The sequence below is a fragment of the Mustela putorius genome, unplaced genomic scaffold (assembly GCF_011764305.1).
Source record: "Mustela putorius furo isolate JIRA1106 unplaced genomic scaffold, ASM1176430v1.1 tig00000196_pilon_pilon_pilon, whole genome shotgun sequence".
NCBI lineage: Eukaryota > Metazoa > Chordata > Mammalia > Carnivora > Mustelidae > Mustela > Mustela putorius.
In genome coordinates, this window is record NW_025421310.1 from 6,935,631 (window position 1) to 7,007,118 (window position 71,488).

Below are 71,488 nucleotides of genomic sequence, written 5' to 3' on the forward strand. Positions count from 1 at the left end.
CCCTTTCCCGCCTCTCTCCTCCTGCGCGCGGGCCCTCAGAACCAATCAGCTTGTTCCCCCTTCCCGCCTCTCTCTTCCCGCGCGTGGGTCCTTAGAGCCAATCAGCAAACTCCACGTATGCCTTTTTCAAAAGTTCTAACTGTCAACCAATCAGTTGCGCCCCACCCAAAACTTGTTCGTACCTGTCTATAAAAACCCGGCACCACCCCAGCCGGGTGTGCTCAGCTAGCAGGAGCTGCTGACCACCCGCAGGCGAGCGCTGACCACCCGCAGGCGCCTGCGTAACAATAAAGAACCTCTTGCTGATTGCATCCAGTGGCAGTGTTGGATTCTTGGGTAAGGGGATCCGCGGGTCTTTCATAAGTCTCCAAGGATTTTTGGAAGTAAGGTCTCCAGGACCTTGAGGGGCTAGCTATTGTTGGGAGAAAGGTTATTTATTACCAATAATAACAATATTCTCATGAGACCCTTTAGATGTATATCAGTGGGACATATACTTGGGAATGATTCTTGACCCTATCTTGGAGGTTTAGAGATAAAGGAATTGTTAAAGTAGACTTATAGAATCCTGGTGGGACCTGTTGGGGTAGGAGGTTGGTCAGGCTAAGATTGTCCTTAGCAAAATCTCAAGGTGAGGGCAGTTAAGTCCCTAGGAGAGAGCCACTTGGTCTGTTTCAAGGACTTGTCAGTAAGTAAGGAATTTTAATGATTTTCTTCTGCCCCTGTTTCCCACATCAGCTAAATTTGAGGTGGGACGGCCTTAATTTTCTCGGCCTCCACACTTTGATTTGCATTAGGCATTTATAACATTTGTTTCCATTCAGCTGATGTGAACTTCTTTTATTGGCTTGGTGCTGTCTGCCAGATCCTCCCCCATCATGTTCCTATTTTCCCTCCTATCACTTGTAAGGAACATGGGATACTGAGGAATATGCAGGAACTACCGCATTTCAGGTGTCCACTTCTTTCTTCTGCCTTTCTCTTGCTTGTCGTTTCTTTCTTTCTTAGTTTCCTTCCTTCCTTCTTTTTTTTTCTTTTCTTTACACATTTTCTCAGCAGAGAGACAGAGGGAGCACATGAGTGAGGAAAGGGAAGAGGGAGAAGCAGATTCCCCAGTGAGTGGGGAGCCCAACTCAGGGCTCCATCCCAGGAGTCTGGGATCATGACCTGAGCTGAAGGCAGACCCTTAACCAACTGAACGGTCTGGGTCCCCCTTGCTTGTAGTTTCTGAGGAGGAGAACAAAGTCAAAAGTGGTGTGGATAAAATTAAATTTCCTTCAACCGGGACGCCTGGGTGGCTCAGTTGGTTAAGCAGCTGCCTTTGGCTCAGGTCATGATTCCAGCATGCTGGGATCAAGTCCCACATCGGGCTCCTTGCTCAGTGGGGAGCCTGCTTCTCCCTCTGCCTCTGCCTGCCATTCTGTCTGCCTGTGCTCGCTCTCTCCCCCTCTCTCTCTCTGATAAATAAAATCTTAAAAAAAAAAATAAATAAATTTCCTTCAACTTCCAGTCTGTTGATAAATACCTGAGAAAGGCATTCCTCAGGAAACTCACAACTGCCTCAAGGTTAATATTTTGTTGGATGCAAAAAGCAGCCTTAGCTTGACACTAGCCACACCTCCGGGACCTTGTAATTCCTCTTTAACATATGAAAATTGCTTTGGAAACTTCCTTGAACTTTATTCCCCAAATGCAGCTTGGGAACCATCCTTCAAGCTTGTGGCCCACTGATAGACACCTGGAGGTTCTCCTGACTAAAGTGTTAACTAAACAGTGAGTGGCCTCATCAAAACACCAGCTGGGAGGCCCTGAGGGTCCTGGAAACTTGCTTCCAAATTCCTTAGAGCCTCCTGCTATCCCTCACCCCCCCCAACCTGAAAGCATAGAACCAGTCACCGCTCACGTTCCTCTCCCCTTGCATTAGGACCACAGTGTTTGTACCACGGGTATCTCAACAATCCTTTTTTCATCATTCACTCCAGAACCCCAATATTTCACATCAAAACATGTCTAGAATTTCTTGACCATTGGCTTCTCTCCCACATCCCAACACTTTATACTGCACAAGGAGGGCTGTCACCTCTGTGTAGTTGATAGAGTTGACTTCTGGGAGTGAAAGGAGTGAAAGTTCTCAACCAGACAGCGCCCTGCCCCATAGGTTTTTCTTTTTTCCCACACTCTTATCACGGAGATGAAAAGGTCCAATCTGGTTCTTGGTGGTGACACTAACTTCCTCTTCATCTTAGGGACCATCTTAGGGGCACACTTTGTCAGTGGCCACTTGGTGACTGTGGCATTTATCACAGGGACTGCTGACCTTCAGTTATGTGGCCATAGAATTCTCTGAGGAGGACTGGGGACACCTGATCCACACTCAGCGGCAACTGTACAGGGACGTGATGTTAGAGAACTATAAACTCCTCCACTTATTGGGTGAGGAAGACTCCTTCCAGGTTTTCAAAATGCCACACAGGGTTTTGTTGCTTCCTGTGAAGACTGCCTCTTGGGAGATTTCTCTTGGAATGACTGGATTTCAGATGCAGGCAGAAAGGGAAAATAGTAGGGGCTTGTAGATGGAGAGACAAATCTTCATGTTTCCTTTTCAGCCTCAGCTTCTCCTTCCTCAAGGTAACATCATGGCTTGTGAAGATGAGTGGCAGTTCTCAACATTAAGTGACACAGAATGGTGCTGCTTACATCTGAGACTGAAACTTCCCATTCTGATTTTCGTGTCTGCTACTTAAAAGTGGAGGTCAGGATGTGAACATTGGAAATGCCTACAGTGTGTTAAGGGGACTGTTGGGCAACACCTTTTGGAAAACCACTTTCTAGAATTGTCCAACATCTTCTCTACTGAACCCAAGACTCATGGGAATTTAGAATCAGCAGCAATAGTCATTTTCCTTTTTCCTCATAAACAGGTCTCCTTCTGTCAATGCCAGACCTGATCTTGGTTTTGGAGCAAGAGAAACAGCTCTGGAATGTGAAGAGAAAGGAGACTGGAGGCTTCCATCCAGGTAGGTGGGAATGAATGAGGCAGATGACAGAGGGGAGGTTCAAGTGTGAAGGAGGAATGTCGACCTTAAGCTGTGGTTCGAGTAGCTCTCCGTGAATGAATTTCAGTTGGAAACATGCCCAGTTTATTGTCTCTCTTTCACTCCCAGAGAGACATCTGCTCTCCAACATTATCAAGCTCTTGTATTCTCTAGGGATTCTCCTTCAGCTCCAGTGATGATCCAGCATATAATTATCATATAACTGGAGGCGGAGGCCTCCTTAATCTCCCTCCATTGCTATGGGGACCCTGGGGAAGTCATCATATTTCTGAGGACCTCTACGCTAAAGTCTTCATAAATTCTGGTTTTCATCATGAGACAAGAAGTCAGGGGGTTTGGTGCAGAAATTCCAGAACACCGGAGACAGATTTCTAATGTTCTCTGGCTTATACTTTCTAATACTTATTATTTAATATACTTAATACTTTGTAAGACTCTACAGAGGCTTTAATCTTAGGCCTACAAAACTGAGATTCAGTAACTTCATCAGTTAACAAAGCACTGCCCTATTGGGAAAATGTACAGCTTTATTTCCCTTCAGATGTTATTTTTTCTTAACTCTTTCTTTCTTTTCTTTTCTTTTTCTTTCTTTCTTTCTTTTTTTTTAACATATAGATATTTCCACTCTGAGTTTGGTTCCTCAGCAGTGAATTGGTGTAATGTCTCTCTTTGTTTCCTAAAATTTCTACATAACAAATGCTGTTGGAGAGCTAGCACATTTAGAATTTGAACTTGTAGCCTTTAATAAGGTCTCATTTATTGCCTCATTTAATAATTGCATCATGATTCTGTCTTCTGTGAACTTCTTGTGACTTTGTCATGTGTGTTTTCACTTTCTTTTTTTCTTTTTTTTTTAAGATTTTATTTATTTATTTGTCAGAGAGGGAGAAAGAGTGAGCACAGGCAGACAGAATGGCAGGTAGAGGCAGAGGGAGAAGCAGGCTCCCTGCCGAGCAAGGAGCCTGATGTGGGACTTGATCCCAGGACACTGGGATCATGACATGAGCTGAAGGCAGCTGCTTAACCAACTGAGCCACCCAGGCGTCCCTGTTTTCACTTTCTGATTATGTGATTTAATTCTATATTTTGTACATCAAATGTCCTGTTATAACATGTGCATGTGCTTTTTACGTAGTGAGTTAGACAAGAAAAATTTTATTTGTTTTAGAGACAGAGAGAGAAAAAATAAATAGGGAAAGGGCAAAAGAAGAGGGAGAAACAAAGTCTCTGCTGAGCAGGGAGCCCTGGATCCAGGACCCTGAGCTCATGACCTGAACTGAACCAAGCTGCTTAACTAATTGAGCCCCATAGGTACCCCAAATGCCCATATTTGGAAAATTTTCTTTTCAGTAATGCGATGTCATTTATGGAAAATTAATCATGTGCTTTTTCTTCTACTTTCCTCAGAACATATCAGAATTTAACCCCAAATATTAATTTCATATACAGTGTCTCAGCATATTTTTCAACTTCCACAGTGTTTTTTTACTGAGAAATGAAGATATTTGTTTCTTCTGTCTCACAGCATTGAATTACAAGTTTACATTCAGTGCAGAAGGAATAATATATTTATAACATAATACATTTCTTTCAAGCTTAAGTTTTCAAAAAAAAATTATTTACAGCTTTTTATGATTGATTTTAATGGGAATTTTTTACGATGTTATAGTCCATGAAGACATGCCAATCAAATGCTTGTTTTTCATGGGTACATGGACACAGTTTTAAATTATGGTTATATGGAAGTTTTCCTTTTCTGTCATACATCAATATTTTATTTAGAATTTTGTGGGCTGAGTTTTGTCTTATTCTGGTTTGGTAATATACTAATAATGTGCTGCTTGTGTCTGGCTCATTACACAATATTAGCTAGGTGTAGATTTGGTGTTATCTGTGTATGTTGTTATAGGAAGAGAATTTTCAGCTCAGTATATTTCAAGACCATCGAACTATGCCTCAAAAAAGAATGACCTTTATTTTTTTTTTTCTGAAGATTTTATTTATTTCTTTGACAGATCACAAGTAGGCAGAGAGGCAGGCAGAGAGAGAGGGAGAAGCAGGCTTCCCACTGAGCAGAGAACCGCATGTGGGGCTCGATCCCAGGACCCTGAGATCATGACCTGAGCTGAAGGCAGAGACTTAACCCACTGAGCCACCCAGGTGCCCCATGACCTTTATTCTTTTTGCTGGTAAATTTTGTGTGTCTTTGTCTTGTGTTTCTGTATCACACATACATACTGTGTGACCCCTACTTTTTGTCTCCTTGGTGAGTAGTCAGTGAATGTTGTACCATGTCTAGGTGAGTTGTCATCAGCATAGAATTTATTTCCCCATGTATTTGTGGGTGAATTTTTATTCTCTCTGCATGAGAGAAAGTCTGTTTTGAATTCAAAGTAATTTTCAAACATTTTATACTTCTGTATTATGTTTTGGTATGAAATATGAAAGATGTATTTTATCTGTAATTGTAAGATGAATACCCAGCGTATGCCTTTGTACCTTTCTTATTGCCTTTTGTGTCTTCTGGGAGTATTTTCCTTTTTGTTACCTTAGAGATTCCTTAAAACAGCATTGTTGTAAAACAAACCATTTCAACCTCTGTGTCAGGTACATAGAAGACTCTTTCTCCTGTCTCTACCCCAGCACCCACTTTGTTACCAGTATCACACATTCTTTTTTTATGTTGCATACTTTATGACCTACATTAGTGATTTTTATACTTTTTTTAAGACTTTATTTGAGAGACAGAGATCACAAGTAGGCAGAGAGGCAGGCAGAGAGAGAGGGAGGAAATCAGGCTCCCTTCTGAGCAGAGAGCCTGATATGGCGCTAAATCCCAGGACCCTGAGATCATTACCTGAGCCGAAGGCAGAGGCTTATCTGAGCCACCCATGTGCCCCTGATTTTTATACTTTTTGGAAAACAAAGTTCTGTAGCAGAAATAAACGTGACTGGTATGTCATTACAACACCGCAGGTTGGTGTAGTTGTCTACATATTTATGTTCAGCAGAGAGCTTTGTGTCCTCATGTGGTTGCAATTCCTGGGTAGAATCCTTTTATTTCCTCTAGAGAGGGCTCCTTTAATGGTTCTTTTAGGACAGATCTACTGGTAAATGTAGAGGGGTCTTTACTTGGGAATGTCTTCATTTCTACATCTGTGGAAAAGAATTTTCTCCTGTAAAGTATTCTTGGTGGTATTTTTTGATCTTTCAGTAGCTGAGTACATTATGCTGGCCCCATTCTTGTTGGGACTGCTGGGATCCCACTACTGCTCTTCTAGGAGCTCTTGCACAAGGTGAAGTGCATTTGCCATGCTGTTTCAGAAATCCATTTTCATTTGTGGTGTTTGATGTGTTAATTACAACATGTCATCCATCCTCCCATTCTTCGTATGTGGTCTGCTGTATATACCATAGTTTTATAAGGAAGTAATTTGAGGAAATAAAACATTAAGGAAATCATAGGGAAAAGATATTCACTGTAGTGCACTGGGTTTATCAAGATAAACTTGTCTGGGGGCACAGTTGGTTGAGCAACTATGTGGCTCAGTTGGTTGAGCGACTGTCTTTGGCTCAGGTCATGATCCTAGAGTCCAGGGATCGAGTCCACATTGAGCTCCCTGCTCAGCAGGGAGTCTGCTTCTCCCACTGACCTCTCTCCTCTCATGCTTGCTCTCTCTCAAATAAATAAATAAAATCTTTAAAAAGGGGCGCCTGGGTGGCTCAAGGGTTTAAAGCCTCTGACTTTGGCTCAGGTCATGATCCCAGGGTTCTGGGATCGAGCCCCATATCGGGCTCTCTGCTCAGCAGGGAGCCTGCTTCCTCCTCTCTCTCTGCCTGCTCCTCTGCCTACTTGTGATCTCTGCCTGTCAAATAAATAAATAAAATATTTTTTAAAAATCTTAAAAAAAAATAAACTTGTCTGTGTAAGTGGATTATTTCTGATGAAAAGCTTGTTATTCAGTGGTTGACTCTGTTTGTTAGTAGACCTGAAAGGATTAAGGGGCAGATGTATCTCTAGAGAGTAGCTTAGAGTTCTCTAATTCCACTGTAAATGGTTGATAACAGGATCACGTGAGACCATATGTGTGTTTTAAATACAATGTTGTTAACACTGCACTGGAAGAAAAGCAAAAATCCATCACTGGGCAAAAGGATTAGTTTAGGCATTTGGCACTGGAAGTTGTGAGGACAGATAAAGCATGATGTTGGCGACAGTTTGAGAGGAAGGTAAGTGCTATGGAAATGAAATATGGTGAACTCTTGAAATGCAAACAGAGATCTGTTAGAGAGGTCCCTTTGGTCACTGCAAAGCCTTAGGGAGCTACTTATGATGAGCGAATGGGACAGAAATGCGTTCCTGGGAAATGTGGTTGTCTGGGATGTCCAGTGCTTTTCTCATGATGTAATGTATTCCCTGCTGGTCCTGAGGACCAGTTGTTATCAGATGACAGAGATAATTGTACTCTCTGAGGCCCAGATGTGTGGAGTACATGGAGAGGGGGTACTGGTTGATTTAAACATGGTGGGCATAGCTTAAAGTTGTCACATGACAATAGATGTTGAAGATGAGGAAGGTTGCTGGATACTGCTAGTGAGAACCAGCCAGGTGTGTGCTGTGGTTGCACGAATCTTTGATATCCCAAGAATATAACCCAACATAGGGTCTGATCCAGGTTAGATGGATGACCTTGTAAGCATAATGACCTGTGATTGGCAGGGTTCTCCCTCACTTCCACTCAGCCCCATGATGAATCTACTCCTGTGCTCTGATCTATGTGTCAGGCACTGATTCTTTGAGAAGTAAATCACTAATTAACCAGCAGTGATCATTTCTGCTTCAAAAGCCCTTCCCAATAGTTGGGAAAGCTGTCCCTGTGTTGTATCAGAGCCCATGCTGTCCCTACACTCCTCCTGATCTGAGTGAACAGAGGATTTTTTAAGTTTTATAACTGTGCTGATTTTAGGCAAAGTCAGTTTCCAGAAGGAAGCCTAAGTTGAAACAAGTAATTCCATAACCTGAAGCCACGGGTATTAGTAAAAATGCAGGGAAAACTTGAAATTTTTGAACACCACAGCTTCAGTGGCTTCTGGTACAAAATCCAGCCTTACAGCCAGAAGCAGATTGCACGTGCATTTCTTGTGAAGGAGGGAGCCATTTCCATGAATATGGTGGTGCAGTGAATTGAAGAAGGAAAAATAAAAAGAGGTTCAGAGAAGAGTGACTGGCCAATATGGTTATACAGGGATACAGTTGGCTTGAAGGAAGAGTGATGGGAAGCGAAGGACTCCATGCTCACCTCTATGCTCTTCCCCCTTTTTAGGATCCTTTGAAACTCCTTTAAAAAAAAAAAAGAGAGAGAGAGAATTTATTTATTTATTTGACACAGAAAGGGATCACAAGAACACAGAGAGGCAGGTATTGAGAGGGGAAAGCAGGCTCCCTGCTGAGAAGAAAGCCCTATGCGGGGCTCAATCCCAGGACCCTGGGATCATGACCTGAGCCGAAGGCAGAGGCTTTAACCCACTGAGCCACCCAGGCACTCCCGCTTTGAAACGCTTCATCATAATTTAGTCCTGGAATTGTGAGCAAAGCATACATTGTCGATGTAGGACATCAGTGGTACATTTATGAAAAGTAGACTCTGAGACCCCATCCAAACATCTAAATCAGAATATGACTTTTAAGATCTTCAGTTCATTGTCATATCCATTAACACTGGAGAAGTACACATGTAGTTCACCTACATTCTTTCGTTATTCTGCTGTTCCACTCTATTTGATAACTGTGTCTTGTATGCCTTAAATCAATATATGTGCTCTTCATTTCACAGATTATTTTGGGTATGGGTTATCCCATGACATCCACATAAAGTTACGGTGGATTTTGATCTTTATGCAAAAATGGCATTGGAATTTTGGTAGAGATTGCATTTTCTGTAGATCACTTCAAGATTTATTCTGTTTCAAGTTCCAGTGAAGGAACATAGATGTGTTTCCAGTTTATTCATTTCTTGATTCCTACACAGTACAGTATATTTTCTATAATTTCTGGTTTGACCTCTACCATTATGTTTAATTGGAAGCATTTTTATTGGGGGGTGGTGTTTGCTCTAAAAGTGTGATGTTTCAGTTTGGGGAATTGTTCTTTGTTGTATAGAAACGAAACTAATTTTTTTATGTTGATTTGTGTACCAGCTTTATAAAATACATATGAGTTTTAATAGGATTAAAACAATAAGGCTTGGGGCACCTGAGTGGCTCAGTGGTTTAAGGCCTCTGCCTTCTGCTCAGGTCATGATCTCAGGATCCTGGGATCGAGCCCTGCATTGGGCTCTCTGCTCAGTGGGGAGCCTGCTTCCTCCTCTCTCTCTGCCTGGCTCTCTGCCTACTTGTGATCTCTGTCTGTCGAATAAATAAAATCTTTAAAAAACAAACAAGCAAACAAACAAAAAACACTAAGGATTCCCAGTAGAAGCATGGGCAGTGGAGTAGGAGGATCCTAGACTCATGTGTCCTGTCATGAGCACCACTAGGCAACTGTCAGGTCATCCTAAATGACTGTCTAGTCACTCTTCAGTGACTAGACAAACTTCCTAAGTAAAAGGAGAGAAGAAGCCACATGGAAGATGGCAGATAGTGTGGAGACATGGTTTAGGGAGGAGAGGAGTATAGCATTGTGGAAGGCAGGGAGACCCAGCTGTGCAGTAGGTGTCATGACAGAGGAACACTCAGGGGATGCCTAAAGAGTTTTTCCCAGTGCCATTGGCTTGGAAAGGGAGAAGGGCTGAATTTTCTTAGTTCTTGGAACCAGCACATCTTAAATCCTGGAGTTTTAATGGGCAGCAGGTTTGGATGGGATAGAACCAGGAGTGCACTGGGGTGCTCTTGGAGAGAATGCTGACAAAGAACCTGGGGGCTCACAGCATGGAAACAGCCATCTGAAGAACACCTGGGGCACGTAGTCAGGACAGTATTCAGTAGTCTAGGAGCACATTCCTGAGAGGAAATATTCAGTGACATGTGGCTCCAAGAACATGGGCGTTGGATGGTACTATTTCCCTGTCCCATCCTGTAGCACAAAGACAATCCCCACTCAGTGAGGATACTGGCTGTCTGGCTTGCTTGCACCAGGCCTCATCCCCCTGTGATCTGAGGGGACTGCCCTTCTCAGTGAGGCTTATCTCAGGCTTAGCACGGTGAGCCCCTACCTACATCTTGTCTCCTGAGCAGTTATTTTGCAGGGCTGCACTCCTGGTGGAGTTGATGTCAGGTCTCCTTTCATAAGCAGACCAGAGCTCACCTAGTTCAAATTGGCCACATTCAGGCCAGGGACCAAACTGGCAAGGAGAGCCCTGCAGACCCCTGGCCTGAAGGATACAGCAGGAAACATCATTGGCTTTTTTATCACACAGAGGAAGGTAAAGACTTAGACAAAATGCCAAGATGAAAGAATTTATCCAAACAAAACCAGCAGATGAAACAAGGGCCGAGATGCAATGGAAACAGATCGTAGTAAGGAGCTTGATGACTACTGTACCTATCAATCACAAAGGATACTGAAAGTGTTGAGAAAAAAATAGGGTGAACTTTACCACAGAGATAAGAGTTAAAAAATAATTATGTGTGGGGCACCTCTGTGGCTCATGGGTTAAAGCCTCTCCCTTCAGCTCAGATTATGATCTCAGGGTCCTGGGATTGAGTACAGTATTGGGCTCTCTTCTCAGTAGGGGGCCTGTTTCTCCCTCTCCCTCTGCCTGCCTCTCTGTCTACATGCAATCGCTGTAAAATAAATAAATTAATTTAAAAAAATTAAATTAGGGACGCCTGGGTGGCTCAGTGGGTTAAGCAGCTGCCTTCGGCTCAGGTCATGATCCCAGCGTCCTAGGATCGAGTCCCACATCGGGCTCCTTGCTCAGTGGGGAGCCTGCTTCTCCCTCTGTTTCTGCCTGCCATTCTGTCTGCCTGTGCTCGCTCTCTCCCCCCCTCTCTCTCTGATAAATAAATAAAATCTTTAAAAAATTAAATTAAAAAAATATTTGGGTGCTTGGTGGATCACTCAGGGAAGCCATTGATTCCTGATTTCTTCTCAGACCTTGATCTCAGGGTTCTGGGATTCAGGCTCAGTTAGTGTGATGCCTGCATGTGATTCCCTCTCCCTGCAGTTCCCACCTGAACTTTTATGATCCCGCCCTCAAATATATGCCTTTCTAAAAATCAAACATAGGTGAACAATGCAGTAAGCGAGATTAGAAACAGGTTTGACGTTAATTAAGAGGAGGCTGGAAGAAGCAGAAGAATGACTTTGTCATGTAGAAGGAAAAATAAAGGAAAATACTGAATCTGAACAAAGGGAGGGAGAAGAATCATGAAACACGGGATTTATTTAGCAAACTCATAGCTTCCATCAAAACTAGTGAGATTTCCAGGTCTTGGGCTTTTCTGTGCTGGGAGAGTATTGCTTCCAAATTCAACCCTCATGTTTCTTAATGATCTAAGATTTCCCATTTTTCTGGTTCAAGGTTAGTAAAAGTCACTTTTTTTTAAATTTTATTTATTTATTTGAAAGAGGGAGAGGTCAGAAGCAGGCAGAGAGGCAGGCAGAGAGTGGAGGGAAGCAGACTCCCCAGTGAGCAGAGAGCCCAGGACCCTAAGATCATGACCTGAGCCAAAGGCAGAGGCTTTAACCCACTGAGCCACCCAGGCGGCCCTAGTAATTCATTCTTAATAACTTGTCTATTTTTAGACATTCTGTTGTTGTTGTTTTCCTAAATTTCCCTTTTGTTATTATGTAATGGCTTATGGAGTTAAAGCATTGCCAGTTTTATTTTATTGATTGACATAGACATTACACTCAGTGTTCCATTAGTGTGAATCTGCTTTCTATTTTATTTTGGATTTTTATTTATTTTGTTCCTCTACTAAGTTTCTTCAAAGTCTCTTCCTTTTTTAATTCTCCTGGTGGAAATTCAGTTGTTTATTCCAACATTTTCTAAACTCTGTATTGTATAAGATGAAAAAATTGGGAAATAGAAAGCCTAGAAGGGAAAAACTGGCAGAAATGAACAATACAAACAAGGACCAAAAACAGTAAAAAAATTAAAATGATGATATTTAGGGATTTCTAAGAAAATCGTGTCATGTGTGAACAGAGATAGTTTCAGTGTTTCTTTCTCAGTTTAGATTCCTTTACTCTATTTTTGGTTGCATAATTCTTCTGACTAGAGTATCCAGAAGTATATTCAAGGCAGTGATGGGGTCACTTCATTACCTGCTGATCATAGAGGAGAAGCTTGCAGACCATCCCTATTGAATAGTTTTCAGGTATTCATACATCTTGGCATTCATTAGTTGGAGTTTTTCTTCTCTCTCTAGCTTGAGTTTTAACATGACATGTTGTCTAATTCCCCCATATTTGTATTCTGTCTCCCTTAATATGACCATGTCATTTTTGACCTTCATTCTGTTAATGTGGAGTCTTGAATTTATGGTTTTCTGTATGTTGGAGCGCCCTTATTTCCTGGTCTGTTTCCGTCTTGATCATCTTGTAAAAAGGGAAAATGTACTTTTGATTCAGTTTCCACTATTTTATTGTGGACTTCGAGTGAATATGCCTCACAGGCAGTGGTTTCTAAACTTTGTCATTTGTAGTGTCTTTGTCTCTTGGATGAGCTGATAATGCTGGTGGCCACAGAGAGAGTGTTCTGCTAGTTTCTCTGATCATCACTCCTTGGAAATTTTTGAGGAGATTTGCAGTCCTTTCTCTTTCAGTGTCTGTTTGAATATTCAGTGAACTCATCTGGCACACAATTTTTTTTGTTGGATTTTTTTTTCTTTCTTTTATTCCTCTTTCATTCATCTTCATATTTGTAGATCGGTTGAGATTTTTTTCTACTTTTCTGAGTGATGGAGTCTAAATTGGTTATACCTTTTTTAAAATCTATACTTGTTTTTTAGTATCAATTTGTGGGTACTGATTATCCATTATTGCCTCTTATAATTACTTTTATTTCTATGGTCAGTTATACTGTATCTGCTTTCACTTCTTCACCTCTCACTTTAGTTGGTCTTTTCCCTATTATTCTTTTTTTTTTAAAAGATTTTATTTATTTATTTGACAGAGATCACAAGTAGGCAGAGAGGCAGGCAGAGAGAGAGGAAGGGAAGCAGGCTCCCTGCTGGGCAGAGAGCCCCATGTGGGGCTTGATCCCAGGACCCTGGGATTATGACCTGAGTGGAAGGCAGAGGCTTTAACCCACTAAGCCACCCAGGTGCCCTTTCCCTATTACTCTTAATTTAGTTCATGGGCTGTCAATATTGTTGGTCTTTTCTGACAAACAACTCTTCCTGTGCTTGATATGTTCCTATTTTTACTGTACTCTAGTTGATTCATTTCAGTTTTCTGTTTCAATATTGGTCATTCTGCTAATTTTGAGCTCATGTGACCCTTTTCCTGATTGTTAGAAATACAGAGAAGTGATTTTTGCTACACAATGACCATACTGCAGAATTCCCTATTAGACTCTGTGCTCAGTACATTGTGTCAATGTTGTGTGACCATAAAGAAATGAAGTCATGATGATTCCTTCTCAGCCATCTTTCTGACATTGACTCACTTGATGCTTCTATTTAAGAAGTCTTCAGTATATTCTTCTGAATGTAGTAAGTACAGTGATTTTACTTTTATTTGGTATTTTTCAGCTGTATCTTCACATGACACCCAGAGTTTCCTGCTAAAGCAGAGCATAGAAGATTCTTTCCAGAAAATATCAGTGTACAGATACTAACATAGTGCTGTTGAGATTTTACACTTACATACAGACTGGGACAGTGATGGGGGGGGATAGTGACGAGCATCAAAGAAATCCTGGACGATACACCCAAACCAAAGCCATGGTCCTTAATGAGAATCTCTGTGCCCCAAATGGTGAAGGATATAAAACGCTGTGGAAAACCTCCCTCTTTAAGTCAACTGTTTCTGCAGAGCAGTGTGTTTCTGTCAGCACAAGCTCCAATCAACTATTCAAACATAGCTATTTGTGGACAGACCATTTGGAATATTGGGAAAGTAACCTAGTCCATGCTGAGATTAATTATTTGAGCCATTTGAAACATAGGATTTGCCTGAAGAACAAAGTGCTCAGTGGGATCCATATGATAGGGGCTTCACTCCGGAGTCAACCCTCCAGAATGACCAGAGGCTTTTCATTGGAGACAGAATTGCTCAATGCACTGAATCTGAGAAAACATTGAACCAGGGCACCAGTGTTCACCAATGTGTCAGGGCTAGGTTTGCAGAGATCCATTATGAATGTGATAAATGTGGGGAAGGCTTTCATCCAAGCTCTAACCTTAGTGTACATAATGGTCACCATTTGGGAGATGGCCCTCATAAATATAATGAATGTGGGAAGGCTTGTAACCAGTCCACCAGTGTTGGTGGTCATCAGAGAATTCATGAGGGAAAAAACCTAGTCAGATCTAATAAAGCAGGGACCATTTTTGCCAGTCATCAAGCCTAAATATAAGTAAGATAATTCCTAGGGGAAAGGAAGCTTACACTTTGAAGGAATGTGGAAATCCTTAGACTGCCACTCAACACTATCTCAATATCTGTGAATGCATACTGGAGAAAAAATACAAAAATGTGAAGAAGGTGTTAAAACCTTTAAGGACTGTCCATTAATAAATGGACATAAACCTATACCAGAGAGGAATGTTATGAATGTCAGGAATGTGGCAAGACCTTTAACTGCACTTCACAGCTTATTCAACATCACAAAATTCATACTGGAGAGAAACCTTACAAATGTCAAGAATGTGGCAAGGCCTTTATTTACAGCTCAAGGCTTATGCAACATAACAGAATTCATACTGGAAAGAAAACATACCAATATCAAGACTGTGGCAAGGCCTTTTGCCAGAGCTCACATCTTAACAAACATCACAGGATTCATACTGGAGAGAAACCTTACAAATGTCAAGAATGTGGTAAGGGCTTTAACAAGAGCTCAGACCTTAGTCAACATTACAGAATTCATACTGGAGAGAAACCTTACCAATGTTACGAATGTGACAAGGCCTTTAACCACATCTCAAGCCTTTCTCAACATTACAGAATTCATACTGGAGAGAAACCCTACCAATGTCAAGAATATGGCAAGGCCTTTTCCCAGAGCTCAAGTTTTAGTGAACGTCACAGAATTCATACTGGAGAGAAACCTTTCCAGTGTCAGAAATGTGGCAAGAGGTTTAAAGTGAGCTCAGTACTTACTCAACATCACAGAATTCATACTGGAGAGAAACCTTACCAATGTACAGAATGTGGGAAGGCCTTTAATCAGAGGTCAAGCCTTAGTGAACATCAAAGAATTCATACCTGGGAGAAACCTTATCAATGTCAAAAATGTGGCAAGGCCTTTAACCATAGCTCAACCCTTACTCAACATCTCAGAATTCATACTGGAGAGAAACCTTACCAAAGTCAAGAATTTGGCCCTCAGACCTTCCTTGACATCACAGAATTCATGCTGGAGAGAAACTGTACAAATACTAAGAATGTGGCAAGGCCTTCACAGGCACTCAATCCTCACTAAACATCAGAAAATTCATACTAGATAGATAGCTTACCAGTGTACAGAATGTGAGAAAGGGGGCACCTGGGTGGCTCAGCTGGATAGGTGGCTGCTTTAGACCCTGTTCTTGATCCCAGGTTCCCAGGTTTGAGCACCGCAGGAAGCCTGCTTCTCCCTTTACCTCTGCCTGCCCCTCCTCCATACTTGTGCTCTCTCTCCATCTCTGTCAAATAAATAAATACAATCTTTAAAAAAGAAAAAAAGAATGTGAGAAAAATCAGTTAAGGAGTGCTTACCCATTCATGCACATCAGAGAATTCATTTTGGACCATAACCTTGCAGAAATGATAAATGTGACAAGGCCTTTGTCCAGCATGCACACGTTTACTAAATAGAGAATTCATACTGGAATGACAGCCGATGAATAATGTGGCACACCCTCTAGCTGCGAACGACTGTTACTGGGCATCACAGAATTCGTACTGGAGAGAAAATTATGGATGTATGTGAGAAAATGCCTAAGGACTGTTCCCTCCTCACTCCATATCAGAGATTATATATAGGAGAGTTAGTGTACAAATACTAAGAATGTGTCTGTGGGGCACCTGCATGGCTCAGATGGTTGAGCAGCTGCCTTTGGCTCAGGCCATGATCACGGAGTTCTGGGATCGAGTCCTGCATTGGGCGCCCAGCTCCACGGGGAGTCTGCCTCTCCCTCTGACTTTCTCTCCCTCTGACTTTCTCCCCCTCTTGCTCTTTCTCACTGTCTCTCTCTCCAATGAATAAATAAAATTTTAAAAAAATGTGTCTGACCTCTCACTGGACCTCCGAATTTATTAAAATCATACTGATCATATAGGAGTAAAGTGTGAAATGTAAAGGATGTGGCCAAGCATTTAACTGGAATTCAGTCCTTCCTCAGTATCTCAAAATGCATACTTGATTCAAACCCTTGCAACATAGTGAATGTGGGAAGACCTTCATTTCAGTATACATTGGAGTAAACACCAGAGAGAGCATGTAGGAAAGTTAATTGAAAGTTAGCATCATTTAGAAAACTAATTATTTGAACATCAAATGCCAATATATGTAAGAGAATCAAGCCAGTGGAATATATTAATCACTCTACTCAGACATTACTCTGTATGAACATAGTGATTATAAGGAAAAATCAAACTTAAACACTTAGAAAATGTATGTGGTATTCTGTTGAACAGATTTCGAGGGTGGACATTTACATACATATAAGGGATTTCAGTATTTTTTCATTCTTATATTGACCACATTTGAGATTTGTGACTAACAATATTAATCTGTTTTTCTCTGAAATCACTCCCGAAAATTACTCTGTTCCTCGTGGGTGTGAAGGGCCATGTGGTTGATTGTTGCTACATCAAAGATATTAGATGTCCTGCTCCATTAAGTGGAATGCATGCATACCTAATTTTCCATGGAAGATGACCATATGATACACAATATATGAAGTATATCTCAGTGGAGATGGTGCTTACGGTTATAACACTGATGTAAGATTCCATGGAATAGGTGTTCAGAGCACACACTTCTGCAGGTATTGAAACTAAAGAACTTCCTCAATATTAGAAATACAAGGTTTTCCTGATTGTTTTTTAGGGAAAAAGAGGTTACCGTCCAGTAAACTACCAATGTATCTTCCTAAGTGCAATCGTTAGAGAGTATGACTATAGAACATAATATATTTTCATTAATAAGACTTTTTTAACATATCGATATGGGTTTGTCATGAATTATGTGTTATCTGGCGTCTAGTGTTCATCTGTCTCATTGAGGGTTGTAGGGAGATGATCGAGTCAATCACTTTTTTGATACTGGAGTAGAACTGTATACCTAGGAATCCATTTTCCCAGTGGTTTGAAGGTTTAAGGGATATGTGATTATATTTTCCCCTAGTCTGTGCTGTGATTTTCTCCTCATTGTGAATACAATGATATTACTGTGGGTATATTACTGAGGTATGTGACATAGAGATCTTGATGTTTTAGCTCACGTACTCCATGATGCTGCTATTGGGCATCGATTTTGTGTAGCCAGTAGTTTTGCATGGGTCTTGCACTGACAGGAGCCTTTCTCACTAGTGCATTCTCCATTCAGCATGCTGCAGGTCCCAAGTTAGTAGGATGTGTGATATGACATCTGCAGTCCAACCTGTGAGCCACCATCTCTCCTTTCTTCCAATGCTTTCCCTCCCGTGTGTCATAGAGAAGATCCCCTCTCCCTCAGGCCTTCCCTAAATCTGTTTTAGTCGGAATGGCATATTCTGGATTTAGACTTGGGACTCTATAGCACTGCACCATGGCCCCAAATGAAAGCACATGCCCTGCACCCTACACTGAATATTGTTTTGATGTGTCTATGAAGTACACATGCACATATGACCATGCTATGTGTGTCATAGGTACCCCATAGGAGAGAGAAATCTATCCCAATAGGAGTCATGTGGTAGCCAGGAAAGACAGTATTTAAGATGAAAAATTAGCATGTAGAGGAGGACAACTGTCCTGAGTTGCCCAAGTGACTCCCTAGTTGTGATAAAAGAACTTCTGTTTTATGACCTACTTTTCTCCAGATCTCCAGTTGTATTTGCCCTCATTTTTCTTCCTCTCTACATAAGAACAAAACCATTCTCTTTTGCCTGTGGAGAGATTGTCTTCAGAAAATGTTTCATTGAGATTAGACAGATGGAAAGCTGGTGGGTATTAAGACATTTTAGCATGGGGATGTGGGATGTGAATCAGTAAAATCCGAGGAAGGCACTATCCTTAGAGAAAAAGACAAGACCTATTAAAGGGAAATGTGAAGAACTCTTTTTGTGTTTGGAGGGACCTGGAAGTGGCTCCTTTTAGTCACTGCAAAGGCACATGAATACATGTAATGGGAACAAGAAATGGCAAGTGTGGGTTTCTCAGGAGTAGGGAGGTCCTGGTTTATCTTGATGATTTGATCAATCTCCTGTGTCTACCTGGGAATAATGCTGTTGGATGTCAGTGATTACTGTCCCCCGCCTAGATCCGTGACAAGGGATGGAGGAGGGGTTGCATAATGCAATCATGTGGGCAACTTTAAGACGTCACATGGTAGAATAGATGTTTGAGATGAAGAAGCCTTCTGGGCAGTGGATTAGGTCAGATCAGCAAGGCATGTGCTGTGGTTGCTCCCTCATTTCCCAGGTAGGTAACCCCAGTCAAGGTCAGATCCAGTGTGGTTCGTGATCCTTCAGGGAAGCTGCTGTACGGGACCTGCCTCCCTTTCCTCAGTGACATAATGGGTATATTTCTAAGGGCATGTGGGTGGCTCTGTCATTGTCTGCCTTAGGCTCAGGTCATTAGCCCTGCATTGGGCTCTCTGTTCAGCCAGAAGCCTGCTTCTCCCTATCCCCCTCCCCACAGCTTGTGTTCCCCCTTTCACTGTGTCTGTCTCTGTCAGAGACAGAATATTTTACTATATAAAATAGTAATATTTTAAACAGTATAAAGAAACTGGTGGAAACATTTATACTCTATTACTGTCTGCAAGAGCCCATCCCCTTTAGTGCTAAGCTTACAACAACCTCCTTCAAACATGAACAGTGTAGCTTTTAGGGGGTCTGTGGGAGCAGTCAGTTAAGGGTCTCACTTTGGCTCAGGTCATGATGTCAGGTTCCCAGCACAGCCCTGCAGTGGGCTCCCTACCCAGTGGTGACTTAGTTTCTCTCTCTTCCTCTGCCCATCACTACGCCCCACCATGAGTGTCTCTCTCTCTCTCTCTCAAATCAAATATTTTAAAAAGGAAAAAAAAAGTGTAGCTCTTTCTGAGCAAAAGTCCCAACCATGTGCTACATGAGTAAACTTACTATATTGCACCATAAATCATCATAGAAGTTCTTCCTGATCACTGTGCTGAAGGATCCAGCAATTTTGTTATCCAGAAACCCAAGCTGGCTGCCATTCCTTTGAAAATGGAATATCTGCATTATTCAGGAGACAAGCCATTTGGAAAGAAGAAAGTCTCATGTTCAAAAATCAGCTCCAAAGATTTTTCCAGGCCTTCAGAGTTTTAAAGGAGCTTGAGGACAGTGAATCAATAGGAGGGAAGCAGGGCAGTCTGACACAGTTCATGATCGCCTGTGGACTTACTGTGCCTCCTACGGACATTACAGAGGTAATTGGAGGTTGCATATGGGTCCCCAGTGGTGTTTGTGCCAGAAAGGGAGATTACCAGTCCTTGGAAACAATGCGTGATGTACAAAGAAGGGTTTAGTCCATCATTCATGGAAAGGTGCACGCAGAAATTTAAGGACTATTAAGTTGGCCCAAGAGGCCAAGGCAAGGTTTCAATTTAAGTTAGAAAACTGTATTCTACGGGTGCCTGGGTGGCTCAGTGGGTTAAAGCCTCTGCCTTTCGCCAAGGTCGTGATCCCAGAGTCCTGGGATAAAGCTCCACATCAGGCTCCCTCTTGTGCCTCTCTGCCTACCTGTGATTTCTGTCTGTCAAATTAAGAAAATATGTTTTAAAAATGAGTGATTTCCCCCCTATTTTATCTATTGTCCCCTTTTCTCCTCTTTGTGCTGACTGTGATATTATTATGGATATATTACAGATTTTGTAGAGGTATTATTGACATTTTAGATCATGCACTCCATGATACTGCTACTTAGCATTCACTTTGTGTAGCCAGTAGTATGGTAGGGTCCATGAACAGACACCTGTCCTTCCACCAGCCTGTTTCCCAGACAACGCTCTGCAGAATCCCAAGGTAATGTAACCTCTGATACAACAACCCCAATCTACCCTTGTGAGTAACCCTCTCTCCTTTTTTCCCAATGCTTTCCCTTCCTGTATCCTTTAGAGAAGACTCCCACAGAGCTGACCTGGACCTGTTTTAGCTTCAGTGGCCTAATCTGAAGTTAATCCTTGGACTCTAAAGCACTGATTCATGGGCTCTAAAAAGCTATGTTCCCCGCTTCCTTTGTGGGGGTGTTCCTTTGATGTGTCTGTGAAATTCACATGCCTATGACAGTGCTGGCTGTGGATTTAGAAAAATAATTTCTGCTTGTTTTATTTCCTAGTTACCTCCTGATTTGCATTTGTGTTTTTCTTCACTTTACTTTCCAGCTGCATAGGCGTCAGAGCCATTCTTTTTTTCCCAAGTTGTGGTGAGAGTGTTCTCCAAAAAGTTAATTGAGATTAGAGAGATGGACAGCCACTGGATATTAATTCAGATATTTAGCCCTAGGAGGTGGGATGTGAATCTAATTAAAATTTGGTGAGAAAGAGGTAAGACCTATTAAACATGAAGAACTCCTTCCCGTGTGAGGAGGGAACTGAAGTTGCCTCCCTTTAGTCACTGCAAAGGCAAAGGCAGCTGTTGCTTTTCTCATCTGATGAGTACGTGTTATAGGAAAAGGAATTGCCAAATACATGGGTTTCTGAGGAGTAGGGAAGTCCTGCTTTATTCTCATGATTTCATTGCATTCCTGTGTGTAACTGAGACCAGATGGCCTTAGATGACAGTGATGACTGTGATCACCCAGGTTTGCCTCAGTGTCAATGAATGGAAAGGGAGGTGTATTGGATGGTGCAGTCAGTTGGGCATAGCTTTACAATGTCAAGTGGTAGAGTAGCTGTTGGAGGTGGAGTTTCCTTCTGGACAGTGGGATAGGCAGCATCAGCAAGGCACGTCCTGTGGATGAACACAAGCACTACTCAGGGATAAAACCCCAGTCAAGATATGATCCATTGTACATCAGTGACCTTTCAGGGAAGCAGCTGCATTGCTGTGTGGGGCCTTCCTTTCTAGTCAGTACCATGATAAGTATGGGCTCTGGTTCTGGCTCTGTCCATGGTGGTGTTTTGCTAGAGAAGTAGTTCAGCAGTGAGACACAATGAGCATTTCTACTTCAAACAGTCTAACCCATTTGGTCACTGACTGCTGAATGAATAAATAACGTTTAGTATGTATGTACAATGGGATATTAGCATGGAAATGAATGAAATCCTGCCACTTGCAACAACGTGAATGGAACTAGAGAGTATATTGCTATGTGAAATAAGCCAAATAAAGACAAATGCTGTATCATATCACTCATAGGTAGATTTCAACCAACAAAAAAGTGTTCAGTGAGAAAGAAAAAAAGAAAAGGAAAGGCAATAAAAGGAACAGACTCTTGTAGAGAGCAAGCTGATGGAAGCCAGAGTACGGGTGGGTATGCAGATGTATTAAATTATGTACAGACATTAAGGAGTACAACTGTGATGAGCGTGAGTTTTGTATGGAATTGCACAGCTGCTATTGTACTGCTGGAATGTTTTCTTAGTTTCTTGTGTAGCATACAGTCATTCCACAATTGCATACATCATCCAGAGCTCATCAGGACAGGTGCACTCCTTAACCCCTTCCCCACACCCACCTTCCCTCTGCCCACTTTCTCTCAAATAAATAAAATCTTCAAAATAAATAAAAATGAGGGCACCTGGGTGGCTCAGTGGGTTAAAGCCTCTGCCTTCAGCTCAGGTCATGATCCCAGGGCCCTGGGATCAAGCCCCACATCGGGCTCTCTGCTCAGCGGGGAGCCTGCTTCCCTTCCTCTCTTTCTGCCTGCCTCTCTGCCTACTTGTGATCTCTGTCTGTCAAATAAATAAATAAATAAATAAACAAATAAATAAATAAAAATGAAAGTGTAGCTCATTCTAAGTGTGAGTCCTAGCCATGTGCTTCTTCAATAAACTTACTAAGTTGCACCATATAACCTGGCAAGAATTCTTTCTTTCTTACCATTGTGAAGTATCCCACAATTTTGTTAAAAAAAAAAAAAAAAAGCCAGGGATGCCTCGGTGGCTCAGTCAGTTAAGCGGCTGCCTTCTGCTCTGGTCATGATCCCAGCATCCTGGGATCGAGTCCCACATTGAGCTCAGCAGAAAGCCTGCTTCTCCCTCTGCCTCTGCCTGTGCTATTCTCTCCAACAAATAAATAAAATCTTTATTTAAAAAACAAAAAAAAGCCATTTGCTATTCCTTCAAAAAGCTAGTGCAGAAAGCATGAGGTGAGTGTTGTGGGTTTTTTTTTTTTTAAGATTTTATTTATTTATTTATTTGACAGAGATCACAATTAGACAGAGAGGCAGGTGGGGGGGGGGGACAGGCTTCCTGCTGAGCAGAGAGTCCAATGAGCGACTCCATCCCGGACCCTGAAATCATGGCCTGAGCCAAAGGCAGAGGCTTAACCCACTGAGCCACCCAGGTACCCCAAGGCATGAGTTTTGATTGAAAAGGAACATTAGGGGTGCCTGGGTGGCCCAGTCACTGAGTGTCTGCCTTTGGCTCAGGTCATAATCCCAGGGTCCTGGGGATGAGCCCTACATGGGCTCCCTGCTAGGCAGGAAGTCTGCTTCTCCCTCTCCTACTCCCCCTGCTTGTGTTACTTCTCTCTATATCAAATAAATAAATAAAATCATAAAAGAAAGGAAAAAAGAAGAGAAAAAAATATATTCGCTTCTTTGGGAGGCCAGCCAGTTGGAAAAAGACAGACACATGTCCAAAAAGCAACTCCAAGGACTCCTACAGGCCTGCAGATTTTAAAGGAAAGTTGTGCAGAGAAAAAGCAGGAGAGGAGCAAGCAGGACAGTCGGTAACACTTCTGGATAGGCTACAGACTCACTGGTGCCTCCTACTGACATTATGGATGTGCCTGGAGGCTGTGTGTGGGTGGCCTGGGGGGAGGTTCTGCAATAAGGTTTGGTAACCAGTCTTTGTAGGAAACAATGCATGATGTATAGGTTTACAAAGAAGAGTCTAGTTCATCACTCACACAGGATAAAGGTACACGCTGAACTTACAGTCTACTCAGTTGGCCAGAGGGGTCAATGCTCGACTTCTCTATAAGTTAAAGAAATGTCCTATAGTTTTATTACGGCTGCAAATGGAAATTATTTCCTTCTATGGTGAGTAGGAAATTATTCCCTTCTGTTGATGAGCAGAAGGCAAACTGGGAGCAAAGCATATGCTGATCCCCCTGTAACCCCTCTAACCCCCACTCCCAGGTGGGATAGTGATATTCCTCAGGCACTCCTGACTGCCCTAAGGCTAAGGGAAGGAAAAACAAATAGCTAATTTAACACAGGTGACAGTTCACAAGACCACTGAGTTTCCTTCAGATTACAAATATCTTAGTGATTTACAAGAAAAAGCATTCTTATCCATAACTTTCAGAGGGAAACTCCCAACTCTCTTAATGTTAATGCTTTAGTAGATGGAAAGACAACCTTAACTTGACAATGGCAGAGCCCAGAGTATTTTGTGGGTCCTCTTTAGAATATGAAAGTTCTTTAAAAAACCTATCTTCCTTTCCCTTATCTCAACTCCAAGTGCATGGGCTCCTTTTGCCTTTGGGTCTTGCCCCTCCCTGGGGGGGGGGGGAGGGTTAATAAGACCATCATTTTTCACCAAAAACCTTTCAAGAATTCTTGCCCATGGGCTCTGGACCTCACCCCACCAATTCTCACCTACATTCCAAAACTCCATCAGAACCAGTCCCCGACTGAATTAAAGCCTAACTGGTAACCATTTCCTAGGAAAGTTGATTGTAAAGACTACATGTGCTTGGATGTCTCTTAGATCATGGTGGATTTCTGTCTTTACTGCTTTCTGTTTATGTCCTCTACTAACTACTTAAATTACAAAATTGGGTAATTTCCCATTGTAAAAAATTTCTAGTGTTTTCCATGGATTAAAAATCACAGGGCAATAATGCAGCCCTCGGGGCATGAGCGGCAAGGCATGGTATTTCCATCCATTCAACTGGTGTCCACTCACCAGGCACACTTCTGTAGGCTAGGATATGATGGCGTAGGGCAGTGACACCTGTATCCTTTCTACCTAGACTTTTTTTTTTTTTAAAGATTTTATTTATTTATTTGTCAAGGATAGAGGGAGAGAGAGCGAGCGAGCACAGGCAGACAGAGAGGCAGGCAAGAGGCAGAGGGAGAAGCAGGCTCCCTGCCGAGCAAGGAGCCTGATGTGGGACTCGATCCCAGGACGCTGAGATCATGACCTGAGCTGAAGGCAGCCGCTTAACCAACTGAGCCACCCAGGCGTTCCCCTACCTAGACTTTTATGGCTGGAATGCCTCTGTGGTAAGGCAGAATGGTAATCAATTGTGATTTTTGTTTGAGGGACACCATGTATTGCTTTTGACACATGGACACTCTGACATATCCTGCGTGGGACACCATCTGGGAGTCGGGGGATCTTGTTAAGGGGCCTCCTCTACTTCTCTAGGAGCATGGTGTTAGTCCCTAAGGACTCTCCCATGGGATACTTTTAAACCACTAGAAACCATGTGGGTTGCAAAATTTAAGAAAAGTACTGCATGGACTTAGTAGGATCTATCAGTTAGATCTCTTTGCAGGAAACTCAGAAAATACATGTAAGTACTCTGGCCCATCCCAGGCTTTCAGGGCTCTAAATCAGGGCATGAACCTAAAGGTCTCTTGCATAACATGTTTGATCATAAGCAGAACAGTAAACTTCACCCTGACCTGCTGGATGGTAATTCTCTAAGTAGGCCTCCTCCAAATAAACACAGGTTATGGGAGGAAGGGGACTCTGACTCTCTCTCTCACTGTTCCTCCTCCTAATAGATGTGGGGGCTTCTCCCTCACTCATGGCCCATTTTAACGGCTCTGAATGGAGCCAGCTGTGGTTGGTCTTCCTCAGGATGGGACATCTTAATGGCATTCCCAAACAACTGCTGAAGCGCCCTTTGGTTTGGGGAAACTCCCTGTCATCTCTGGCCTGTCATGGACTGCCTAATTCCCCTTGTTGGTGGAAAATGCACGGTGCTTGATCCTCTGGCCAAGTGGATGATCTTGAGAACTGGAAACCCTCTCTCTGCTTTCTGGGAGCACTTCCCCTCCCCATCCTCTCATTTCTGAACCACCTTGGGTGGAGCCTGCATTTCTGGCTCCTCTACTGGCCTCCCTGCCTCCAGCACCACTGGTTCCTCCTCCTCCTCCTCCTCCTTGTGAGGAGCAAAGAAGACCACCCCGTGGACTTGGCACTGCGCGGTTCAGATTTCCCACCAGTGTTCCAGGTAAAAATCGGCAATGGGGAGGTACTTTGTTGGTTTAATTAAGATAGACATGTCTTTAAGGTTATTGGCATTAAATGTGAAACTTTTATCCTATTGGGTTTTGCTGAAGGTCAAATAAGCTCATGCTATACATACTCTGTTGCAGTTTGGTGGCAAAAGGATGCCTTGAAATGATGGTTAACCTTGTCTGTCGCAAAGTTTTCATGGGCCATTGTTAAGAAAGCTTTCAGTCTTTGGTAACCTGAAACTTTAGTTTTGCTTAGATGATAAATGGGATCGAATTCAGTGGACATCTAGTTTTATTTCAAATGAGATAAAATAGTAAAGCATTGAGTACTGAATGTAGGTCTGTGCTTTTGACTTTTTTTTTTTTTCTTTTAAAGACTTACTTGCCACGCAGAGACACAGTGAGAGAGGGAACACAAGTGGGGTGGGGATTGGGAGAGTTAGAAAGGGAGAGGCAAGTGTCCCAGCAAGCAGGGAGCCCAATTTGTGGCTCCATCCCAGGACCCTGGGATCACAACCAGACTCAAAGGTTAAAGACAGCCACCCAGGTGCCCCTGTGCTTTTGACTTCTTACTGCAAAGGACCAAAGAATATTTGACTCTGTCAGTAAACATTCTTTGTGCTTAACTGATTCATAAATTTGCCATCCAAAGAGTTCTGGTGTAACAGTTCACTGTTGATTACTACTCAATCTTCGCTGGAGACTAAGGTTTTGAAGAGCTAAATGCTGCTAAATGTAATTAAGAGTGATAGAAATAAGTCTTGTTGACTAACTAGGCTTGTTTGCTTGGTGTGTTACCTCTGGTATAAGGTCATCATCACTTGATACTATGATTACTACTGAAATGTTGTGTCACAGAAGGAACGATTTCCTTGTTAATTATGATAATGAACTCTTATCAGATCATTAACAGTGTCCACTTCTGAGTTCTTGTCATTTCTAATTGTTGCTATTCTCTTGCAAAATAAGTTTCTTCTGCAAAGAGGTTCATATAAAGGACTTTTAGGACAAATACAGGTATTCAGTATCTGTAAGGTCACAACTGAAATGGGCAAGTATTTCCAGACCTAACTAAAAAAACTTCATTCAAATTAAATAAGAATTAGTAATATGGGGCTACATACCACAGCCAGCTCCCTCAGTGTGTTGGAAACCTTGTTTCCAAAATACCTGGGTGGCTTAAGCTATCTGTAACCACCTTGCCACATGAAAGTATATAATGAGCCACTTCTCATGACCCCAGGGCAGCTCTTTCTGCCCACAGGTTCTGTCTTCTGAATTTAGTAAAACCTCATTTTTGCACCAGATACAGATTAAGAATTTTTTCTTGGCCATCGTTTTTGAGCCCTAATGTCTTTTCTACAGAGAGATGATACCCAACATTAAACTTTTAAGATCATAGAAAGTTGCCCCAACGGATTGGCAAACATTTCCTATTCCCTGCGAATATATGTCCCCTGTTTGAAATTCTATATCCTCCCTCCTCGTCCTGTCACAGTGGCACAGAAGCTCCAGTCACCTGTCTCTAGCTTCATGTCCTTCGGCTTCCCATAATTAAGATTTTTTTTTTTTTTTTTAGTTTCCTTAACTGTCTTACATAGCTTTCATTATTAACAGCTCAAAAAACTCAGAATGGAGCTAGAAAACCAAGTTTTCCTCTCCTAAATTCACTTCTGTTGTATGACCCGACCTCCACATTTTAGACCCCAAATCTAATGTGAACACGGAGCTGGGTATCAAGAGGAACAGCAGCTTCATCGCTTCGCCTGTGAAGGAGACCTCAGCAGGTCAGGCCGGCAAACCTGCAGCACACCCGGAGGAAGGGGCTGGAGCTTGTAGGGCAATAGAGAATGTCACCAGTCTCCGCAGGAATTGTGCCGGTGCTTCCCTCCCTGTTCACCATGTTGTCAGGGCGGAACCAGGTTCCTGAAACAAAGAAAGGCTGAGAAAGGGAGAGGGGAGGTTTGGAGGGGAGAGGGAAAGTGTCATTTAGTTTGAAATTGAGTCTCCCTGAAGCATTAATGCAGCCATTTTCATTTCTGTTCAGCTTGATGTTCTGAAGTGGTTTCCATTTCAGTCACCAGGACAGCTGTAGGAAGACCACTTCATATGTTCCAGTGAGAAACTTTTTGGTATTTTTTAGAATGGGTAAAATAACAAAAAAAGGCTAAAAGATGAGATTTCATGGAGAATGTTGAGGAATCCGAATTCTCCTATATTGCTGATGGTATGGTAAAAGTACATTCAGTTTGGAATACTACTTTGGAGTTATATATGAAAATAAATATTTACAAAATAAGGGGAGCATTTTGTCCCCCTAAAATATATCTTTGGCCTAAGGATTATATTATGCTGGTATTTTAAAGGAAGGGTAAAGGAAAAGCTCTGAAACCTAGAATGTTTCCCTTTGTGAGACTTTGCACTGATAAGGGAAGACATCACTTGTAAGGGTGCCTCCCTCTGTGTGGCAGAAAGATGGAGGAGGTGTCAGTCTCCAGACTGATCACTGGAGAAGCCATGGAGATAAATGTGGTCACATCCACAGTCTTGGTTTTCCTGCTTTGCTTGCTCTCTTTCCCAGCTGCTTCTCAATAGCATCACTGTGGAGACCAAGAAAAACAAGACTGCACCCACCTCGGGTGTAGCCCTGAGGTAAGTACAGCCATCTTGACGAAGCAAAAGCTGGCTCCTTGCGCCCCCTCTCCACCTGCTCCGCTCCCCTCGACAGTATGTGTGAACAAAAGCTTAACTTGCAGAAATCACAATCCTGCAAGACCAGAGTCTCCGTCGGTTTACAAATGTCCTAGAGATTTACAACAAAGAAAGTTAAGTTTCTTCTAAGCCTAAATCTCTCTAACAAGGACGCTTGATAAGAGGAATGTGGCATTCCACTGATGAAGTCCCGGGACCTAAGTCAGGTTCAGTGGGGTGAGGTTCGGAGCCGACGGCTAAGAAAGAATTCTTAGACATCTCTGGTGCAAAAAGGTGGTTTATTAAAGCTCGGGGACAGGACCCGTGGGCAGGCGGAGATGCAGCTGCCCCGGGTTGTGAGGGATGGCAGGTTCCGTACCCAGCGGTTGGGGGAAGGTGAGGGGAAGGAAGGTTTCAACGGAGTTTTCATATGCTAAAGAGGGCCTACAAGGTGCGAGGATTCCTGAGGCCTACTGGAGGCCTTGCCCTTGTGGATTGATCAATGTCTTTAGGCCAGCCATTAACATCAAGATAGTTGGGAGACTTTTTGGTGTGATGTCATAATCCTGCTATCAATTGTCTTTGTTAGTGAGATTTAGAACATTTGTAAGCCAAGGGAGACTCCTGTCTTGCAGGATTGTGATCTCTGCAAGTTAACTATTTGCTTACAGTTCATGGCAGTCAGGGCTGCCTGAGGAATGTAACACATATGACTGAGGGGGAGCCGATGGAGAGGGGGTGCAAGGTGCTAGCTTTTGCTTTGTCTTTAGTCAGCCTCGTGCTCCCTCATCACCACCATGAAACTCCCAGTTGTCTTCCTGTTAGTGCCTCATTATAGAGGAAAATGGCCTTGGCTTGATAATATTGAGGCCTCCAATATCCTGGCAGTCTTCTTTACCCTGATAGCCCTTCTGAACATCCCCTTTGTCCTCACCCACCACTGAGTCCCACCCCTACTCTGCCTTTAAAAACTCTGGAACTGGTTCAGCGTCCAAGTCCCTACTCGGCTGTGTGGGGTATACTTGGGCCCAAGCTTAAGCATGTCAAATAATCCCTCTTGCAATTGCATCGGTGTCCTTGGTGGTCTCTCAGATGTGAATACTCGGGCATAACAATCACCGGTGCAGTTTCAAGAAGGATCTTACCTGCTGCCCCTCCCCCTCACATTCTACCCATTCATTTGGTGGAAACAACAGTGTAGTGTTACTTAAGGGCTGCAGGAGTCCTCAGTGAGGCCAGGAGGTGGGGTTATTTCCTTAAATTTTTAATTTTTTTTCTGAGAGTGGAGAGCAGGCTTTGGTCCACGGGGAGGTAGCCAGGTCTCTGCTGCATGAGTCTGGAAAGGTCAGGCCCATGGAGCACCCTGTTCCTTGGCTGAAGCTGAATTTGTGGGCATTTGGGGGGAGGCGAGGCCCCCTGAAAGCTGAGAAGGAAAAGCCAAAGATTAGTCTCGCGGTAGGAGCTCATTTGAATAGCTCCTGACACAAAGGACAAGGAATTTGGGTCATTTCTGCGTTTCAGTGTCCTGCCTTCAGGGAAGCAGTTTTGATAAGAGAAATCCGTGTTCTCAGGAGGCTGACCCTTCCAGCGGGGAATCCTAATTCTGCTTCGGGCCCATTCCGGGTCCCCCCCCCCCGCCCCCCCGCTGTCCTGCCGGCCTTGACCATGAGAATGGCACAGATGAGGAAGTAAAAGTGCTAAAGCTCCCCTCTTTGTGCCCAGGGCTCAGACCCTGGGAGAACGGTCACCCTCCTCTGTGCCCGCTGGTGTTAACTCCAATCCGCAAGGTCTCCGAGGGCTGCAAAGTTCCTCAGCCAGGATCCAGCCCGGTCCTAGAACAGTTTCCAGAAGGGCAAGCTCTGTTGGTGGCTTTAAGGGCATTTTCTCCTGATGCTGCTGTGATTTCTCTGCAGATACCTTGTGGGAAAGAAATCCAGGGGACGAAGGGAAAGGAGAAATGACCAGTTCTCAGGTAAGCCTGGTGTCCCAGGAGAGGCCGTGTCATGTTTTCCTCCTGAAATTCCTCGCTTTTAGAAATTGCAAATGTTAGTTCCTGTAGTTCTGATGTTTCTCCCTTCTGTTTTCGCCTGATCTGAAGATCTTTCCAGAAATGATCCTCAAGGCCAGGTCTTCAGAACCCTTCTCCCCTGTATCCCAGAGCCTTCTCTCCTAAGTCTCCAACCTGCCTTACAATAGGACAGCAGCAGCTGTCACTGGGAGTTAAAGTCCTGGAAGCACTGAAAATAGTTTCTGAGTGATAGACGCACGTGGGCGGGGGGGCTTCGTCTGAGATTCCTGCTGCTGCTGAGGTCTGGTCCGGGCGGTCAGTGAGGGAAAACCTTTCTCCTTTAGGCCCCATGTGCTTGCTTTTCTCAGCGCTGTGTAGCCCAGGGGTCAGGAAATCAAGAAATAACCTCAATAAATTTGTGTCCAGAATAACTCTAGATGTTCTCTGAGAGAAAGTGTGGGAAGGGGCAGTTCTTGAGACTTGCTCTTTAGAATGTGAAGTAGGTATTTTATGTAAAATACACTAGAGTGGAACCTGGGGGTTCAGTCAGTTAAGCCTCAAGACTGTTGATTTTCCCCCTGGGCCACAATCTCAGGGTTCTGGTGATGAAGTTCTTGAACCTAGATGAGGTTTAGTGGGGTGAGGTTCGGAGCCGATGGCTAAGAAAGAATTCTTAAGACGTCTTTGGTGCAAAAAGGTGGTTTATTAGAGCACGGGGATAGGACCCATGGGCAGACGGAGATGCTGCGCCAGGTTGTGAGGGATGGCAGGTTATGTAACCTGCGGTTGGGGGAAGGTGAGGTAAAGGAATTTTGGAAGCAAGGTCTCCAGGACCTTGAGGGGCTAGCTATTGTAGGGAGAAAGGTTATTCATTACTAGTAGTAAAAATCTTCTTGTGAGACCCTTTAGATGTGTATCAGTGGGCCATATGCTTGGGAATGATTCTTGACTTGCTCTTGAACTAGAAATATAGTTTCACATTTCTCCTATCAAGTGTCCTTGTAGGTGAGATTTGGGTTTAGAAGAAATTTAACTTTATTTTGGGCTTGAGGAACTGAGTTATTGGCCTCTGGAAATTGTGCTATTGTTAGATAGCTTCTTTGTTGTAAATCTCTAGGACATTGGTAAACCAAGGGAGACTCCTGTCTTGCAGGACTGTGATCTCTGCAAGTTAACTATATGTTTTTCTTTTAGGGCAGCCAGAGGTGCCTGAGGAATGTCACACATATTACTGAGGGGAGCGGGCGGAGAGAGGGTGCAAGGTGCCAGCTATTGCTTTGTCCTCAGCCAGCCTCCTGCTCCCTCATCACTGGGATGAGGTCTTTCTTTGGCTGCAGGCTCAGCTGGGAACCGCCTTGAGATTCTGTCCCTCTCCCCCTGGCCCTTGCACTAAAGTATAAATGAATCTGTAATTAAGATTATGCTGCCTCATAGGGGACATGGAGAGACTCTTGTCTAAATGTGGTGTCTCTGCTGGTCAGGTGGGGACCCCCAAACCCGGGTCCATGATTGGGGTGGAGGAAGTCACGTGGGCTTGAAGAGTTCACCTGAGGCAGAACCACGCTCTTTGCAGTTCACAGAATATCCTGCAGGAGGCAGGTGGCAGAGGAGAGAGAGGCTCTGTGCAAGGAGCAGTGGGTGTGGTGGGGGCTCTTTTTAGTGCGGGAAGGTGAGGAGTTAGGGGGCTCAGGGAAGTTTCCCTCTTCTGGGCACTGTCCCTGGTTGTCAGTAGCTCATTGGTTAGTTTGGGCCTGTGGCTCCTTTGAGGTGAGTCCCCAATGGGCCTGTCTGGGTTCAGCAAGGGGGTCACTGGGGCCCACTCTCCATGCCTTTCCTTAAGTCCCCTTGCCTCAAAGCAGCTGCTACAGAAACTGTAGGTGATTGAACTGTATATATATCCTCTATTTTCATAATGAGATTCCTATTTCGAATTCCTGTTTCCAGACCACAAAAAAAAAGTACCAGTGATGGTGTGTCCTTGGTTGTGCCTTGGCACCGAGATCATTTTCTTTCCTATGCTTGGTGTGAACTGGATTTATTGTCTCGCTGCTCTTTGCAAGATCACTCCCCTGCTATGTTCACAATTTCTCTCCCAGTCATTTGTAGGGAACGTGGATGTACTTAGCAGTACACAGAGATCATCACAGTTCAACTGGAAATGCCATTGTCTGAGTTTCTCTTGTTTGTAGCTTTTTTTCTTTTTTTAAGAATTATTATTTGAGAGAGAGAGGCTGAGAGTGCACATGAGCAGTGGTAGAGGGGGACAGGGAGGAGTAGACTCCCCGCAGAGTGGGGAGAACAATGTGGAGTTCCATCCCAGGTCCCTGGAAATGGGACCTGAGCTGAAGGTGGACGCTTTAACCAAGTGCCCTTGATCGTGGATTCTGAGAAAAACCAAGTCAAAAGAGGTGTGCATAACATTAAATTTCCTTCCACTTGGCACCATTGATAAATACCTGAGTAGGGAGAGTAGGACATTCTTCCTGGAATTCACAACTGCCTTCACATATGTTCATGTTTAATTAGAGGAGAAAAGCAACCTTAGCTTCTCAGTAACCAGAGTTCCAGGATTCTGAGAGTCCTACTTAACATAAGAAAATCCTTTTGGAATCTTCTTTATCTCTTTCCCCCAAATGCATGTTGGCCATCATCCTTCATGCATGGCCCCCACTGATACAGATCTGCAGGGTCCTCCATCCAAGGTTTCACTCAACAGTAGTCACTTACTACTTACTAGTAGTAAGTAGTCACTTACACTAGTCACTTACTACTACTCATCATCACACCAGCTGGGTACTCAAGGTCCTGGAACCTTGCTTTCAGCTTCCTTCATGATGGCTGCACTCCTGAGCCACTCACCATTTTAGTGCAGACTGAGTTCCAGCTCACACTCCAGTGCAGCGCCTCTGACGCATGGGGTTTGTGCCTGTACATCATCAGGAAGACCACAGCTTTGACACCAAAGACATCTCAGGAATTGTTTCTTCATCATTCACTCCCACACCTCAAGATTTCACATCAGAAATATCTCATGATTCCTTCTGGAACATTGGTTCTTCTCCTGCATGCCAGCAGTGTTCATTGGACAAGGAGCGCTCTCACCTCTCTGTAGTTGGTAGGGTTGACTTCTCGGAGTGGAGGTTGTCAATCAGTCCTGCCCTCTGTCTCCTGGGTTTTTCTTTTATTCCACATTCATGTCCTGGAGCAGGGAAAGTCAGGTCTTGGGTTTAGCTGGTGACATTAACTCCCACTTTCATACTAGGGACCATCGTGAAGTGTGTCAATGGCCACTTGGTGACTGTGGTATTTATTGCAGGGACAGCTGACCTTCAAGGATGTGGCCATAGAACTCTCTCAGGAGGAGTGGGGACACCTGACCCACACTCAGCGGCAACTGTACAGGGATGTGATGTTGGAGAACTACGGACACCTCTGCTTCTTGGGTGAGGAACACTCCTTCTAGATTCCCCAAATCACACTCTGGGTTTTCTGCTTCCTGTGAAGATTGTCTTTTGGACCATTTCTGTTTGAATAACTGGAATTCAGATCCAGACAGAGAGGGGAGTGAGGAGGGGTTTGAGAAAAGCCATCATCATGTGTCCTTTTCATCTTTAGCTTCTCAAGGTAATACCCCCACTTCTGTAGATGAGTTGCAATTCTAAACACTTAGTGGCAGAGAATGGTGCTGCTCACATGTTAAACTGAAATTTCCCCTTCTTACTATGTCTATTGCTTGGAAGTGCGGGTCAGGTTGTGAACATTGGAAATGCCTCCTCTGTGTTCTAAAGGGACTGTTGGGCAACAGCTTTTGGAAATCATTTTCTAGAATTGTACAATATCCTCTCTTCTGTGCTGAACACAATCCTGATGGAAAGTTAGAATCTCTGGCGATACTCATTTTCCTTTTCTCTCATAAACAGGTCTCAGTGTGTCAAAGCCAGACCTGATCACTTTTTTGGAGCAAGAGAAGCAGCTCTGGGATATGAAGAGAAAGGAAACCAAAGGCTTCCATCCAGGTAGGTGAGGATAAATGAGGCAGATGACAGAAGGGAGGCCCAAGTCTGAAGGAGGAACATAGACCTTAAGCTATGGTGCCACTAGCTGTCCTTGAATGAAAATCAGTTGGAGACATGCCTGGTTTTATTTCTCTTATGCTCCCAGAGGGACATCTACTCTCCCACATTATCAAGTTCTTTCATCCTATAGGGATTCTCCTTCAGCTCCAGTGATGGTCTGCCACATCCACAGGAAGGGCCAGGAGACTCTCCTTGGAGGGGGAAGCCCCCCCCCGCCCCAGTCTGAGAGCTTCTCCATTGCTTTGAGGGCCCTGGGGAAAGCATCATGTTTCTGAGGACCCGTATGGTATGGCCTTTGTCAGTTCTGGCTTTCATCATGAGACAAGTAGGTCAGGGTAATTGTATACACACTGGGTTTTGGTGCAGAAATTCCAAGAATACTGGAGACAGATTTCTAATGTTTTCTGGCTTATGCTTTCTAATGTTATGAAGGCTTTAATCTTATTCTTATAAAACTGACATTTAGTAACTGCATCAGATAACAAGCCACCTCCCTAAAATGAGACAATGTGCAGTTCTATTTCCCCTCTCTGTGTTCATTCCTCAGTGGTGAAATAATGCAATGTCTCTGTTTCCTAGCTGCCTCACATAAAGAATGTTATTGGGGAACTAGCACATTTAGAACTCAGTACTTGGAACCTTTAAGAAAGTCTCACTTACTATGTAAGTCAAAAAAGGATAAACTTTATGCTTTTTGCCAATAAAATTATGTGTATTTGATTGTGTTTGTGTATCATTCATACATGCTCTGATTCCTACTGTTAATTTTTCTCCCTGGGGAGTGGTGAGTGAATGTTATACTATGTCTAGGTGAGTTGTCATCAACATAGAATTAATTTCATCATGTATTTGTGGGTGAATTGTTTTCTTTCAGCATGAGAGAAAAGAGTTTGTGGAATTAAAAGTAACTTAGAGGTAAAACAACGCTTTTGAATCTCAATATTGTAATTGCACACAAAACACTTGTTCTTGTCTCCACCCCTGCACCCACTTTGTTAACCGATGTCACAAATTCTAATATTTATGTTGTGTAGTTTATGACGTACATGAACGATTTTTATACTTCTTTAAAGACAAAATTCTGTGGCAGAAATAAATGTGACCTAGGTAATTCCAACACTACAGGTTTGTATAACTGTCTAAATACTTATGTTTAGTGGAGAACTTTAGGATCCCATCTGGTTCAGTTTCTGGGTAGAATCCTTTTATTTCATTGAGAGAGCGTTCCTTCAATGGTTCTTGTAGGACAGGTCTACTGGTAAATGTAGAGGGGTCTTTACTTGGGAATGTCTTCATTTCTACATCTGTGGAAAAAGAGTTCTGCCTGGTAAAGTATTCTTGGTGGTATTTTTCAATCTTCTAGTAGCTGAGTGAGTACATTATGCCGGCCCCATTCTTGTTGGGACTGCTGGGAATCCCACACTGCTTTTCTAGGAGCTCTTCACAAAGTGAAGTGCATTTGTCATGCTGTTTCAAAAGTCTCTTTTCATCTTTGATATTTGATGGATTAATTATAATTTATCACTGGCTCATTTCTTGACATTTATGCTACTTAGAATTTAGCAAGCTTGAATTGTCTATTGTTTCCACATAGGTCACCCTCATCTCCTTATGGGGTCCCCTTAATGTGCATATTGGACCACTCGTCGGTGTCCCACGAGTCCCTCAGACTCTCTCCTTTTCCACCTATTTCTTTGGTCCCCTCCGTAGTGAATTTAGAAAAAGTGTTTTTAAGAGTTCTGATTCTTTCTTCTGCTTCATCAAGTCTGTTGCTGATCCCTTAGTGTATTTTTAAATTCAGTAATTGTACTCTGGGGCTCTCAGTTTCTGGTTCCTGGATGTTACACTTTTTGTCTCTCTGGGTTTACATTTTGGTCATGATTCGTTTTCCGGATAACACTTGGTTACCTGTTGTCTTCTCTTTTTCCTCCATGTGGATTTTTATCATTATAATTTGAGGTGCTTGCAGTTTGTTGTTGCTGTTGTTTTGGTCTGGTTTGCTCTGGTTTTGGTGTAGTTTGGTGGTGTTTGTTTGTTTGTTTTGCAATGTATGGGTCTTTATTAACTTAGGGCCAGTTTTGGAGATTTATTTTGTTCCTCTGATTGGAACATAGTTTTCTTTTTCTTTGAATGTGTTGTGATCTTGGAGTAGTATTTAGGAAATTTAAAAAAAAAAAAAAGTCTAAGGGCCTAGGATTATAGACTTGTTTTCTTCAGGAGAACACTAATAATAGCAGTTCTGGGTTCTGTCACACATGTCCCAGGCATTTGTCAAGTCTGCGTTCCTGTTATTTCCCAGTTTCAGGAAGAGGTGTTACTACTTTAGAATGAGTGATCCCTATCCCTGACTCTCTCTTTGCCTTCAGCTCTGTTGTCTCTTCCTTGTTTGAGCAGGAGCTCACCTGTCTGAGTAGCCTCCACACTGCCTCTACAGGTGCCCTGATTCCCTCTCTGTTTCCTGTGTCAGGCATGTGAAAAGGAGTCAGGTTTAGTAATGAATAAAGGAAATGTGTGTTGTGTATGTTGTGTGTTGTGCATGTTGTGTATGTGTGTCCAGACAGTAACATGACCACAAGCACCGAGGGTTTCTGAGAGTGCCTTCTGTGGGGATAACTCAGGGCTGACCTGTGACTTGGTTCCTGCAGAGGTTGTGCAAATTGTCCCGGGTCAGAATCACCAGGAGCACTTGTAAATCTTGGATAGCTGTGCCCAGGCTTACATTACTGTGTCAGTAGCTCTGGGGGCAGCCACCAACCTTTCCTTTCTTACCCCATCTCAGGTGGCTGTGTAGGGACTAGACCTTGAGAACCTATATCTTGGGACACATTCATAGTAGTGTTCTTCAGGAAAAGTAGTAGCCCATGTGTAATGTAGTGAGATACACAGGTGTGTAGTCTTGGTTCTCCAGTCATGAAAGTGGACTGGTGTGTGTTGGGCCTTTCCTGTGTTGTACCTTGGATGCCTGACCATTGTGTCTACTTCTGAGTATTCAACTAGGAAACCACTCTGGCTGCCTATGTGTGGTGTGGGCTGGAATGTTCACTTTGAAGTGTCCATTCATGGAAGCTGTTCTGTGTGAGGACCGCTGAGTGAACCATTGAGTGTCAAAGAGAAAAGGAACAATCCAAACATGGGTCACCTTCTAGAAGGGCATATGTACTGTGTGCTTCCTGTTCCTGTGTAGGGCACCCAGATTCAAACCCTGACTTGACCAATAGTGAGAGGTTCCCTATACCTTCCTTTATCTACGTGATTTCTTTGTGTTAGAAGACAATAGTATTACCACTGACCCATAAACTCTAGAACATTGAATACATTAATAGCAGATACAGCATCAGTAACTGTGAGACAGACATTGTATGCACTGTGCAGAAGAATGTGTCAGATAATAGTGAATTTTTTTTTTAATTTCTCTTGATCTTAGAAAAAATTTTTTTAAACCATACCACAGAGATGGAATCCCTTGTGTTTCTCTGAACACATCATTATATTTAAAATTTTAGCCAGAAATGTATTAGAAATTAACATTCTGTGGTTTCTTTCGTGATTGAGCTTTTCTATTTTTATTTCCCCTCTTGGCTAATAAAGTGAAATGTATTCTTAAAATTTGTATTATGCTTTTCATTTCCCTACACAAATCATTTTAAGATTTTGTTTCTTTATTTGAGAGAGGGGGAGAATAAATACAAGTTAGGGGAGGGCCAGAGGCAGAGAGACAAGCAGACTCCCCACTGAGCATGGATCCCAGGCAGGGCTCTTACCCAAAACCCTGTACCAGGACCCAGTTTTTAGTCAGAAGCTTAACTGAATGAGCCACCCAGGCTTCCCTACACAATTCATGTCTTGATATAGAGTCTCGTGGCCATGATCTTGTATCAGACTTCTCTGTTGTTTTATCTTTATGTCTTCCCCCTCTAGTGGTGTTAGCAGTCTCCCAGGACCGCACACCCAATGTCAGTTGTGATGTCAAAGATCTTCCATGGGCCTCTGTGCTCAGATCAATGATTATTTCTCTTTTCCCATAAAAGACATGCCTCCAGGAGCTGGGCAGTTGCCATAAGCTTTGTGGTGCAGGCTGTGCCTGCAGTCATGGCAACCTGATAGATGTTGTACCACTGTCGCTCTTTACTTCACTGGAGATAGAATAAGTTCTACAGCTTTTATTGCCAGACAGGGGAGCTTAGGCAACTCACTGGAGATTCCCTGTAATGTAGTCTGACTCACACTGACAGCCTTGGGTGAAAGATTTCTGACATGACATTGAATGCACACTTTGTTAGGTTGACAGAGTGGCCAGTGATGTGTCCCTGATGGCACAGTGTGCATCTTGGGGGTCTTACAGACCTTCACAAGTGGCCCTATGGCTAATTATTGGAAGCATCTTAAAGTCAAACCTTCCAGATACATTGACTTTGTGATCTACACTGCATTTGACTGTATATCACTGCCAGGTGAGCAGCAAAAGATCATGAAGGAAAATGTATTGGTTGCTGTTGTGGATACCTGCCCCGAATCATACATTCATATATATGCCTTCTACAGTCTTGTCACTATTCCTTGAAGTCATGTAGTGATGTCATGATCTGCGCGAGCATTTCCTTGGTTGATGTTTTAGTAATACTTGTCATTCCACACATTTGTGTATAAAAAGCTTGGGAATATAATGAACGCATCTGGCTCTTGGGTAGAGGACAGATGAGTTTATTGTACAGGAAAACATGTTTCTTTCTGTGACAAAGGACTAGGTAGATATATTGGATGTTCCTTGACGATACTAGGGTTTCCTATGCTCAGAGTCTCATAGAAGTGACTCAAACCCACCTCATGTGCAGTGTCTCCCTGTATCAGTTGCGGGTGCGCAAATGGCCAGTGGAATTAGTGTGATGAAGACCTTTATGATGTTTGCTGAGTCACAAGTCATAAGATGCTTAGACTTTGATCTGGGAACCTTTTGTCATCTGCCAGGATTGGGAAATGGTTACAGGCCACCTGGTCAGTTTAGAATGTGTGTCATCTTGGGCTTTTCATATTCTTGGGATTATCCATGGACTTTACTCAAAACAAAACATATTCATGAGTGTGTTTCTTGTTTGTTCATTTACATTTACATTACATTACATTTGGGATACATTTACATTACATCAATTACATTACATTTGGGATAGAACAAGGAGGGCACTGGGGTACTCCTGGAGAGAATGCTAGCAAACAACCTGGGGGCTCACAGCATGGAAATAGCCATCTGAAGAACACCTGGGGTGCACAGTGGGGAGAATATTCAGTAGTCTAGGAGCACATTCCTGAGAGGAAACATTCAGTGACATGTGGCTCCCAGAACATGGGAGTTGGATGACACCATTTCCCTCTCCCATCCTGTAGCATAAAGCAGAGCCCCACTCAGGGAGGACACTGGCTGGCTGCTTTGTTTGCACCAGGTCCCACCCCCCTGTGATCTGAGGGGACTGTTCTTTTCAGTGAGGCTTGTCTCAGGCTCAGCAAGGTCAGCCCCTGCCCAAATCAGGTCTCCTGATCAAGGATTCTGCAGGGCGACAGTCCTGGTGGAGTTGATGTCAGGTCTTCTTTCACAAGCAGAGCAGAGCTCACCTAGTTCAAACTGGCCACATTCAGGCCAGGGACCAAACACTGCCCGTAGCAGGCAAGGAGAGCCCCAGCAGACCCCTTGCCTGAAGGATACAAAGGAGACATTGTTGAGTTTTCTAATAGACAGAAGAAGTTAGAGAGTTAGACAAAAGCCAAGATGAAAGGATTTATCCCAAACCCAGAAGGTAAAGCCAGGGCCAGAGAAGCAATGGAAACAGTAGTAAGGAGCTTGATGGAGAATTTAAGGCAGCAATCATAAGGATACTCAAGGAGTTGAGAAAATAGTGAGAACTTGACTACAGGGATAAGAGTTTAAAAAAAAAAAAAGTTGGTTGTCTGGGTGGTTTACTCTGTTAAACCCCAGGCTATTGGTTTCCCAGGGTCCTGGAATCCAGGCTCAAGTCTGCCTCTGCACTCAGTGTGATGCATACATGTGATTTCATCTCTCTCTAGCTCCCACCCAAACTCTTACGGCCCCCATCCCCCAGTATATGTCTTTTTAAAAATCAAACTAAGGTGAACAATGCAATAAGCTAGATTAGAAATAGGTTTGATGTTAAGAGAAGGCTGGAAGAAACAGAAGAATGACTTTGTCACATAAAAGGCAAAATGAAGGGAAATACTGAATCGAAACCAAAGGAGGGAAAAGAATCATGCAACATGGGATTTAAAAAAAAAAAAAATTATTTATTTGACAGACTGATGATCACAAGCAGGCAGAGAGAGAGGTGGGAAAGCAGGCTCCCTGCCGAGCAGAGAGCGCTATGCAGGGCTCAATCCCAGGACCTTGGGATCATGAGCTGAGCCAAAAGTCAGAGGCTTAACCCACTGAGACACCCAGGTTCCCCTAACACAAGATTTATTTAAGGAGCTCATTGACACCATTGAAATTAGTAAGATTCCCAGGTCTAGGGCTTTTCTGTGCTTGAAGAGTATTTCTTCTAAATTCAACCCTCCTGCTTCTTACTGGTCTAAGATAATTTCCAAATTCTTTGGTTCAAGGTTAGTAATTCATTCTTTTTTTTTTTTTTTAAGATTTTATTTATTTATTTGACAGAGAGAAATCACAAGTAGATGGAGAGGCAGGCAGAGAGAGAGAGAGGGAAGCAGGCTCTCCGCTGAGCAGAGAGCCCGATGTGGGACTCGATCCCAGGACTCTGAGATCATGACCCGAGCCGAAGGCAGCGGCTTAACCCACTGAGCCACCCAGGCGCCCTAGTAATTCATTCTTAATAATTTGTCATTTTTAGGCATTATCTTTCTTTTGTTCTAAATTACCCTAATGTTTTTGTTTTTGTTTTTTTTTATGATTTTGTTTATTTTGGGTGCCTGGGTGGCTCAGTGGGTTAAAGTATCTGCCTTCAGCTCAGGTCATGATCCCTCGGTCCTGGGTTCAAGTTTCACATTGGGCTCTCTGCTCGGCAGGGAGCATGCTTCCCCCTCTCTCTCTCTCTGCCTGCCTCACTGCCTACTTGTGATCTCTGTTAAATAAATAAATAAAATCTTTATAAGACATAAAAATATTTTGTTTATTTGACAGAGACCTAGCAGGAGAGGGAACATAGGTACGGGGAATGGGAGATGGAAAAACAGGTTTCCTGCTGATCTTGGAGCCTGAGCAGGTCTGGATCCCCATATGGGGACTCCATCCCATGACCATGGGATCCTTGACCTGAGCTGAAGGCAGAGGCGCCCTGTATTTGTTATTATATAGTAGTTTGTGGGATTTAGAGTTTTACCACTTTTATTTTTGATCAAAATGGGCATTACTTTCGGTGTTCCTGTTAGTATTAAGGTGCTATTTATTTCAGATTTTTCTTTGTAGTTTTCATTCCTATACTAAGTTTCTTTTAAAAAATATTTTATTTATCTGACAGAGAGATCATAAGTAGGCAGAGAGAGGGGGGGAAGCATGCTCCCTGCCGAATAGAGAGCCTAATGCGGGACTCGATCCCAGGACCCAGGGATCATGACCTGAGCTGAAGTCAGAGTCTTAACCCATTGAGCCACCCAGGCATTCCTCTCTACTAACTTTCATCTAATTGTTTCCTTTTTTAGTTCTTCTGGTAGAAATTAAGTTGCTTGTTCCAACATTTTTGTTACCTGTATTGTATAACATAACAAAAATGAAAAGCAAAGTGTACTCAGGAAACTGGCAGAAATAAACAAATAATGACCAAAAACAGTAAAAAAATTAAGGTGACTTTTACGGATTTCTGTAATCATGCCATGTGTGAACAGAGATAGTTTTTACTGTTTCTTGTTTAGTTTAGATTCCTTTACTATATTTATGGTTGCATAATTGTTCTGAATAGAGAATCCAGTACTCGACTCAAAGGCAGTGGTGGGGTCAATTCATTATCTGCTGATCATAGAGGAGAAGCTTGCAGACTGTCCCTACTGAATAGGTTTCAGCTTTTCATACATCTGCGGCATTCATTAGGTTGGGGTTTCCTTCGTTCTCTAGGTTTAGTGTTTTTAGCATGACATGTTGTCCAATACTCCCATACTTGTATTCTGTCTCCCTTAATCTGATCATGTCATTTTTGCCCTTGGTTTTGTTAATGTGGAGTCTTGAATTTATGGTTTTCTGTATGTTGGAGCACCCTTAATTCCAGATCCGATTCCCACTTGATGATCTTGTAAAAAGGGAAAATGTGCTGTTGATTGAGATTGCTATTTATTGTGGGCTATGAGTGAATATTGATCACAGGCTGTAGTTTGTAAACTTTGTTGTTTGTAGTGTCTTTGTCTGGCTTTCAAGAGCTGGTAATGCTGGTATCACAGAGAGAGTGTTCTACTAGTTCTCTGATTGTAACTCCTTGGAAATGTTTGAGGAGATTTTGCAGTCCTTTCTCAGTATCTATTTGAATATCAAGTGAATTCATTTGGCACACAATTTTTGTTTGTTGGATTTTTTTCTTTTTTTCCTCTTTCCTTCTGGTTTGTGGTTATAGATCAGTTTTGGTTTTTGTTTGTTTGTTTGTTTGTCTTCTGAATGCTAGAGTCTAAATTGTTCATACTTTTTTTTTTTTCTACATTCATACTCCTCTTTTGGTGTGAGTTTGTGTTCCCCGATTATCCATTGTTGCCTCTTATTTGATTCCTACAGTCAGTTATGCTCTCCTTTTGCCTTTTCACATCTCGTTTTAGTTGCACTTTTCTTTATTCTATATTTAGTTCATGGGCTATCAATGTTGTTGATCTTTCTGACAAACAACTTTCCTGTGGTTGATACATTCCTATCTTTACTATAGTTGGTTCATTTCAGTTTTCTGTTTCAATATCCACCGTTCTGCTAATTTTGAGCTCATGTGACCCTTTTTCTGATTGTTAGAGATACAGGAAATTGATTTGTCCTACACCATGATGATACCACAGAATTGTCTATTAGACTCTGTGCTCAGTACGTTGTGAGCCATGTTGTGTGTCCATGGAGAAATGAAGTCCTGATGACTCCTTCTCAGCCATCTTTCTGACTTTGTCTGATTGACTTGATGCCTCTGTATTAGAAGTCATCAGTATATTCTTCCGAATGTAGTAAGTGCAATGGTTTTACTTTTATTTGGTATCTTTCAGCTGTATCTTCATATGACACTCAGAGTTTCCTGCTAAAGCAGAGCATACAAGGTTCTTTCCAAAACCCATCAATGCACAGATACAAAGATAGTGCTGTTGACATTTTACACTTATATAGAGACTGGGACAATGATGGGGAGAGTGACGGGCATCGAAGATTTCAGAGAAGACAAATCCAATCCAGGTCAACTGCCTTTCATGAGAATCTCACTGCCCCAAATGGTGAAGCATATAAATGTCTGTGGAAATCTTCCATTTTGAAGTCCACAGTTTCTGCAGGGCAGAATGTTTCTGTCAGCACAAGCTCCAGTCAGATACTCCATCATAGTGATTTGTGGACAGACCATTCGACACATCTGGAGAGTAACCTAGTCCATGCTGAGAATAATGATTTGAGCCATTTGGAAGATAGGACTGGCCTGACCTTAAATCAGAGATTCAGAAATAAAAAAACCAAGTTCTCAGTGGGATCCATTGGATAGGGGCTTCACCGAGGAGTTGAACCTACAGTATGATCAGAGGCTTCTCACCAGAGACAGAGTTGCTCAGTGCACTGAATCTGAGAAAACATTGAACCAGGGCTCCCATGCTCACAAATGTGTCAGGACTAGGTTTGTGAAGAACCATTATGAATGTGACAAATGTGGGGAAGGCTTTCATCCAAGCTCTAACCTCAGTATGTATATTCCTTTCAGGAGACAGTCCTCACAAGGATAATGAATGTGGGAAAGCTCATAACCAGTCCTCCAGTGTTGCTGATCATCAGAGAATTTATGAGGGAAAAAGCCCTTTCACATCTAATAAACCACGGACCATGTTTAGTCAGTCATCAAGACCAAATAGAAACAAGATAATTCCTAGGGGCAAGAAAACTTGTATTTCTAAGGAATGTTGTAAATCCTTTGACTGGCACTTGACATTATCTCAGTTCCCACAAATATGCAAAATATCTAAATGCAAGGAATGTGGTAAAACTTATAAGGACCCTTCATCAGTAAAGGGACATAAGCCAATCCATACTGGAGTGAAACAGTACAAATGGGCAAAGAGTGTGAAAGCGTCTACATTGTCCTCCACCCTTACTGAAAGTCACCAAACTCATACTGGAGAGAAACGTTACCAATGTGAAGTATGCGGCAAGACCTTTAAGTGGCTCTGCGACCTTACTCAGCATCACCGAGCTCATAGTGGAGAGAAACCTTACCAATGTGACGTATGTGGCAAGGCCTTTAAGTGGCGTTCAGATGTTACTCGACATCACCGAGTTCACACTGGAGAGAAACCTTACCAATGTCAAGAATGTGGCAAGGCCTTTCACCGGAGCTCAGGGCTTAGCCAACATCACATAATTCATACTGGAGAGAAACCTTACCAATGTCAAGAATGTGGCAAGACCTTTATGTGGCCTTCCGAGCTTACTCAACATCACCGAATCCATACTGGAGAGAAACCTTACCAATGTCAAGAATGTGGCAAGGCCTTTCACCGGAGCTCATTGCTTACTGTGCATCACAGAATTCATACTGGAGAGAAACCTTACAAATGTAAGGAATGTGGTAAGGCCTTTAGCCAAACTTCAGCCCTTACTCAACATCACCGAATTCATACTGCCGAGAAGCCTTACCAATGTCAAGAATGCGGGAAGGCCTTTAGCCGGCCTTCACACCTTACTCAACATCACCAAATTCATACTGGAGAGAGTCCTTACCAATGCCAAGAATGTGGCAAAGCCTTTAACAAGCGCTCACACCTTGATCAGCATCACAGAATTCATACTGGAGAGAAACCTTATAAATGTAAGGAATGTGGCAAGGCCTTTTCATTGCAATCAAACCTTCTTAAGCATCACAGAACTCCTACTGGAGAGAAACATTACAAATGCGAAGAATGTGGCAAGGCCTTTTACCGGCGCTCACACTTGAGTAACCATCATAGAAGTCATACTGGCAAGAAACTTTAAAAATGTAAAGGCTAGGACTAAGGATTGTAAAACCCTTACATCACAGACCTTGCATCGGATATAACTAGAGAATAACTATACACATGTAAAAAAGTCCACCCTCTCTCTCCCTGAAACTCACAACATCGTAGTTATCATATGGGAGCAACATGGTAAAATGTGATGAATGTGGTGAGACCTTTAACTGGAATTCAGTCTAGACTCAATATCCCAAAATGGATTCTAGATTTAAATCCTAGAAACATGATGATTGTGGAAAGACCCTCATTTTAATTTACATGTTCGCAAACACAGAAAGTGCTAAAGAAGGTAAATTGATTCATACAAATAATTAGAAAACTCTCTGAACATCTAATGACAATAAATGTCACAGATATCAAGTAAAAGGAGTGTATCAGTCCCTCTATTCAGACAGTACTCATTAGTCCAAGGAAAAAGATCAAGTTAAACACTTGGAAAATGCATATGCTGTTACATTGGAAAGATTCAGTGGGGGAGTTTTTACAAGGGTACAATTTGTTTCGATGTGCATTTTGTTATATTGTGCCTTTTTTGAGGTTTGTGACCAACAAATATTAATTTATTTTATTCTCAAATCACTTCTGGAGATTGACTTAACTCGTACTGGGTGTATGAATCCGTGAGCCTGATTTTTGCTCCATCAACGGCATTCGATGCCCTGCTGCATCCGGGGGGACTCACGCATCCCAAATTTTCCTTGGAAGATGAGAACTGTGTAATACACAACATGAACGAAGAAAATCTAAACGGAGACACTGCTTAGGCTTATAGCATTGATGTAAGTTGCCGTGAAATAGGTGTACAGAACAATATTTTTCTCCATTTACTAAAACTAAAGAGCGGTATTGGTGATGCACTCATGTGGGCATAGCTTTCAAAAGTCACATGGTAGAGTAGCTGTTGGCGGTGAAGAAGCCTTCTGGACACTGGGGTAGGCAGGATCAGCAAGGTGTGTGCTGTGGTTGAAGTCAAGCACTGCTCTCCCAGGGATAAAAGCCCAATCAAGATTTGAGCCACTGTACATAGGGGACCATTCAGGGAAGCTGCTGCAGTGCATTGTGGGAACATCCTGTCTGTACTCAGTGCCCTGTTCAGTACAATCCCCCACTCTGGCTCTGTCTGCCATAGTTTTGGAATATAGGTGAGCTTCAGTGGGGTGGGGTCTGGAGCTGATGACAAAAAAAAAAAAAAATTCCTGAGGCATCTTTGGTGCAAAATGTTGGTTTATTAAAGCATGAGGACAGGGAAGGGCAGTTGCTGCCACCAGGGTCCTAAGGGGTAAGCTGGTTTTACACTATGGGGTTGGGAAAAGGTGAGGAATAAGAAAGCTTTCAAAATGATTTCCTTTTTTTTTTTTTTTTTTTAAGATTTTATTCATTTATTTGACACAAAGAGATCACAAGTAGACAGAGAGCCAGGCAGAGAGAGAGGGGGAAGCAGTCTCCCTGCTGAGCAGAGAGTCCGATGCGGGGCTCCATTCCAGGACCCTGGGATCATGACCTGAGCTGAAGCCAGAGGCTTTAACCCACTGAATCACCCAGGCTCCCCCATCTCTATTTCTTGCAATGCCTTCCCTCCCATGATCCATAGATAAGACTCCCCCTCCCCCAGACCTTCCCTAAATCTGTTTTAGTCGGAATGGCATATTCTGGACTTGGACTTGGGACTCAGACTTGGGACTCTCTAGCACGGCACCATGGCCCCAAATGAAAGCATGTGCCCCATGTCTTACACTGAGTGGTATTTTGATGTGTCTATGAGGTACACATGTGCATATGACCATGCTGTGTGTGTCATAGATACCCCATAAGAAAGAGAAATCTATCCCAATAGGAGTCATGTGGTAGCCCAGGGAAGAGACAGAAAATATTCAAGATGAAGAATTAGCATGTAGAGGAGGAGAAGTGTCCTGAGTTTCCCTAGTGACTCCCTAGATGTAGAAGTTATCTCCAGATCTCCAGTTGTATTTTCCCTCATTTTTCTTTCCAGCTACGTAGGCACCACAACCATTCTTTCTTGCCTGTCCTATGGAGAGAGTGTCCTCAGAGAATGCTTCATTGAGATTAGACAGATGGAAAGCCAATGGGTATTAATTCCAATATGAATAATGTGAGATGTGAATCTAAGTAAAATTTGAGGAAGGTACCATCCTTCAAGAGAAAGACAAGACCTATTGAAAGGAAATGTGAGGAACTCTTTCCCATGTGGGGAGGGACCTGGAGGTGGCTCCTTTTAGTCACTGCAAAGACACAGGCAGCTCTTGCTGGTGTCATCTGATGAATACATGTAATGGGGAAAAGAAATGGAAAATGCAGGTTTCTCAGGAGTAGGAAAGTCCTCTTTTATCTTGTCAATTTGATTGACCTCCTGTGTCTTCCTAAGGACTAGTACTGTTGGGAGTTAGTGATTACTGTACTATGCCTGCCCAGATCCATGACAGGGGATGGAGGAGGGTGTTGGATGATGCAATCATGTGGGCAGCTTTAAGATGTCACACAGTAGAATAGATGTTTGAGATGAAGAAGCCTTCTGGACAGTGCAATAGGCCAGATCAGCAAGGTATGTGCTGTGATTGCTCCCTTGTTTCCTATGTAGATCACCCCAGTCAAGGTCAGATCCAGTGTGGTTGGGTGATCCTTCGGGGAAGCTGCTTCACTGCTGTGTGGTATCTTCTTCTCTTTCCTCAGCATGATAGTAAGTGTCGTTCTAGGCTCTGCCTCTTTCCATGGCTCGGAATTGTTGGAGTAGCCATTCAGCAGTGAGCATTTCTGCCTGTAACAGTCCAGCCCAAGTGTTTCAAGAAGGGATGCAGATCAGAAGCACTGATTTCCATTGCTGGCCACAAGACCACTTCAGGTACACAAACAGAAGCAGGATCACACACCTTCTCAGAGTCTGTGACTTATAACCAGAAGAGGACTAGTCCTCACCAAAATGAGGTTACGATACAATTCAAGTAACAAATTTCTTTGGTTTCATCACATGCCATTTTATTAACAGTGAGATCTTCCCAGTCAGATGCCTTATTTCTCTACACCGCAAACTGAAATCACCATATTCAAGAAGGATTTCGCTTTTTCCATACCCTTCTCTCTGCCTGCCTCCCTGCCTACTTGTGACCTCTCCCTGTCAAATAAATAAATAAATAAATAAATAAGATCTTTTTTAAAAAGCAAATTTTATTTGAAAGGGAACAGAAGCAGGGGGGGAGGGAGCAGTAGCCTTGCCACTGAGCAGGGAGCCCAATGTGGGTCTTGATCCCAGGACCCTGGAATAATGACCTGAGCTGAAGGCAGATGCTCAATGACTGAGCCACCCGGGTGCCCCCACAGGACAGACTCCTAACTGTCGAGAACAACCTAAGGGTGGTTGGATAGGGAGTGGGTGGGAGGGGTGGATGCAATGGGTGATGGGTTAAGTAGCACACCGTGATGACTGCTGGGTGTTGTATGTAAGTGGAAAATAGAAATTCTCCTGCTGAAACTAATACTATGTGCAAATGAAGTGGAATCTAAAGAAAACTGGGAGCTACAAAAAAGTAACTTAAGGACAGAAAATTGTTACTTCGTGAAAAGATGAGACATAGAAACAAAAACACTCACTTTAGCCCAGAAGGCTGACTTAACAGCCTGCGTAGTTAGGATAAGAATCTAGCAAGTGCTGATAAGTGCTGGTTGCTACGTTCTTTTTTTTTTTTTTTTAAAGATTTTATTTATTTATTTGTCAGAGAGAGAGCAAGCGAGAGTGAGCACAGGCAGAGTCAGAGGGAGAAGCAGGCTCCCTGCGGAGCAAGGAGCCCGATGTGGGACTCGATCCCAGGACGCTGGGATCATGACCTGAGCCGAAGGCAGCTGCTTAACCAACTGAGCCACCCAGGCATCCCTGGTTGCTACGTTCTTATAGGCTCTCATGACTCTGTCCAGCCACCAATAAGCAATATGGAACTTGATGGAGTTTTGGAATATAGGTGAGGTTCAGTGGGGTGGAATCTGGAGCTGATGACCAAGAAAGAATTATTGAGATGTCTTTGGTGTAAATCAGGGGTTTCTTAAAGCACTGGGACAGGACCCCTAGGCAGAAAGAGCTGCTCATTTTCCTGATGTGTCACTGATTATATCATTGGGAGCTGGGGAGTTGAGGACAAACGGGGTGTCCAGAAGGACTGTCATACGGGAAAGAAGACTCTTCAGAATGGGGACCTAGTTATTGTCAAGCAAAGACTGTTTTTTCCTCCAGTGAGCTACAGATATGAAGACAGTCACCAACTTCCTGGAGGATTGTTGTATTCTTCTATCACACATCATTTTGATTTGGTTTCAGGTTTAAAAGAAATTTAATTTTACATACCTTTCCTTCTGCCTCAGCCTCCGTCAATTGTGGAGGGGACGGTGATGTTAGGGCCTCAGGAAAATGAGATAATGGGTCTCTGAAGTTAGGCTATAGATATGATAAGTAAGCTTCTTCCTTGTAAATCACTAGGACATGTGTAAACTGAGGATGAAAACTCCTGTAGTGACAAGGAAAACCTGTGTTCCAAGATGTCTGTGATACATACCAAGAATCGATTAGATGGAGGACCTCGATCAGGAAGACTGTGGACACCAAACATTAACTTTTTATATCCTCAAGAGTTGTCTACCTGGAGGGGCAAAGCATTATTCGAAGTCGATTTCACCTTTCCATTCTCCTGTTACTTTATGACTCCTGTTTGCAATTCTAAATCCCTCCCTCCTTTTTTTAAGTCACTGTGGCATGCAAGCTTCCATTGTCTGTCTTTGAGCCTCGTGTTTTTCAGGCTCTCATAATTAAGAAATTTTTTTTTTCTTCTCATGAATCTGTCTTACCTCATTTTAAGTATTCGACAAACCAAGGAATGGAGAATGGAGTGAGGAAAACAAATTTTCCTCTCCTCACATTCATTCTATTGTATGAACTGACCCCCACACTTCAGCCTGTATGGACCTATTTAGCAAGAGGCTTTCATTAAGGTTAAATAATAACCTAATAACCTTGTTGTTTAACCCTTAAACTGTCCCTGCTCCCCTTCCCCCAGGGGACGTACTTAAAAACAAGTCCCAGAAACCATCCCCAGGTAACAAAGCTCAAATACAAGTGTGGGCCAGGCCAGGTGGAGACATCCGATCAGTGGGGGGATGCATACTGTCTTCCTAGTTACCAAGGAGTATGGGCCCTACCCAGTTCTGACCAAGGTGATAGGCTGGTTCAAATGTCTACTAGGCTAAATTGTCATTCAATTGGTCACCTAGCATGTCTGTGAGGCTTTCTGTGTGTGATACAGTTTCACTAGCCACCTGTGCATGGCCAGGCCCAACCACATGGCCTTTGCCCTTAAAATATAGTCTGTGAAACAGAAAGGTTGCCCTCTCTTATAAGAGGTGCGTCCCCGAACATTCAGTCTGATTCTTGATGCTTGGTGTGGAATAAAGCTTTGCTTGACCTTTGCTTTATGTCAGTCTCGCTCCTTTAATCAGAGACTCATTTTTTGGGGGGACCTAACAAGCCCCAGAACAGGATGTGCAGACAGAGCTGGGGATCAAGGGCAGCCATAGCTCAGCCATAGTTTTGCCAGCCAAGGACGCCTCAGCAAGTCAGAGCCATGAAAAAAACTGCAGCGCCCCCAGAGGAAGGGGTCGAGTTTTTGTAGGGAGATACTGGGTAATGGCCAATTTCCAGAGGAATTGTATCTGTGCTGCCAGCCCCATTGATCATGCTGTCAGGGTGGAACCAGGTTCCTGAAATGAGGGGATGAGATGAGAAGAGGGAGGTTTACAGAAGAGAGGGAAAGAAAGTTGCTTAGCTTGTCCTGGAGTCTCACTGAAACATTAAGGCAGCCATTTGGATTTTTCTTCAGCTTGATTCTTTTTTTTTTTTAAAGAATGTATTTATTTGACAGAGAGAGATCACAAGTAGGCAGAGAGAGAGAGAGGAGGAAGCAGGCTCCCTGCTGAGCAAAGAGCCTGATGCAGAACTCGATCCCAGGACCCTGGGATCATGACCTGCGCTGAAGGCAGTGGCTTAACCCACTGAGCCACCCAGGCACCCCCAACTTGATATTTTTAAGTGGTTTCCTTTTTAGGCACCAGGACAACTGTAGTAAGACCTTTTCCTATTTTACAGTTGAGAAAGCAGTCAATATTTTCTAGAATGCATAAAATAGAATGTATACCCCATATTTCAGTGGGAATGCTGAGAATTAGAGTACTCATATTGGGGCGCCTGGGTGGCTCAGTGGGTGAAGCCTCTGCCTTCAGCTCAGGTCATGATCCCAGGGTTCTGGGATCGAGCCCTGCATCAGGCTCTCTGCTCAATGGGGAGCCTGCTTCCTCCTCTCTGTCTGCCTGCTGCTCTGCCTACTTGGAATCTGTCATATAAAAAAAAAAAAAAGAATTCTCATATTGCTGATTGGAGGGTAAAAACATACATTCACTTTGGAAAATTGTGTGGCAGGTGGTTATGAAAATAAACATTTACCTATGGAAGGGGAGCAATTTGTCCCCTAAAAGGTGTCTCCTTGGTCTCAAGATTATTTTAGACTGGTATTTTAAATAAACAGAGGATAAAGGAAAAACTCTGAAATCCTGTGTTTACTTTGAACGAGACATTTGCATTTATATGGGAAAGTTTCGTCTGTCATGTGTCTCCCTCTTGTAGCGGATAGGGGAGAAGGAGGCAATCTCCAGAAACTCTAGTCTGGAGAAAACAGGGCTCTCGAACTGTGCTCCCAGCTCCAGCCTTGGTTCCCCTGCTTTGCATGGTGTCCTCCCAGATGCTTCCCTATAGGATGAGGTTGGACGATTCAAAAGGATCTGATCTGTTGGCCTCCCCCTCAGAGTCTGTCTGTCGGTTTGGGTGGAGACATCATTGTTGTGTTAATTACGGGCTCCAGGTGATTCTCAGTGAGGCCAGCGGTGAGCAAGAGGGCTTTGGCTTATTTTATGAGTGGAGAGCGGTCTTTGGCTCCTGGAGGGGTAAGAGGGTCTCTGCTCCATGAGTCTGCAGGGTCAGGTCCCTAGAGAACAGGGTTCCTACACTGAAGCCGAATTTGTGGGCATCTGTGGGAGGGGAGACCTCCCTGAAAGCAGAGAAGGAAAAGGCAGTGATTGCTCTTCCAGCAGGAGCTCACGGTTTCTGATTAGCTCCTGCCACAAAGGCTAGGAATTTGGGCCTTTTCTGCATTTTAGGATCCTGCCTATAGCTGAGCCATTTTTGGGTGAATAGTCTCCCTCAGAGATGTTAAAAGCAGTTCCTGTGACACAGCTGTGATTTCTCCACAGAAACCTTGTGAGAAAGAAATCTAGAGGGCGACGCAAGAGCAGAAATGGCTGGGTGCTCCGTAAGTCATGAGTCCCAGTTCACAGGTCACGTCATCCTTTTCTCGGGAAATTCCTCTTGTTCAGAAATTGCGAATCTTGATTTCTGTAGCTCTGATGTTTCTTCCTTATATTTGTACCTATTTTTAAAACCTTTTCAGAAATAATACTCAAAGTTAGGTCTTTAGAACCCTTCTCCCCGGTATCCCAGATCCTCCTCTGCCTTCTTAGAACCTGTGTTTCAATAGGCCAAAGGTAGTTGACAACCAACCGTTGTCACTTTGAATTAAGTAAAGTCCGGTATGTATTGAAAATATTTCCTTGGGACATCAGTGGAGGAAAGCATTTTCATTTATGTCCCATGGGAATGCTTTATCAGCTCTGTGCATCCCAGGGTTAAGAAAATGCATAAATAAACAGGATGGATAAGAGATCCAGAATCACTCAGAGAGTTTGCAGGTTAATCCCACCCAGGGAGTGAGTCTTGCTCCTCAAAATGTGAAAAACAGGAGCGCCTGGTTGGCTCAGTGGGTTAAGCATTGTGCTCTTGATTTCTGGCCAGATGGTGATGAACCTGGTGGTTCTCTGCTTAGTGTTCATGGGGGTGTGCAGGGAGTGTAAGATCATCACTGTTTCTTTGAATGTGCTTGTACTACTTTTGCAAGATTTCTCTGGTGCTAATGAGTTCTGTATTAATTGTAGCTGTATTAACTGTAGGCAGTCACAAGATCTAACCGGAATGCAGCAGTTTGCCCTTATGTGATGGTTCTAGAACCATCCATAGAGACCATAGAGACCATAGATAGGTCAGACTTCTGGGATCCAGGTGAACATTTTTTGCTTCTATCCCTCATCCTAGTAGACTCAGAAATAAGAGCTGTTCCCTTTCTGTCATTCTGTGTGTTTGTGTTGACATTGTGAATAAAAGACAAAAATCATCATGGGCAAAAAGATTTATGTATCGTATCATTGAAAATGTTTCTTAAAGTAGTCATCATGACAAGTTTCTATTCTGTCACTTTTCCTTTGGGGGTAACCACTTTCTAAATGTCTGGGTGTGTCCTTGAATGTACAATGGCAGATCCGTGCTGGGTGAATCAGTTCTTGTTTCCCTCGTTCTTCTCAGGTTTGACCCCTGCTATGAACACTGCTTTAGGGTCTCTCTGCATAATGACCTCTCTGTCATTTTAGAGTGACTCTAAGTCAGAACACCTTGGTGAAGACTTGATCCTTTCCATGTCACTAGATGTTTGACAAAATATTCCTATAAAAATAGAATAATTTATTTATTCTCTGAGATGGTTATCACCCATTTCCCCTTAATTTATGAACAAGTGTTAGGAGTGCTCTAGAAACTAGGAAATGGTGAGAAAGGATTGTTGTTGTCTTTTTTGCTTTGCCAGTAGAATCTATAATTGGTATAAAACCCACTCAGGCATGCTTGGGTGGCTCAGTCGGTGAACTGTCCGACTTTGGCTTGGGTCATGGTGCCACGAGTCCTGGGATGGAGCCCTGTGTTGGGTTCCCTGCTCAGGTGGGAGTCTGCTTATCCCTCTCCCTTTGCTACTGGCCCTCTATTCTCCCCCCCCCCCAGCCTTGTTCTTGTGTGAGTGCACTGTCTCTCTCAAATTAAAAAAAAAAAAAAATGAAAATCAGTTTAAACATACAAACACACATTTCTGTTCCATGTCCTCCAAGAATTCCTCCTTGGAGTTCTACCTCTTTGTTATTCCAAAATGTATCCCTTGGCGGTTGGGCTATTGCTCTCTTAGAAATGCAGACTCCCATTCCAACCCAGTCCTCCAGAACAGAATTTGCATGTATGTAAGATCTCCCCTGCCCTCTTAGAATTTAATAAGTACATTTGTAACCCACTAAAACATCCTACCTAAGAAGCAGACACTACTTACACTCTATGATGTTAACACGGTATAAAAAATGTGTATGCTTGCATTGATGCCTTTGTTTAACAGGTTATTTTGGATGAACACACAGTATTTATACTGATTTTGTGGATCCTGTGTCATCCTCTTACCTCAAAGCCAGAGAATACATTAGTGCCTGTTACTGGGTTAATAATTATCTTCCTATACAAAGGAGAATAGTCTCTAAAGGCAGAGCAAGTTGTCCTAATAAAATGGGACTAACATGAGTTCACTTGGTGAGTCACAGAAAGTACACAGAGATGGGGTGATGGTGGTCACACAATGGAAACTTGATTTGCCTTTAAAAAAAAAAAGGCAGGGTGCATCACAGGGAATAAGTTCCAAATAAGACACTGACAGAGCAAGGGGGACGGATTTCCTGTTACTTGGGGTTAGGGTGGATGTTCAGAAAGTGGAGTCTGGTCTTGTGTAGAGCTGGGCAAAAGGTGACACAAGAGTCTCAAGAAAAAAACTTCTCAGGACTCTGGGGGGCTCAGTCATTAAGCATCTGCCTTCATCTCGGGTCACTATCCCAGGGTCCTGGGATTGAGACCCACATCGGGCTCCCTGCTCCACGGGGAGCCTGGTTCTCCCTCTCCCACTCTCCCTGCCTGTGTTCCCTCTCTCGCTGTATCTCTCTGTCAAATAAATAAAATCTTAAAGAAGAAAAACAGAAACCACTTCTGTACATTCTCTGTATGTTAAGTACATGATCTTTGAGTTCCTTTTTGGGTAGAGATTTTAATACTAAAATAAAGGGAACTGTATAGATCATTCCATGGGTTACTTCTTGGTGCATCTGCTTAGGTGTGAGTCTGGGGATAAGCTCAAATTGGGCCAGCCTAAGCTCTTCCTCCGGACAGTTCGTACTTTTGCTGGATAGTTTCCATTTCTTTTGCAGGAGACTGGGGGTTTTGAAGGAGGTAAAAGATAAGGTGGAAACATGAAGGTAAGTAAAATATGGGACAGAGATTAGAGGGTACAAACAGGTAACCGGAGAAGGTCAGGTCTTGGGTCTGGCTGGTGACATTAATTCCGATCATCTTGGGGACCATCATGAACTCTGCCAGTGGCCACATGGTGACTGTGGTATTTATTGCAGGGACAGCTGACCTTCAGGGATGTGGCCATAGAATTCTCTGAGGAGGAGTGGGGATGCCTAACCCACACTCAGCAGCAACTGTACAGGGATGTAATGTTAGAGAATTACAGACACCTTGTCTTCTTGGGTGAAAATAAATCCTTCCAGATTTCCAAACCCCACTCTGGGTTTTGTTCCTTCCTGCGAATACTGTGTCTTGGAAGATTCCTGTGTGAGTGACTGGAATTCAGATCCAGGCAAAAGGAAATAAGTTGGGATTTGTAGATGGAGAGAGAAATCTTCATGATGTGTCCTTTTCAGCTCTAGCTTCCCCTTCTTCATCACTTCTGTAGATTCCTGGTCATTCTAAACACTGAGTGGCATAAAATGGTGCTGCCCACGTCTTCTACACCAGTTTCCACCCACTGTTGTATAGGTGGTACCGGGAAGTGGAGGTCAGGACATGAACGTTGGAAGTACCTCCTGTATGTTCTAAAGAATCTGTTGGACAACAGGATGTGAGAAATGTTTTTCTAGAATTCTGCAGTTTCCTCTCTTCTCTACCAAGCACAACTGTGATTGAAAGAATCTCTAGGGATACTCACTTTCTTTTTTAATAAAAAACAGGCCTCAGCCAGACTTTGTCTCCTTTTTAGAACAAAAGAAGCAGTTCTGGGATGTGATAAGAAAGAAGACAGTAGTCATCCATCCAGGTAGGTGGGAATGAATGAAGCGGGTGACAGAGGTGACGTCCCAATGTGAAGGAGGATGATGGACCTTAAAGTGTGGTTTGAGTCGATTTCCTTGAATGGAGATTTGTTTAGGAAGCCTGGTGGTGCTGGTGTCCTTGTCACTGAGGGACATCTGCTATCCAAGATTATCAGGCTGTTACATTCTCTAGGGATTCTCCTTCAGCTCGAGCGCTGGTCCACCACATCCACAGTGAGGCCAGGTAACTGCCCTGAGAGTGGGAGGGCCTCCATGACCTGAGAGCTTCTCCATTGCCATGACGGACCCAGGGAAGTACCTTATTTCCAAAAACCTTAGTGTTGAGCCCTTTGAAAGTTCTGTTTTGCTTCCTGTGAGATGCATGTGAGGGTAGTGGTGGGCATAATGGGATTTGGTGCAGAAATGCTGAGAGCACTGGAGACAGACGTCCCGTGTTTTCAGATTTATGCTTTCCAATGTGATGGAGGCTTTCATCTGAATTATACAAAATTGAGACTCAGTAGCATTTTCAGATCAGAAAGTACCTACCTGAAATGATAAGGTCTAGTCCTTTACTCCCCTTCAAAAGTTGGTTTTACTTCATATGAACTTGATCATGGTATCTCCCCTGCAAGGTAAGTTTTGTATGAACTAATAGTAGAAATTTTTCCACTCTGTATCCCATTCCTCAGTGGTGAAGTAATGTATCTGTTTGTTTCCTAGAATTCATACCTAAATAATGCCAAGGGGGGGGCAGAACATTTGGAACTCAACAGTTGTTGCCTATAATACAGTCTCAGATGTTGCCTTATTAATAATTGCGTCATTTCATAATTTCATTTTATATAAAGTTATTGTGACTTTGCCATGTTTGTTTTTATTTTTTAATTAGTTGTAGTTGAGATTCATTTCTGTTTTTTTTTTTAAGACTTTATTTATTTATTTGGCAGACAGAGATCAGAGAGGCAGAGAGAGAGAGAGGAGGAAGCAGGCTCCATGCCTAGTAGAGAGCCCGATGCAGGGCTCAATTCCACGACCCTGGGATTGTGATCTGAGCCGAAGGCTGAGGCTTAACACACTGAACCACCCAGGCGCCCTGAGATTCCTTTCTGATGTTTCTTTAGATCCCAAATCCTGATAGGATGTGGACATGTGCTTTATAAGAAGTGAGGTAGATAATTAGTACAGTCCCCATGTTTAAGAAAAACTTCTGTTTATGAATGTAGTTTTATAGTAGGGAAGGTCAGTCATTAGATTTTTGTTCTGCTCTCCTCAAAATAAACGTGAATTCATCCAAATACTTATGTAAAGGCTTTGTCTGTATATTTTAGAGTGTTGGTGGTATTGTTCATCTGGAAATGAAAGGATTTTGCTTGCTTTTCTACAGAATGAATTATACATTCTGCATCAAAAAAGGGCTCTGTTAATAACATGATACATTTTTAATGTCTTATAAGTCCTTATTGGTAAAATTTTTCATTAGATGTTTTTCTGGTTGATATTAATGACTATTCATTGCAATTTGACTGTCCATGAAGACATGCCAATAATTCCAGTGCTTGTTTTTTATGGGGTCACAGTCACAGTTTAAAAATACGGTTACATGGTGGTTTTCCTTTTAAATAGCTCATCCTTTTTTATGTAAAATGTTTTGGATTAAATTTGGACTTACTCTGGTTTTGCAATTCCATGATCATGTGCTTCTTTTTGTCTTGGGCTTCCCATATCACAAAGTCATTTGGGTTTCCTTTTTACCCATGTGTTTTATTATAGGGTGACAATTTTTAACTCCATAGATTTTAAGACAATGTGAGTTTTCCTCAAATTTAAATTACTTTTAGGCTCTTTGTCAATAAAATTATGTATGTGCTGGTCTGTATCAATATCATGCATACATACAATTTTACTCCTCTTGTGTAGTTGGTTGGTCAGTGGTCAGTGTATGTTGTATCATGTCTATGGAGTTGTCATAATAATAGAATTCATTTCATCATCTATTGGTGAATTTATATTTTCCTTGCATGAGAGAAACACTTTCTTGAACTGAAAGTAATTTTTTAAAAGATTTTATTTATTTATTTGACCGTGAGAGAGAGATCACAAGTAGGGAGAGAGGCAGGCAGAGAGAGAGAGGGAAGCAGTCTCCCTGCTGAACAGAGAGCCCGATGTAGGGCTGGATCCCAAGACCCTGAGATCACCACCCCTGTCAAAAGCAGAGGGTTGACCAACTGAGCCACTCAGGTTCCCTAAAGAAAGATTTTCGAGTAACAGCACCAACTAAGAGGAAGCACATGTATGTGTGTCTCGCAACTGTGTCTTCAGAAGGAAAAGGAATATTGGTTTCGAGGAGCACATTTCCAGGTTTCAAAATTGATGATTTCCTAGTAAGCAAAAGTATTATATATTCATATTAGAAATAGTAGGGAACTTTTAAAAGTTCCTAAATCTCGAGTATCTTGGTTTGAGACTCTCCGCATGTAAATCCTATCTTGTGTACCTGGGTGTTAACTCATGCAGGATCCACTCTGCTTCTCTTCTCCCAATCTGCATAATCTTAAAATCTCAAGGATTTTAAGAACAGTTTGCATGAAATGACTTGGTGTTCAGAATTTAATGTGCACATGGGAGTAATTCTCCAGGGAGCACATTACATTCCATGTAGTTTAATTGATATCATTCATTCTTTCGTTTGTGATTGGAGAAGTAAGATTTCTTGAGTTGCTATTCTTTTCCTTTCTTGGAAGTGACATCATCGAGGTTGCTCACTTCACTGTAACAGTTTGATTAGGTGAAAACGTAGAGACTTCAGGATGCCTGGGTGGCTCAGTGGGTTAAACCTCTGCCTTCCACTCAGATCATGATCCCAGGGTCCCAAGATCGAGTCCCATATCGGGCTCCTTGCTCAGCAGGGAGCCTGCTTCTCCCTCTACCTGTCACTCCCTCTGCTTGTGCTCTCATCCTCTCCTTCTCTCTCTGTTAAATAAATGAATAAAGTCTTTAAAAAATGGGGGAAAAAAGGAGTAATGATGTTGCTCAGGGTAAGAGATGAAATACGTCTAGGCTAGAGCTTTGGCTTAAATTCTTCATGTGGGAGAGGACCCTTGAAGAAGGCTGTGCTACTGACTGAATTTAGAAATGTAGATTTTTCTTGTTTCCTTTCCAAATCATCTCCAGTTCTTCTGTCTCCTTATCTCCATTCAGGTCATGTGTAGGCAACAGAGCTGACCTTCCTTTCTGTCCTATGGAGGCCCCATCTTTCCTCCCCCAAGTCACACAGGCTCTTATAGCTCCTTAGAAGGACCATGGAATTTTCTAGTTTATTAGTAAATCATTGGTAACAAGATAATTTGAGACCATATCTGAGATTTAAATATATTGTCATTACCACTTCATTGGAAGCTTTGGAAAACACCATCAGTGGGCCACAGGATTGATTTAGACACTTGGCACTGAGAGAGTTGTGAGGACAGATAAAACATGATGATGACCTAGTTTGGGAGGAAGATAAGTCCTATAGAACAACACCAAATATGGAGAATTCTTGATGTGGGCAAGTTCTGTAGGGAGCTCCCTTTGGTCACTGCAAGGCCTTAGGAAGCTACTTATGGTGAGCAAATGTGACAGAGATGGGGACTTAAGAATGGTGGGGATTTTCTAGGATTCAGAGAATAAGAAGCTTTCTTTATGGATTCATAAATTTCTTGGTGATAAGGGAATCATCAGCAGTGACCATTTCTGCTTCAGACAGCCTACCCAATTTGGGGGCTAGCTATCCCTATGTTGTTTCACAGCCCATGCTGTCCCTACAGTCCTCCAAACCTGAGCGGAAAGAGGACTTGCATCAGTTGTAGAAACTAATCATATTAAGTACATGTTATCCTCACATTTAACATTGGATCAATTGAGGGATAATAATGCATTTTTCAATACCTGTTACTTTGTGGTCAGATCTACCATGAAAAGACTGATGTGTGGAGCACCTGGGTGGCTCAGTGGGTGAAGCCTCTGCCTTTGGCTCAGGTCATGTTCTCAGGGACCTGGGATGGATCCCCACATTGGGCTCCCTGCTCGGCAGGGAGCCTGCAACCCCCTCTCTCTCTGCCTGCCTCTCTACCTACTTGTGGTCTCTTTCTCTGTCAAATAAATAAATAAAATCTTTTTTAAAAAGTTGAAAAAAATAAAAAAAAAAAAGAAAAGACTGATATGTATGCATAGAAAAGAAGATGTATATTTTGTGTTAGGTATACAGTGAGTAGATAGGTGTTCAGGCCTGATAGAATGGCTCAGACACACTAGAGTGCACTCTCATCTTTTATTTCTCCTCTGTGATATGGTCCTCCCTAGACATTCTGTTCATACTAGCTCTCTCATGGCCCCAAGATACCTGCTCCCCCCCACCACACACACACACCAAGCATCAGTCCATGTTGAAGGCAGCAAAGGAGACAGTGTAAGTCTGGTTCCACTTAAGAAATTTGAATTGATGCCTCTTCGTGTTCATTCAGGGAAGGCCATCCTCCCCAAGGCCTACTCCACCATGCCGTGGACCAGAACTCTGTCATAGGAGCCAGTCTAAGTAAAAATGTGAAAGTGTAGCACAGGTGGACATAGAGATGTTTGCAAATGGCTCTTGTTCTGTGAACTGGTTCACAGCATCTGAGAGAAAGGGAATCATATTTTGCACTGAAACTGTTTTTTAAAAAGATGCTAACATTTAGAGTATCCTTAATCTTAATGCTCAGGGATTTTATGCTGCATGCACATTGAATGTTGATGAGCTCCTTAAGCCTGCAATTATTTATGGTCTAACAGTAAAAATCATCATCGATAGATTGACACTGAAAATGCTGTATGCCATCCCAATGTAATACAAGACGTATCGATGTCTCGTGTGCATTTCATTACTTAGTTGATAAAATATTTACACAAGTGCCCCTTCATTTTAATTATGTTGCCTTTATACAAGAATGGGACCAGAGGTGTGTTTGGGGTGATCCCAGAAAGCTCAAGGAGAGTATTGAGAGAAAGCAGAGATGGAAAAGAAGGAAGCCAAGATAAACTTTGTTAGAGTCAGATTAATTTATGAAAAAAGAAAGTGTGTGTTGTGTATGTTGTGTGTGAGTTGTCTAAGTGTATGTAACAACAGTAGCATGATCACAAGCATAGAGGGATTCTGAGAGTGACTTATCTGTGGACAACTCTGGGATGACCCATGACATTTCCTTCAGGGGTAATCAGATTTTGCCTGCATCAGAATCACCAGGACAGTTGGAAATCTTGGATTGCTTTGCCTATTCCTATATTACCATATCAATAAGTCTGGGGTGTAACTCCTGAATTTCTTTTCTTAGGCATTCTCAGGTCCCTGTCTAGGGAACAAATGCTGAGAACCAGTGAGTGTCTGGGGACACATTTAGAGCTCACTTCCTCAGGAAGGGTATTAGCCTATGCAAAATGTAGTCAGGGGACAGGTCCATAATCCTGGTTCTCCAGGTGTGAAAGTGGACTCCTGTGTGTTCTGGGCCTTCCCTGTGTTTTGACCTTGGACACCTGATCTCTGTGTCTGGTTCTTAAGTAGTCAGCCAGAAAGCCACTCAGGCTACATGTGTGTGGTTTGAGCTGGAATTTTCACTTTGAAGTCCCAGTTCACAGAGTTTGTTCCATGTGAGGGCTTCTGGTTCAACCACTGAGTGTAAAAGATGAAAAAGAATGCAAGCACAGGTCACCTTCTGGAAAAGCATTGGACTGGGGTGCCTCGTGTTGATGTGCAGGGTATCCAGGGTCAAACCCTGAGTCTACAAATATTGAGACATTCACTCAACCTTCTTGTACCTAAACCATTTCTGCCAGTAAAAGGACAATAACATTAGCACTAACATACAGAATTAAGGATATTAAATACATTAAAATAGATAAAGCATCTGGCATTTGGGTGGCTCAGTGGGGTAAGCCTGTGTCTACAGCTCAGGTCATGATCTCAGGGTCCTGGGATCAAGCCTGGCATTGAGCTCTCTGCTCAGCAGGGGGCCTGGTTCCCGCCCCCTTCCCTCCATGCCTGCCTCTCTGCCTACTTGTGATCTCTCTCTCTGTATCAAATAAATAAATAAGATCTTAAAAGTATAGATAAAACATCAGTAACAATGGGACATACATTGTAGGTATTATGCAGAGGAATATGTGAGACTTCAGTGAATATTTTGGATTTTCTTTTTCATTGAAAAAGGTAGCCCAGCAGTCCTGTTCCATGCAGAACGCTCTCCATTTCAATGTAGCTTTTGAACCTCAAAAGAAAGCTGAGTAGCCTGCATGCATGTGAAAACTGCAGTGGTCTGTCTGGTCCAGATGGTCCCTGGAATCCTGCGGAATTGCTCACACTGCTATCTGTACCTTTCCCTTTACTGGAATGGAATGAAGGCACATTTGAGAGGTTTTAGTCTCAGTCATCTGAATGTAGCCAACTGTTTGTCATTCATTCTAGAGGTATCCCAGGGACCGTGGCAACTTCTAGTTTAAACATTTGCAGTAATTTGGTTTCTAATGTTATTTTCTGTGTTCCCAGAGGGTCAGACATGTACCCATTGGCAACTGTGGGCCCCTGAGCATTTTCCAAGCCAGCGCTGGCAAGTCCCTGGTCGGGTGGATCCCCAGGTTACATACAGACATTGGCAGGACTGAAGCCCATTCTCTGTTGCAGAAAGAGTACAGTAGGCTGGGCTCTGAGACCACCCCAGTTCACTGTTCAACACAAGTTCACTGTTCATCCTGCAGAGAGACGTTATGCTCCACACTTGGGCCATGCTACTGGCTCGCTGCTCTCCTCAGTAGCCATATGACATGGGCTCTGTGCTCGCCCAGGGCCTATGTTCAGGCATCCTGGTATGGTAGCAGCGGAAGCTATGGTCAGCAGTGGAAAGTGACAGCCTGCTTGCAGGCCTGCCCAGATAGAGGGATAGAATGTCCTTAATACTCTAGTGCAGTGTGTTGGCAGTGACCAAACACAAGCCTAGCTGGTGACAAACCTTGACCAGGTAGTTCTATCTGGCCCTGAACATGAGCAGGGTCCCTGGGGTCTCTCGGTGTGACTGCAGGGCGGGCATGGTCTAGTCTGGCAGTCTTCCAAGATCTGATCGCCTTTTTATTTTTTTAAGGTTTAATTTATTTATTTGTCAGAAGGAGCACAGGTGGGAGGAGCTAGGCAGAGGGAGAGGGAGAAGCAGGCTTCCCGCTGAGCAGGGAGCCTGAGACAGGGCTCCATCCCAGGACCCCGGGATCATGACCTGATCCAAATGAAGGCAGACACTTAACTGACTGAGCCCGAGGTGCCCTTGATCACTGGTGGCTGTAGCCCTGCCCCCCTTGCCCATGTCTGTGGTCCTCTGGTCCAGCACCAGATTCCTCCCAGGGTTCCCCATGAGGTGAGATCTCAGCGGGCCACCCAGAAAGGGGCCTGCCATTTGGGCAATGCTGGATGCCCATGGGGGGTTGTTCTTGGTGGAGCAATTGTAGTTTGTTTTGGTCCTTCATGGTAGGGCTCTGCTGGTCCTAGGGAGGTGCTTTGTGATCAAAGTGAAATCGCTCCTCTTACTTTTCTAAGGACCCTCTTGGTCTCTGGGGTTCAGGGGCTGCTTTGGCCTGACCCCTGAGTAATGAGAGTTGCCATGGAGGTCTGATGCAGACAGGTGTTAGTTTGATGCCGTCATTTCTCTGTGATGGATGGTTTTGTGTTTCAAGCTAAACGTATTTCTCTATATGCCAGTGTTTATGTGTGTATATTTTTACCCAACTACTCCTTTGATTTCTCTCCATTTTTTGTGTATCTCTAGAGAGACACAAATCCTGCTGTGGGGCTCAGTCCCAAAACCCTTAGATCATGACCTGAGCCAAAGTAGACTCTTACCCAACTGAGTCACTGATGCAGTCCCACCCATAATTTTTATTTTATTTTATTTTATTTTTTATTTTTATTTTATTCATTCATTCGTTCGTTCATTCATCCATCCATCATTTATTTGTTCATTTATTTATGGAATTTAGAACTGTGGCATTGAAAATATGGGCATCAGTTGCACACCTGTGAGTAATATAGAAACTTAGACCCAACCCAGAAATCGAAATCAGAATATAAATTTTAACAAGGCCTCAGTTGATTGTCATACACAGTAACATTGGAGAAATACATGTCTAGATCATCTACACTCTTCCCTTATTCTATGCTTATCTTTATGTCTGTAGTGTATTATTTTGATAACTGTGACTTTACAGTATGCCTTAAATCATGATGTGTGCTGTTCATTTTCCAAATTATTCTGGGTATGTGTTATCTTGTGACATCCATGTAAAGTTAGGATGCATTTTGTTCTTTCTGCAAAAATAGCATTGGGAATTTGATAGAGAGTACATTAAATCTGCAGGTCAATTGAAGTTTTATTGATAGGTCAGTAGTATTAAGTATTTGAGTGAAAGAACATTGATGTGTTTCCACTTATTTCTTCTTTCAATTCCTGCACACTATTTGTAGTTTTCATTGTTCCAGATTTGATATCATTATGTTGAATTATAAGCATTTTATCTGGGGGGATGTTCCTCTAAATGTATTATGTCTTAACTTTTGGAATTCTTTTTTTATGTAAAAACAACAATTTTTTTATGTGTTGGGTTTGTATTCTTCAGTGTTGTAATTTTTTTTTTTTTTTAGTTTTCACAGGTTTCTTTTTATTTTTTTAAAGATCTTATTTATTTATTTGACAGAGAGAGATCACAAGTAGGCAAAGATGCAGGCAGAGAGAGAGGGAGAAGCAGGCTCCCTACTGAGCAGAGAGCCCAATGCAGTGCTCAGTTCCAGAACCCTGGGATCATGACCTGAGCCAAAGGCTCAGAGGCTTTAAGTCACTGAACCACCCAGGCACCCCTTTTCACAGGTTTCTAACAAAAAAGATTCCCAGGAGAGGAAAATGGCCTTGGAATAGGGGGCGCTAGACACATCACATCTCAGGAACACAATTAAATATGTTCCAAATCACCCTCAGTACTCCAGAAATGGCCATGAAGACTGACAGATCATACTCCCCAAGTTACAGGAAAGAAGAGGCCACATCATAAATGCAGAAAGTTTGGAGACATGGTTGAGGGAGGGAAGAATTATAGTGTTGTGGAAGGCAGGGATCCCTGGTTGTGGGAAAAGTGGTATGACCGAGGGAACGCACAAGGAGAATGTTTCTCCAAAGCCCCTGGCTTGGAAAACAAGTGGGTTGAATTTCATGAGTTCTTGGAACTAGCAGGTGTTAAAGCCTAGAGTTTTAAAGGTCAGCAGGCTTGGCTGGGATAGAGCCAAGAAGGTGCTGTGCTACTCCTGGAGAGAAGGAAGGCAAGCAACCTGGGTACAGACAACCTGACAATGGTGATTAGAGGAATGACTGGGGGACACAGTGGGAAGAGTATTCCCTAGTCTAGGAGTGTTTCCCTGTGAGGAAACATTCAGTGGGATATGTGTCTAAGAGCACAGGAGTTAGATGGCACCATTTCCCTCTCCTGCCCTATAGCATAGTCTGAGAGCAGTGTCCCAGTCAGTGAGGACATTGGCTCTCTGGCTTGTTTCCTAAGCCCCAGGCCCCTGCTCTCTGGTTGGACTGACCATCTCAGTCTAGCTTACCTCAGGCCCAGAACGGTGGGCCCCTGCCCACACCACATCTCCTGAGGAGAGAGTTCTGCACAACCTCCGTTCTGGTGGAGGTGATTTCAGGTCTCATTTCAGAAGCAGACCAGAGCTTACCTAGGTAAAACTGACCACATTCAGACCAGGGAGCAAATACTCTCTACAGAAGGCAAGGAGAGCTTCTGCAGACCACTGACTAGAAGGATGTAGCAGTGCTGCTGCCCCCTGGAACAATTTGATACTTAAACTGTAACCTCTGGAGGATTTTACTAGTTACCAAGCACATTTAGATATGGCCTTAAGAAATACATATACTGGCAACAGGTCTTTGGGGAGAAGGACGATATATGACCGTGAAGCCCCTTCACAGAAGCCGGGCAGCTGGAAACGCCCATCCCACCCAGGGCAGAAGCCATCTGCTTCAGGGAAGCCCAGCACCCGGGAACGCTGGGTCAGCTCAGGGTGGAAGGAAAACCGCCTGCTTCCCTTATCTGTTATCACTCCTTTCTCTTCCCAGAAGTGCCCATTGTTAGTTAGATGAGTCCTTTGAATGTGCTTGGTTAACTATAAACATTACCCTCCACCTTGCTGACCTGCAAGACATGACTAACGTGTGACCTTCATCAATCCTTCTGTTGGCTATTGTTTTCTATCTAATAAAAGTGAGAGTGTGGAGTTGCTCGTGGCAGCAGTCCTTTTCGACTGTTGTCCCCTGCTCCCAGTCTCTTGCAGCTGACTTGTTTGTGCCTAATTCTCTCGTCGCCGACTGGAAGCGGCATAGCAGGACACATCACTGGCTTTTCTAACACAGAGAGGAAGGCAGACTTAGACAAAATGCCATGATGGAAGAATTTATCCCAAAAGAAACCAAAAAATATGGCCATGACCAGAGATCGAAGGGATGCAGTTATCAGTAACACACGCAATGGAGAATTAAAGGCAACAATCATAGCGTTACTCACAGGTTTGAGAAAAGAGTGCTGAGAACTTCACCACAGAGACAAGAGTTAAAAGGGAAAAAAATGGAGTATACGGGTGTCTTAATTATATCTGATTCTTGGTTTAAGCTTAAGTAGTGATTTCAGGATCCTAGGATCCAGCCCCAGGTCAGTGTCGACATCAGTGTGCTGTCTACTTGATATTCTCCCTCTCCCTCTGGAGCTCCCACTCATGCTCTTTCTCTCTCTCCGTTTCTCTCTCAAATATATTTTTTTAAATCAATGAGATTAACAATGCAATAAATGAGATTGAAAAGAGGGTTGATGCAATAAACAGCCAGCTGGAGGAAAGGACTTTCTGATGTCAAGGACACAAAAAAGGAAAATAATCTGAGCAAAAGAGATACTTGATTTAGGGAACTCAGTGACTACATCAAATATTGTAACATTTGGTTACAATGTGCTGGGAGAGTTTTGTTTCCAAATATAACTTAAGTTCCTTTTTCTGGTGTAAGAAGAGTTCCCCTTTATTTGGTAGAGGGTTGATAATTCAGTCTCAGTGACTTGTGCAATTTTAGGAATTATCTATTGTTGTTATTGTTTTTATTGCTAAGTTATCTGATTTGGTAGTATATAAATGCTGACTAAGTTAAAGCACAGCCAGTTTTAGTATTTCGGGTAAACTGGGCATTACATTCATTGTTCCATTACTATTCTGGTCTCTATTTTATTTATTTCAGATTTATCTTTGTTACTTCCTTGTACTACTAAATTTCATCTAAGTTTTTTCCTTTCCTTGTTTCTCATGGAAAGTTAAAGTTTTTTTTTTTAAAGGTTTTATTTATTTATTTGACAGACAGAGATCACAAGTAGGCAGAGAGGCAGGCAGAGAGAGAGGAGGAAGCAGGCTCCCTGCAGAGCAGAGAGCCAGACGTGGGGCTCGATCCCAGGACCCTGGGATCATGACCTGAGCCGAAGGCAGAGGCTTTAACCCACTGAGCCACACAGGCGCCCTGAAAGTTAAGTTTTTAATTCCAACTCTCTCTCTCTTGTTTTTAAAGATTTAATTTATTTATTTGACAGACAGAGATCACAAGTAGGTAGAGAGGCAGGTAGAGAGAGGAGAGGAGGAAGCAGGCTCCCTCCCAAGCAGAGAGCCCAATGTGTGACTCGATCCCAGGACCCTGAGGGAGAGGCTTAATGCACTGAACCACCCAAGCACCCTTCCAGCTGTTTTTTTTTTTTTTTAAACTCACCCATGTATTGCAAAAAAAAAAAAAAAAAAAATTGAAAATGGGAACTCACCCATGTATTGCAAAAAAAAAAAAAAAAAAAATTGAAAATGGGAAGTGTTGCAGACAATGTTTAGCAGAAATAAACAATACAAACAATAGGGAAAAAGCACAGAAAAATTAAATTAGGACTCTTTAGTGTTGTTTATAGATCATGTCATCTGTGAACACAGATAATTTTACTTTTTCTTTTTTTCAGTTTGGATTCTTTTTATGTGTCTTTTCTGACTGGAATGTCCAGTACCATGTTGAAAGGCAGTGATAGGGTTACTTTATTACTACATTTCTGGTCATAGAGAAGAAGCTTACAATCTTTACCTATTGAGTATGTTGGATTTTTTTCTATTTGGTTCATTTCAATTTTGTGTTTAAATAACCATCCTTCTAATTTTACACTCATGTGGCACTTTTCCAGATTATTTGAGATGCAGGAAGGGATTTGTGCTAGAACATGACAGTATCACAGAATTTTCTATTAGGGTATGTGGTCAGTATGTTGTGTTCAAAGATAAGGTGTCCATGGAGAAAGGAAATTCTGATGATTCCCTCCCAGCCATCTTTCTGACACTCTCTGATTGACTGGAAACTTGTATGTTACAAGCCATCAGTATATTCATCTGAAAGTAGTAAGTGCAATAAGTTTCCTTTTCTCTTATTTGATATCTTTCAGTCATATCTTCACATGAAACTCAGAACTTCCTGCAAAAGCCAAGCATAGAAGCTTCTTTCCAAAAAGTGACTATGAGTAGATACAAAAATAGTGCTCTTGAAGATGTATACTTAATGACAGCATGACGGTGATAGGGAGAGGGAAGGGCATCACGGATACCATGAAGGACGTAGCCCATCTGAGGCAACGGCATCTAATAAGACTCAAAATGACCCAAATAGTGAAGGACATAAAACATTGTGGAAAACCTCCCTTTTTAAGTCAGTTGCTTCCACAAAGCAGTTTGTTTCTGTCAGCAAAAGCTCCATTCAAGTATTCAAACATAGCTCTTTGTGGAAAGACAGTTTGGACAATCTGGAAAGTTATCTAGTCCATGCTGAAAATAATGATTGAAACCATTTTCAAAACGGGATTGGATTGACCCCATCAGATACTTCTGAAAATCAGAGATTGAATAATAAAGAACAAAGTGCTAAGCGGGATCCACATGAGAGGGGCTTCACTGAGGAGTCGACCCTCCAGAATGACCAGAGCCCTTCCAATGGAGATAGCATTGCCCAGTGCCCTGAATATGAGAAAACACTTAATCAGGGCTGCAGTGCTCAGAGACGTGTGAGGACTCAGTTTTCAGAGAACCAGTATGAATGTTATAAATGTGGAGAAGTCTTTCATCAGAGGTCTAACCTTATTACACATGAGAGTATCCATTTGGGAGAAAATCCCGATGAATCCAGTCAGTGTGAGAATGGTCCTCAGCAGTCCTCCAATATTGGTGATCATCAGAGAATTCATGAGGCCAAAAACCCATTCAGATACGCTAAACGTGGTCCCACATTTAGTCAGTCATCAAGACTAAGTAGAAAGAAGACGATCCCTAGTGGAAAGAAAACACCCATTTTTAAGGGACGTGGTAAAGTCTTTGGCACTCAACCCGATCTCAGCATCAGGAAATGGATACTGAACTGAAATCATACAAATGTGAAGAATGTGGTAAAACCTTTAAGTACTGCTCATCCCTACGGAAACATAGGCAAATCCATACTGGAAAGAAACTCTACAAATGTAAAGAATGTAGCAAAGTTCTTAAAATTCACTCAACACTTACTCAACATCACAGAATTCATACTGGACAAAAACCTTACATATGTAAGGAATGTGGTAGGTCCTTTAACCAGCAGGCACACCTTACTCGACATTGCAAATTTCATACTGGAGAGAAGTCTTACAAATGTCAAGAATGTGGCAAGACCTTGTACCAAAGCTCACACCTTAGCAAACATCATAGAAGTCATACTGGCAAGAAACTTTAAAAATGTAAAGACTAGGAGTAAGGACTGAAAAACCCTTACATCACAGACCTTGCATCCGATATAACTGGAGAATATCTATACACATCTAAAGAAGTCCACCCCTCTCTCTCCCTGAAACTCACAACATTGTAGTTATCATATGGGAGCAACAATGGTAAAATGTGATGAATGTGGTGAGACCTTTAACTGGAATTCAGTCTATACTCAGTGTCCCAAAATGCACACTAGATTCAAACCCTAGAAAGATGATGATTGTGGAAATACCCTCATTTTAATAAACGTTTGCAAACACAGAAAGTGCTAAAGAAGGTAAATTGAATCATACAAATAATTAGAAAACTCTGATTGAACATCTAATATCAATAAATGTCGCAGATATCACATAAAAGGAGTGTATCAGTCCCTCTATTCAGACAGTACTCATTAGTGCAAGGAAAAAGATCAAGTTAAACACTTGGAAAATGCATATGCTGTTACATTGGAAAGATTCAGTGGGGGAGTTTTTACAAAGGTACAATTAGTTTCGAAGTGCTTTTTGTTATATTGAGCCTTTTTGAGGTTTGTGACCAACAAATATTAATGTACTTTATTCTCAAATCACTTCTGGAGATTGACTTACTTGTACTGTGTGCATGAATCCGTGAGCCTGACATTTGCTCCATCAATGGCATTCGATGCCCTGCTGCACTTGGGGGAACTCATGCATCCCAGATTTTCCTTGGAAGATGAGAACTGTGTAATACACAACATGAACGAATAAAATCTAAATGGAGACACTGCTTAGGGCTATAGTATTGATGTAAGTTGCCATGAAATAGGTATTCAGAACAATATTTTTTATCCATTTACTAAAACTAAAGAACTTCCTGAATATTAGACATACAAGGTTTTCCTGATTGCTC

At 42.8% G+C, this 71,488-nt stretch overlaps 3 protein-coding genes across 4 annotated transcripts; all 3 read left to right on the top strand.

Moving 5' to 3' along the window:
- The first annotated feature begins 13,737 nt into the window (after positions 1–13,737).
- Positions 13,738–15,680, top strand: LOC101684833 (zinc finger protein 626-like). The gene has a single exon (XM_045076996.1). The coding sequence runs from the start codon at positions 14,909–14,911 to the stop codon at positions 15,650–15,652; it is 744 nt and encodes a 247-aa protein (XP_044932931.1). The 5' UTR covers positions 13,738–14,908; the 3' UTR covers positions 15,653–15,680.
- A 14,046-nt stretch (positions 15,681–29,726) lies between these two features.
- On the top strand, positions 29,727–35,287 carry LOC101685120 (putative protein ZNF720). Of its 2 annotated transcripts, XM_045076997.1 has the most exons (5): positions 29,727–29,778; positions 30,348–30,406; positions 33,759–33,885; positions 34,363–34,458; positions 34,649–35,287. In XM_045076997.1, the coding sequence occupies exons 2-5, from the start codon at positions 30,392–30,394 to the stop codon at positions 34,669–34,671; spliced, it is 261 nt and encodes an 86-aa protein (XP_044932932.1). In that variant the 5' UTR covers positions 29,727–29,778; positions 30,348–30,391; the 3' UTR covers positions 34,672–35,287. The 2 variants fall into 2 exon arrangements, with proteins under 2 accessions (XP_044932932.1, XP_044932933.1); XM_045076998.1 differs by lacking the exon at positions 29,727–29,778 and having other exon boundaries at positions 30,118–30,406.
- Positions 35,288–44,357: 9,070 nt separating this feature from the next.
- On the top strand, positions 44,358–46,161 carry LOC123391170 (zinc finger protein 239-like). Its single transcript, XM_045076995.1, has one exon. It carries the CDS (start codon positions 44,513–44,515, stop codon positions 45,656–45,658), a length of 1,146 nt encoding a protein of 381 aa, XP_044932930.1. The 5' UTR covers positions 44,358–44,512; the 3' UTR covers positions 45,659–46,161.
- The last annotated feature ends 25,327 nt before the right edge of the window (positions 46,162–71,488 follow it).

Excerpts from the sequence above, each read along its gene's own strand:
- LOC101684833 (XM_045076996.1), top strand. The coding sequence starts at position 14,909 with ATGCAACATAACAGAATTCATACTGGAAAGAAAACATACCAATATCAA.
- LOC101685120 (XM_045076997.1), top strand. Across the intron at positions 33,886-34,362 it reads CGGACACCTCTGCTTCTTGG|GTCTCAGTGTGTCAAAGCCA; the intron begins GTGAGGAACACT and ends TCTCATAAACAG. Across the intron at positions 34,459-34,648 it reads AACCAAAGGCTTCCATCCAG|GGATTCTCCTTCAGCTCCAG; the intron begins GTAGGTGAGGAT and ends TTCATCCTATAG.
- LOC123391170 (XM_045076995.1), top strand. The coding sequence starts at position 44,513 with ATGTTTAGTCAGTCATCAAGACCAAATAGAAACAAGATAATTCCTAGG.